Source organism: Lactuca virosa, chromosome 6 (assembly GCF_052849685.1).
Source record: "Lactuca virosa cultivar CGN04683 chromosome 6, Lactuca_virosa_CGN04683_v6, whole genome shotgun sequence".
Taxonomy (NCBI): Eukaryota; Viridiplantae; Streptophyta; class Magnoliopsida; order Asterales; family Asteraceae; genus Lactuca; species Lactuca virosa.
Genome location: NC_136431.1, coordinates 144,411,835 through 144,483,923, shown reverse-complemented (window position 1 = coordinate 144,483,923; position 72,089 = coordinate 144,411,835). Strand labels below are relative to the sequence as shown.

At 34.6% G+C, this 72,089-nt stretch overlaps 5 protein-coding genes across 21 annotated transcripts; 4 read left to right on the top strand and 1 right to left on the bottom strand.

The window, feature by feature from the left end:
• The first annotated feature begins 16,653 nt into the window (after positions 1-16,653).
• LOC145121990 (uncharacterized) lies at positions 16,654-16,986 on the top strand. Its single transcript, XM_079057668.1, has one exon. The coding sequence runs from the start codon at positions 16,654-16,656 to the stop codon at positions 16,984-16,986; it is 333 nt and encodes a 110-aa protein (XP_078913794.1).
• A 2,130-nt stretch (positions 16,987-19,116) lies between these two features.
• LOC145119823 (uncharacterized) lies at positions 19,117-23,186 on the bottom strand. 17 transcript variants are annotated; one of them, XM_079055573.1, is made up of 9 exons: positions 22,596-23,185; positions 22,469-22,519; positions 22,310-22,401; positions 21,828-22,018; positions 21,659-21,743; positions 20,809-20,928; positions 20,270-20,732; positions 19,896-19,978; positions 19,117-19,398 (listed from the first exon to the last, which is right to left on the bottom strand). In XM_079055573.1, exons 1-3 carry the CDS (start codon positions 22,910-22,912, stop codon positions 22,326-22,328), a joined length of 444 nt encoding a protein of 147 aa, XP_078911699.1. In that variant the 5' UTR covers positions 22,913-23,185; the 3' UTR covers positions 19,117-19,398; positions 19,896-19,978; positions 20,270-20,732; positions 20,809-20,928; positions 21,659-21,743; positions 21,828-22,018; positions 22,310-22,325. The 17 variants fall into 17 exon arrangements, 16 of the variants coding, with proteins under 16 accessions (XP_078911699.1, XP_078911709.1, XP_078911700.1 ...); XM_079055583.1 differs by having other exon boundaries at positions 20,270-20,491; positions 20,571-20,732; positions 22,310-22,519; positions 22,596-23,169; XM_079055574.1 differs by lacking the exon at positions 19,117-19,398 and adding an exon at positions 19,669-19,801.
• A 1,121-nt stretch (positions 23,187-24,307) lies between these two features.
• On the top strand, positions 24,308-24,640 carry LOC145121989 (uncharacterized). Its single transcript, XM_079057667.1, has one exon. It carries the CDS (start codon positions 24,308-24,310, stop codon positions 24,638-24,640), a length of 333 nt encoding a protein of 110 aa, XP_078913793.1.
• A 6,458-nt stretch (positions 24,641-31,098) lies between these two features.
• Positions 31,099-31,974, top strand: LOC145121988 (uncharacterized). Its single transcript, XM_079057666.1, has one exon. It carries the CDS (start codon positions 31,099-31,101, stop codon positions 31,972-31,974), a length of 876 nt encoding a protein of 291 aa, XP_078913792.1.
• Positions 31,975-39,610: 7,636 nt separating this feature from the next.
• LOC145121987 (uncharacterized) lies at positions 39,611-49,749 on the top strand. Its single transcript, XM_079057665.1, has 9 exons — positions 39,611-40,516; positions 40,610-40,712; positions 40,810-43,412; positions 47,170-47,236; positions 47,874-48,113; positions 48,753-48,892; positions 48,993-49,260; positions 49,374-49,458; positions 49,530-49,749. Exons 1-9 carry the CDS (start codon positions 39,611-39,613, stop codon positions 49,747-49,749), a joined length of 4,632 nt encoding a protein of 1,543 aa, XP_078913791.1.
• The last annotated feature ends 22,340 nt before the right edge of the window (positions 49,750-72,089 follow it).

Below are 72,089 nucleotides of genomic sequence, written 5' to 3'. Positions count from 1 at the left end.
TCGAAATAATGTGGGGTCAACTGATCCTTGTTTAAATTTCGATTGTTTTAAGAAACTGGTAAGAGTTGCATACCATGCTCTTGGTGCTTGTTTTAACCCATATACTGCTTTATCTAATATATATAAACATGATCAGGATATTCTTCATTTATGAAACCTGGAGGTTGTTCAACATAAACTGTTTCTTCGAGTTAACCATTGAGAAAATCACACTTCACATCCATTTGATAAACATCAAAATCTTTGTCAGCTGCATAAGCCAAAAATATTCAAACAACCTCGAGTCTTGCTACATAATCGATACCTTCTTGTTGCGAATATCCTTTAACAACTAATCGTGCTTTATTTCGAACAATATTTCCATCCTTGTCGGTTTTGTTTTTGAAAATCCATTTTAATCCGACAATTGAAACATTTTCAGGTTTAGGAATTAACCTCCAAACCTTGTTTCTATCGAACTCAGCAAGTTCAGATTGCATTGCTACAACCCAATCTGAGTGTTCCATTGCAACCTTAACTGTTTTTTGTTCTATTTTCGAAATAAAAACATTAAACATGCAAAATTCTTGACGAGCATTCAGTACCTCATTCTTTACACGAATTTGAGCTCTAGTCAAAACTCCATCTTGTGGATTCCCAATGACTTCTTCTTTTGGATGATTTCTTATGCATTTTTTCCAATGGTGGATATGCTGGATCAAAGTCCAAAGTTGCATCTTCGTACATTTCTTCATTTTCGGATCCTGACACAGAATTATTATCATTTAGTTCATGAAATTCATCATTTTCATCAAGATTTATGTTTTCAGTATCATTATGCTCCTCTTAACATCATTGTCATTCTGATGCTCCCTCTCGAAACTTTCATTTACACTGCTATTCTCCCCCTCGAAAGGATGCTCCCCCTCAACAATTGAAGGTATGTTCAAGTGCTCCCCCTCCACTTGAGCTTCTAGTATACTTTTGCCATTAGCAGTTGTATCTGAGGTGATTGTCGAATCATCAGTATGTTTCGAAGATTCAGGAGTTTGATTATCAGCAGCATATACTTCAGCATCAGCAGCCCTGTCTGGAACACCAAAAATTAAATCATAATCAAACTCAGATGAATGATAAATTTCAGACTCATCATTTGATTCATTAAGAATTTGTTTTTGTTCGAAACGTTTTTCAACTTGTTTCACATAGTAATCAACAAAAGTGAGGTTAAACGTTTCTTCAACTTTTCTTATTCGCTTATTCAACACTCTGTATGCAACCGAATTATTTGAATATCCCAAAAATATTCCTTCATCAGCCTTAGCTTGAAATTTCGAAATATTATCTTTGAGATTCATGATAAAACACCTGCAACCAAACACATGAAAGAATTTGACATTAGGTTTTCGGTTATTTATAATTTCATACGGAGTTATATTGAAACGACGATGAATAAAGGATCGATTCTGAGTAAAACATGCTGTCGAAACTGCTTCTGCCCATAGATATTGAGGAAGATTCGCATATGTCAACATGGTTCTTGCTGCTTCGCAAAGAGACCTATTCCTCCTTTCAACCACACCATTTTGTTGTGGTGTATATGACGATGAGAAATTATGCGAAATTCCTCTCTCAGTTAAGAACGAATCGAGCACGTTGTTTTTAAACTTGGAACCATTATCACTTTTGATTTTACGAACTTTCCTTTTTCAGACTTGTTTCAATTTTCTTGATAAATTCAATCATTGTTTGAGCGACTTCAGATTTTAACCTGAGAAAATACACCCAAGTAAATCGTGAAAAATCATCAACAATAACCAAAATGTACCATTTCTTGTTGAGAGTTTCAACAGTTGATGGTCCACAAAGGTGAATATGAAGAAGTTCCAGCGGTTCAACAATTTTCGAATCTATGACAATTGGATGTCCTTTATGATGTTGTTTTCCTTGTTCGCAAGCTGCACGTAAAGTATCATTGTCAAACTTTAGAACACGTAAACCTCAAACAAGATCTTCTACTACCAACTTATTTAGATTTTGAAAGTTTAAATGAGATAAACGTCGATGCCACAACCAGCTAACATCAGATGAAGCTTTCGAAAGTAAACAAACTTAGGGTTTCCCAAAAATAGGTTTGATGTCAAGAGTGAACATATCGCTATATCTTTTTGATTTCAGCAATACTTCGTGCGTCTCAACATTAGAAATGATACTTCCTTCTTCGTTAAACACAACTTGATTACCAGTGCACACAACTAGTTGTGAAACACTTATCAAATTATGTTTAAGACCTTCAACATAAGCAACACGATTCACTGTAAAATTGCCCATTTGTTACTTTGCCATAACCTTTAACTTGACACTTGTGATTATTTCCAAACTTCACTACTCCTGCATTTTCCAAACTCCTAAAATCACGCAAATTCTCCTTCCTTCCAGTCATGTGATGTGAGCAACCACTATCAATGTACCATTTCTCATCATATTGCTCGTCACTCAGTACCTGCATTCATTAAAAGAATTTAGGTACCCAAGGCTGTTTGGGTCCTTGGTCATTAGTTTGAAAAAGCGAATGAAATTTAGAACCTAAAGCCCAATTTCGAACTTTGGTTTTGAAAGTATCAATTAAGTCGACATCATCAGTTAAAGATATCGAAACATAATTTTTCGATAGTTTTGGACTTTCACTGACTTTCTTCTCATGCTTCTCAGTGTGTTTTTCCTTTGAGATTGGTTGCCATTTTTGAACTGGAGTATTTGATTCTTTCGAAGATGAACTTCCAGATGAAGTATCATTCAAATACTGTTCATAGGCTTTCTTGATTTGATGTTGAGAAAACTTTCCCGATTGATACTTTTTCCCTTTTTCTTCAAGCCAATGATTGATTGTTTCCACCCCTGATGAACCTTTTCTGTATGGAACTTTAGTGGCTTCGTGTGTGGATGGATTCGGAAAATTTGGTTTTTGTGGAATAAACTTTGCAGATGGTTTGGATTTATCATTCACAATAGTTTGATTGTCTGCAAACTTTCGAACGTTTTCAAATTTTCGACCATTCTCAAATTGTCGAACATTCTCAAATTTTCAAACATTGTCAAATTTTCGAACATTCTCAAATTTTCGAACATTGTCAAATTTTCGAATATTCTCAAATTTTTTAACATTGTCAAATTGACAAACATTAGCAAAATGTCGATTTGTTCTATTTGAAGAAAATTTGTTTTGATTGTTTGTTTGTTTTGAAAAGAATGAATTTGGAGTTAAAAACTTTTGTTGACTTTTGGAATGAAAATTCTTTTGTTGCTCATTTGTTTGAAAAGTCTTTGAAGATGTTGATTTTGAAAACTTCGTTGAAGAATTTTGAGTATCAGACGAAATTGGTTGAGCGGGATTTTCCTTTTTATCCGAACGAGTTGAAAACTTTGTTTGTACTGATTTAGGCAACTCATTTTCAGACATTGTCTTGGTTGGTATGTTTGATTGCTTTTCATTGGACACTACTTGCCAAAAAATTCTCTTTCGTGCCTGTCTTTTCGAAATTCCTTTTACATTCGAAAATTTTTCAACAAGATCCTTAAATTCTTGTGAATTAAGTTTCACATTCTCATTTGTTTCATTAGATTCCTGTTTCAAAATCTCTTTTGTTATTTCTTGTTTATCAACCCATTTTCTTTGTGGTTTTTGTCTTTGAAAAAGATATGAATTCTTTGTTAGATTGTTTTCGACAGTGCTTTGGTTTGAAAAGAATCCTTCGTCTAATGTTTTCTTGTTATCTTCTTCGACCATTTTGTTGAACTCTTGTTTGATGTTTTCAACATTTCCAATAGTGACAAACACTTGATTCGGAAATACAACATCATCTGAAAACTTAAAATTTGGATACACAACCGTATTTGTTTCCAAATAATGAGCACCTTTGTCAGATACGATTTTGTCGAAATTTTTAGTGTCTCCAAACACTTGATCAACAACAACTCGTGGAATGGATGTTTCATTCGAAACATTCTTTTCTGGCTCAGAATTGTCCGAAACTTTTTCTTCATTCTCATCATCACTCTTATTTGTATGACTGTCTCTTACACTCACATGATCAAAGTCACAAACTTTCGAGGTAGAGGGTCTATCAGTGTCATCCACAACCATCGAATCATTACAAATTTCTTTACCTTTTGACTTAGATGTGACATTAATGACAGATAACTGAGAACAATCGATACTTTCCTCCTTCTCAATTTCACTGATTTCGCTAAAACTATCAGAATTATCATCGATATCAGCAAAATTAGATTGAGAGTCGAGTTTCGAATTCTCAGTTCTTTTCAAAATTTTGATTTGTTCACTTTTGGTCAAAGTATCATTCACTATCTCAACAAGTTCATCAGCATTCAAATATTCGTCTATCTTAACAATACCATAAGCAAATCGATTATCAGGCACTTTATCGAATTCTACTATGGTTTTCTCACAATCATAGGAAAAACTATCAACTTTCTCTCTTTAGAAAACAAGAAAAGGCAACAATTTCCTATGTTGTTCTTTTCTTATATCAGATGAATGATGCAATGAAGTCAATTTAGCATAAAGTCTTTTTGCTGAATTACAGTAGATGTTTCGCTGAGCAAGTAACATTCGAACTTCATTATCTAGACATTCCCTATCATTATTCACATTATTCAATTACAATTCCAGATACTCTACTCTGCTTCGTTTCGAATCTAGCAATTTTTGGGTCTCTAGCAACTGGATGTTCAGTTTCTTAGCTTCATTACTAGCAGACACCACAATTGTATCAAAGTAAGCAACAGTATCATCAAATGCAATTATTTCATAATCATAAGCTTGTAAAGAAATGTTAAAAGACTTAAGAATAGCACGTACCTTAGTTGTCATCGGTGATTTGTCTCCTGATTTGGTCATGAAACAACGACCAGTCACCATTTCGTCCTCATCCTCTTCAAATTGTGCGAACATAGCCCCATGCGTCGGATTACACATCTCTTCATCATCAGATCCTGAAGACCAAATCTGATTCGTGCCATCCTCCTCACCTTCGCCTTGTGCAACCAAAGACAACCCCTTCGTCTTTGCACGAACTTCTTCCAATCTTTCAACATAATAGGCTTCGTCCTTGAACCTATTCTTTTTCTCTTCTTTCTTACGAAGCATACAATCATTAGCCAAATGATTTGCTCTGTTGTAGTAATGACAATCAATGCCCGAATCTCCCTTAAGTTTCTTCTCAATTTTGGCTTCAGTTTCCTTCACATCATTCTTCTCGAATTTCTTCTTCTCCTCACCCACAGACTTATTAACGAAACTTTCTTTCACATCACTCTGCTTCACCTTGGGATTGAAAGGTTTCTTGAAAAACTTTTTAACTCGTTGTTCGAGTAAAAAGCAATCGCTTCATCATCAGAATTCATTAGAAAGCCTTCTTCATCAGAATCATCTTTCTTAACGGCTTCTTTCTCAGACACTTTCGAAACAAGAACTAAAGGACCTCCCAAACTCAGTTTCGACTCTTCAGCCATCTCATTCACTTCACTTTCGTTAGTTTTCAACTGATTATACAAATCATTCAGAGATGAAGTATCGAAGCTTTGTTGATTCTTCAACATCATGCTTACACTTCTCCATTCCTTACGAAGTCCCATCACAAAAGTGAGATTGAACTCCATTGATGACCTTGTGATTCCATAACGATTGCATCTATAGATCAGTTCATTAAGACGATCATAGTAAACTTCAATCGTTTCATTCTCTTTTTGTTTGAACTCTTTCAGCTCCACAAGACACTGCTTAACAGAATTTATCTTTGTTTTCTCGCTTCCCTGATACTTTTCCTTAAGAGTATTCAAAATATCCTTTGCAGTGTTACAACCACGGATGTAATTGTAAACAATAGGTGGCAAGGCACCTTGCAATTCTCTCAAACAACGCTTTTCGTTGTTCTTCAGCCTGGTGGATTGATCAGTAACTGCAGGTGTTGATCCAGATGATCTAATATGTTGAACATTCGATGGAGGTTGAGCGATTCCTATAATGCAGCTCCATAGTTCCTCGTCCAATCCGTTCAAGTAATCCTCCATTCGATCAGCCCACTGATCATAGTACTCTGGAATCAACATACGAATCTTCGTAGAAGATCCTAACAGATGAGAAAATGAAGTCATCGTGTTCATGTTGAAATTCGCCATTAACGTACGGATGAGATTTTTCAGACGAACTTGAAGAAACTTGAAATTGAATGAATGAATTGATCAGAAACTCAAAAACGATTACTCGATTACACAATTCAAACGCAGAATCAAATCAAAATTGTAGATAAGAGATGATTTTCAGAATCAAACAGTGCGGAAACTTTTGAGACAAACTCGCGACTCAAAAACTAGAGATTCAATTGAAAATCAGATCTTAGCAGTATTGATTCCTGCTCTGATACCAATTGTAGTTGTGATTAATCGAGTATGAGAATCAAATCAGAGTAAAAGATGAACACGAGAAGTAAATAAGATCTGGTTCAGCTCATATTACTTTTAATGAACACGAGTACAAAATGATAGTAAAAATGGGAAAACTCTACCATCAACTCTATGCTCAGCTCCTATTTATAGGAGGCTGAAAGTACAAAAAATACTAAGGCTAGACTTTAAGCTTTGTTAAAAAGATGCCTTAGCAAATATATAAGGAAACATATGAAACAGACAAATACACAGACTTCGACATATTACAAGATATTTTGACTCTATAGTAACATAACTTAAAAGAGTTTTTGAAATGATTTTGATCACTTATAAAAGCATAAGATATCCTTTAACGTGATGGTTATCACAAATAACATTTACACAATTATCATTGTGTTCAACTTGTATTCCCCCCATAAAAGCATTCGAAACATTTAAAAGATTGATTATAGGGGTGTGAACTCACCTTATGTGGGTGATTCAATTGAAGGTTCGCGTAAGGATGAGAAGTTCCACGAATGAATTCCCGAGACACAAACGAGTCCTAAATGGCATATATAGGCATGTAATTAGTGTTTAAAACAACTAACATGCAAGGAAACTACCTTAGGGACTAGGAAACACTTGAAATGAAGTGTTAGAATCACATGTGATTGATCAAAAGGGAGTTTACGGCCAAAGGGAAGTGTTCACGGCCCAAATGGATGCATGGTTCACGGCCCATTAGAGTTCACGGCCCAATATGATGAATGGTTCACGACCCATTGGAGTTCACGGCCCAAATGGATGCATTCATGAAGGGTTCACGACCCTATGAAGGGTTTACGGCCGTGAACACCTCGAACTCATGAAGATGGTGATGAATATTGAAGAATCAAGGCTAGGATCTATTAGTCTTTCAAGTATAACAAGATAAATGATGAAACACTTACGATTTGGGATCCCTTTGGGAGTTCACGGCCACCAAGAACAAGTGTGTGTTCTTGGTGAAAGATGATGATCTTGAAGATCTAGACAAAAGTGGTGAATTCATGGATGAATCATAGGGTTGTACTAGATCAAGAAGGATATCAAGGAACAAAAGGAAGAATCACTTACGATTTGGACGAGAAATGGAGTAATTCTTGATGATACTTGAGAGAGAATGGAAGTTCTTGAGTTGGTTTTGTGAAGAATGATGAAGAAATGAGGGAAATCTATACATATGGAGGATAGATCATGGCCAGAAGAGAGTTCACGGCCGTGAACTAGGTTTGCGGCCGTGAACCTCAAATGTTGGGTTATCTAGTTCGGGTGCAGCCTTCTGATCTCGAGTCAATACTCCCTAACACTCAACTCTTGAGTGTATTAGGCTTAGAACTCCTTAGAATGACCCTTAATCAATGCTAAAAGGCAATGGAATTTAGTCTGACTTTTGGTTGGTTGGCTGGATTTACAAGGTAAAAAATTTTGGGTTGTCACAGTGACGCATGTCACACAACTTTGTGAAACATCTTCAGGTCATCCTAAGGTGTGATTTGCATGTAGTGTTGCTTTTGTAAGCGTATTTTATGCAATATGCTTCTCGATCCACATTCGACGATATGTTTTTGATACGTTGTTTACCCCCCTTATATATTTGTAGTAACTTGCACACCGTGATAAAAAAAACCATTTAACAATTGTCATAACTTCATTCCAAAATGTAACGACTATTTGACTTATTTTTTTCTATGTTTTCTTCTAGTTAGACTAAGTCGTGCCATTTCCTGCTCATCTCCCACAAAAAGAAAATTATTCACTTCAAAGACATAATATTATTACTTTAATCATCAATTAATTGTCACGTTATACAAAACAGATGGTGTTAACGTGTATTTCAAATATATAAGTAATAAACTTATATTGTCCATTGGCAAAAAGCATTTGGCATTTTCTTAGTAACATTTTCCTTTAATCATACAACGGATAATCAATAATGACCTTTGATGTTTTTAACGTGTATTTCAAATATATAAATAATAAATTTATATTTATATTAAATTACACACTTATTGAGTATTGTATTTATAAATGCAAATTGGTTGTATGAAAACACATATTATATGTAAAATGAATGTATCTTAAGTCAAATTTTGTTTTAAATAACAGATTCTCAAAATCATGGTCAAAATGACATAATGTTTTGGCTACCAAAAGTTTATGTATTGAAATATGAAGAAGAGCTATCTCTTTCAACCTCACCAAAATAAAATGATGTTCATGATTCTTCCAATCCTAATTTTTCAGCAAACATATATGACAAATTTATCTCACATGCTAAAACAGATGAAACAATTATATAACTGGTTCCAATGGTATATGAGCCTCAAAACTAGTGATTTCATAGAGGCAAATAAAAAAATTATCACAGAGGCAAAAGCACAAACACTTGGTGTGTATACATATAAAAACAATAATTTCACATCCCAACAATAAATCTAAGCCCAAAAAATTTACAATTTATATACATGTATAGAGAATTCTTGATACTTTATCCAAAGAAACCATAGATGAAGTAGAATAGCATTGATATACATATATATCATGTCATTGTCTATCAAGAAAAGATGAAAACACATACGAAAATTGTATAAATCAATAGTAAAACACAGTTGGTTGCAGAAAAATAGAAGGATTCGAGAGGCTTACTTGTGAATGGAGATGATACAACAACTAACAAGAACAGTGACGAACCACATAAAATACAGTGGCATAGCAGCAACGATCGATATATGTAATCGTTTGGAAATGTGAATGAAGGAATATATAAGCAATGAGAATGTAATCGTAGAAAAGATATGAAAATGAAAGAGATGATTTTTTTTTATTTCACGCATAGATAATAGGATGACAGTTGTGTAATTTAAAACAAAAGATAAGGAATTGAATTTAGAATCTTGTTGAACGATGGAAGAATTGGAAATCTTTCAAATAAGGAATGAAATTCTTATTATGGAAATCTAATTCCATTCATTTGATAAGCCAAAAACATTTTCCTCTTGATTTTAGTTTCTAATTCCTTTTAATTCCTTAGGAATCATGCAAAACAAACGCGCCCTTAGTTATTGGTGGTCGTGCATGAAGAGAGAGATAGCATGGTATGTCGAGAGGTGCTTGGCATGTCGGATGGTTAAGGCCGAGCACCAGAGGCCGCATGGCAAGTTTCAGCCATTGGAGGTTCCCATGTGGAAATGGGAACATAAACTATGGATTTTATCACCAAGTTACCTCAGATGGCTAAGGGACATGAAAAAATTTGGGTGATAGTGGATCGGTTGACCAAGAGTGCTCATTTCTTAGCCATCCGTGAGAGCTCATCGGCTGAGAAATTGGCCAATTTATATGTGCACGAGATCGTTGCTCAGCATGGCATTCCAGTCTCCATTGTATCTAATCGAGATGTTAGGTTCACATCTCATTTCTGGTAGAAGTTCCACGAGGAACCGGGTACGAGGTTGCATCTCAACACTACTTATCATCTGCAGACGGACAGTCAGAGTGAGCGGACCATTCAGACACTTGAGTACATGTTGAGAGCTTGTGTCATAGATTTTGGTGGGAGTTGGGACTCCTACCTTCACTTAGCTGAATTTTTCGTATAACAACAGCTACCATTCTAGTATCGGTGCACCGCCTTTCGAGCTCCTCTATGGGAGGATGTGTCGTACCCCAGTGTGTTGGGGACAAGTTAGTCATATATTCATGGGAAGGACTTAGGTAGCCCTTCTGACAACAAAGCTCATCCAACAGATCAGACAAAGACTTCAGACAACTCAGAGTCGGAAGAAGAGTTATGCCGACAAGCGTCGATCCGAGTTGGAGTTCTAGGTCGGGGACATCGTCTTACTAAAGGTATCACCCTAGAAGAGTGTAATATGCTTCAGGAAGAGGGGCAAGTTGGGGCCCCGATATATTGGGCCATTTCGGGTGATAGCCAGGGTTGGTAAGGATGTGTACAAATTGGATTTGCTTGATGAGCTTAGCCAGATCCACAACACCTTCGATGTATCTCAGCTTCGGAAGTGTGTGACTGATGATTCAGCAGTGGTTCCTTTGGATGATGTTCAAGTTAATGATCGCCTGAATTACATTGAGAGGCCAGTGGCGAACTTGGATCGGAAGATGAAGGCTCTGTGCAAAAAGGCGGTGACTTTAGTGAAGGTGCAGTGGCAGTATCGAAAAGGTTCCGAAGGGACATGGTAACCCGAGTCTGAGATGCGGGAGCATTACACGGAGTTGTTCACAACATCGGACTTCGAGTATGAAGTCTAGTTCAAGTGGGTGAGAATTATAACATTCCGATGATGAGGTATTTTCAATTTTAACCCTAAGTATGAAGATTAAGTGCATTTTAGCCCTTGTGCATGGAAAATGTTGCAAAATGGCCCATAGTGGTTTTTTTGTAATTTTGGGGACGAGCTCACGTATGCTGGGTGTACGTGCCTGATCCACAAACCTAATTTTTAGGGTTTGGACCTTATATAAACATCATTAACTCTCTAATGCTCACTCCCTCGCCAGCCTCCAACCCTTATTTTCGTCTGTTGCAATCCTAATTTCTTGTGTGTGTTCCTTTGAGCTTGAAAGTGTGTGTTTGTGGTGCCTTTGAAGCAAGGAGAAGAAAGAAGCACCAACTTGGAAGATCAAGACCACATAGATCCAGGAACACCTCACTACCAAGCTTTATTTTGAGGTATAAAATTCTGAACTTGATGATCATACCACTAGATCTTGTTTATGTTAATCTTTTTATGCTTATGATCCCCATATTCTTGGTTCTTTTGGGTATGAGCTACCCTAGACTCAATGAGTTGTCCTTCTGGACGTTTTAGGGTAGTTTGAGTGATAACAATGTGATCTTGTACCTTCCTTTCACTCCATGCAAGTGTTGAATTATCTTAAAGGGTTAAGAAGTTGGGGTTTTAACTCTTGGGCATTTGCTAGCCATACAACACCATAAAGTTGGAAGCTTTATGGTGAGAGACGTTAGTTTAGGGTCAGATCTGAGAAATAGATGTAAAAGCTTAAGGGAATAAGCTCTTAATAGAAGGATTAATTGAAGGCTTAGTACGATGGGCGTACAGATTGGTACTCTGAGCGTACTAGGTCAACCTCGCATTTCTGGTCAAGGGCTGAGTACGCCCCACGTTCTGGCTGGGTACGCCCAACGTACTCAGCTGTGTTGACCAAAGTTTGACTTTTGAATTTGACCAAGTTTGACCCTAGGGTATTTTAGGTAATTTGAGTGGAATTTGAGATTGGTCATTATTTGGTGTTTAGGTGACCAGTCGAGCTGTCATTCAGAGCGGTGTTCTGCCAAAGATCTTTTCAGACTGAGATGTGAGTTTACCTTACTGTACTTGCGGGTCGAAGGCACCAAGGTCGTCCCATTGGTTGATAACATGTTCCATACTGTTGTTGATATGTTGAGCGTGATGTAGACCTGTGTGATTATATGATAAGTGCTAATAGGTGTTAGACTGGTAGGCCTGTAGGACCACCTGTGATTATTGGAAATATGATTATTTGTTTGTTGAGTATACTGTTGGATTAGGTGTCAAAGCCCATAACTATAATTGGTATGTACTTAATTTGATAGTAGCATGGTCCTTTTGGGTTGCCTTCACCTTAGCAACTTGACAGGATGATTTTGGAGAGAGAGGTTGATAAATGATTTATTAATGTATTATGAGAATAATATATTAATTGGAAATCATGTTATTTAATTAGTATTTAATCGTAAATTAATTTGGAATTAATTTTGGGATTAAAGGAACTGATTAAAGGAACATGGGTTGTTTTGCAAATCGTTGATAGTTGTGAAACTGGGCTGATGGACTCCTTAATTGGGAGTGGACGAAATCCTATAGCGAGGCCCTACAGATTTCGTCCAAGGCTTCTTAGTAGGAGATCCATGGGCTGCTTAAGCCGTAAGCAGGAAATTAGGGTTTCCTCCAGAAACCCTAGCAGCCCACAGCTATATAAAGACCCCCTAGGCTTAGGATTTTCGGCCACTAACCTTCTAAGAGAAACCTAGCCGAAATTCTAAGTGTTTCCCTCCTCTCTCCTTCTCATCTTCTTGCTAGTGGTGTTTGTGAACCATTAGAGGTGTAACATTTGAGGCACTAAGCTTTCAAGAGTCAAGGATCTACAAGGAGTTCTTGTTATTACTACATAACAAGCAAGGTAATCATCAAAACCCTTTTGTTATATAATTTTTGAAATTGTATGCTAGATCTAGGGATTATTGCTTTGGTATTCAATTGCATGTTCAACTAGTGAAAAACTTAGATCTAAAGCAATTAGGGTTGCATGATCACATAGGATGTTGTTATGCTCATAACCCATCATATAATTGTTGTTTATTATATGTAGACATGTTATGCGGGTTGAGACTACTGCTTTGTATTGTCAGTCAACAGACCAGGGCATTCCAACCGGGAGGTTGTGGACCAAATATGTGGTATGCAAGGCAATCCAACTGGGAGGTTGTGGGCCAGGGTAATCCAACCGGGAGGTTGTAGACCCAACATGCTAATCTATGTATTTTAAATGTTGTGTGATGGTACTTTGGGGGAACTCACTAAGCTTTGGCTTACAGTTTCAGTTTATTGTTTCAGCTACTTCTGATTGTCGTGGGAAAGCGACGGAGTGATCGTGCACATCTTCGTGTTTTTGGGTTATTGGGTCTTGGGAAAACTCTGATTTTGAAAAATACTTTTGAATCAATGGCTTTTTTGTAAACAATGATGGTTTATGGTTGTTTTTTAAAAGTTTTAAAATTTTATGATTTTTGGAGTGTTATATGTGCATTTATGAAGGAAGAAGAACATTGTAGAACCACTTTGGAGCTCAAATCAGTGTAGATCCACAAGTTTCATCCTCTCACCTATCTCCAGGAGGTATAAAGCTCCCACGATGTTGTTTTTGGTTATATCTCATTATGCTTAAGAATTTTATGCTTTTGTCCCCAAAACCATGGTTTATGTGAGTATAAGCAACTGTAGGCCATTAGGGTATCATTTCCACTCAATTTTGGAGTTGTTAAGTCATAAAAATGAGAGCATGGTCACTTTTATCCTCCCATGCATGAGATTTTGAGCAATAAAAGGCTTCTTGGACCTAGGGTTTGGATTGGTGCTCTTTATATACATGAAAATGGATCAAGTTGGAAACTTTATCCATTAATATGTTCATCTTGTTTAGATTTGAAAGTTTGGTGGGTTGACCTTTTGTATTAAGCACTTAATGGATGGACTTGGACAACAGCTTACTACACAACGTTTTCACCCGTTTTGCCACCTTAGGCTCTACGTTGGGTGTAGATCTGCTACGTTGGGCGTAGAGTTGCTGGAAGTTGACCTTTGACTTTTGTTGACCCTTGACCACTGACTTTTTAACCAAGTTTGACGTTGGGTCAAACTTGAAGGATTTGGGTTGTTGATCAAGGTTGTACCTAGTTTTGTTACTAGTGGGTTCGCGGGAGCAATCAGTGCAGAAAGTGAGTGCATTGCGATGGTCTTGGGTTTCCGATTCAGGTGAGTTTCCTCACTGTACCCGTGGGTCAAAGGCACCAATGCCGATCCACTAGATTTTGTTATGTACCTTTGTATATAGGATGTTGTTGTGTTGTAGCTATCTATTATATATATATATATATATATATATATATATATATATATATATATATATATATATATATATATATCCTAATGTGTTAGGATGATAGTTAGAACACCGGTAGGCTGGTTATCGTCTAGTGGAGTGCTCTAGGGGTTGTGTGTAGTCATGTAAGATAGCATGAGAACTCTTGATCTAGGTTTTCTTGTTTGTTCCTTGTTTGGTTGTGGCTCTAGAGTAGGATCATCTGTCCGGGTGTCTATCTCACCTCTGGTTACACATAGTTATGCATTCCTTGGAGACTTGTTGGTGGTGGTTCAGTGTACCGGTAAGGGTCTAGTAGGCGGTAGTGAATTGTTCGAAAGGTAGATCATGTAGATAGTTTCTTATGCTTATGTGCCTACTTGATTTTCTTGCTTGATTATATGTCGACATAACATGAGGGTTAGGTTCAGGTGAACCTGCTGTGTGTTGTAGGCCAAGATACCTAGTGCGGGCCAGCTCTGAAGCCGTGGGCACAAAGGGCTCAGGGGAGCGGTTGGGTTGAGGCGGTAGGCCAACAAACCCCAGGTAATCCAATCTGATGACTTTGGACCAAGTATACATGCTTGGATGTGTTTTTGGTGTGTGGTATTTTGGGGGAAAACTCACTAAGCCTTGTGCTTACTCAGTTGTTTATGTTTTCAGGTACTATTGTTAATCGTGGGAAGGCGAGGCGTGACTATACACATTCACCAACAACAATGAAGATTTTGTGTTTACTATATTACTCTAAGTTTTAAAACAATGTACTTTGGAACAAATGGTTTTCTCAACTTGGAGTCTAAATATGTGAAATTTTACCTTAATTAAAAATGAAAATTTTGGGTTGTGTAAATGAGACGTTACAGCTTGCCATTGAAATTTTACAATGACCAGAGATCAAAAGGATGAAACCTTTAAAAATAATAATTTTTTTAATATTTTAAAGAAAAGAAACTAAACCAACCAAACAACCTACATCTAGTATGTGATTATCAATTAATCCTAGTATTTAGAATCACAAACAAAACACCTTGAATCAAAAGCACCCCGTCAATTAAAATAATGGAATATGCATTAAAAACCATGAAAGATAAAATCATGTATATGATATGACAACTAATAGTAATTCATTTAAAAAATATCTATCTTTTTTATCATGCAAGCAAACGATAAACAAATATGGAGTTGTAATAGTTATAAATAGGATACTTGGCAAAGTACAGGAGTAGAAAATGGACATGTGAAAAAAAAAATACTTTTACATTTTAGTTACTTGTTTACATTAAAAAACTAGCCGAATATCCACGCGTTGCGCATGGTAAAATTGTATGGTTAAAATTTGGCAAGTACATATTGAAAGTAATTATGTTATTAATACTAACATGAAATAATATGTTATAACATTTATTAAAATCAGATCATTTAGTGGAAAATGTAAAGACAAACACATAGTAGAAGGATACTTGGCAAAGTACAGGAGTAGAAAATGGACACGTGAAAAAAAAATATACTTTTAGGCATTTTAGTTAGTTGTTTACATTAAAAAAACTAGGCGAATATCCACATGTTGTGCATGGTAAGATTATATGGTGAAAATTTGGCAAGTACATATTGAAAGTAATTATGTTATTAATATTAACCATGAAATAATATGTTATAACATTTATTAAAATCATATAATTTAGTGAGAAATATAAAGACGAACGCATAGTAAAAGGATACTTGGCAAAGTACAGGAGTAGAAAATGGACATGTGAAAAAAAATATATACTTTTAGGCATTTTAGTTACTTGTTTACATTAAACAACTAGGCCAATATCCACGCGTTGTGCATGGTAAAATTATATGGTTAATATTTGTCAAGTACATATTGAAAGTAATTATGTTATTAATACTAACCATGAAATAATATGCTATAACATTTATTAAAATCATATCATTTAGTGGCCGCTACTCGCAGCTGACATTTAAATAAAACTAAATATAGATCTCGATTTAATGTTACGTTTAACGTTATGATTAACTAATTTAGAAATTACTTATTCGATATTTTTTTGTAAGGAAACATAATGTAATTTATAAGGTTATGTTATTTTAACAATTATTATTGTGAATGGTTATAATTTAAAAATCATTTTTTTGAAAAAAAAAATCAATTATTTTAAAAAAATTATATGTGAATATTTTTAGTTAATTCGATATGTTTCTATTTAAAACATTTAAATATTTTAACTGTTTTAAAAAATAATTTTAAATAAATTTATGTTTATTTGATATTTTGATTTATATTTTGGATTTAATATAATATTAAAATTAATATTTTAAGTATTTATATTGATAATTTAAAAAATTTACCATTGACAATATTTCACGTTTAATATAGATAGATAGATAGATAGATAGGAGGGGTGTTGGTTCCTCTATTAAATAGTTGAAAGTCTTTGCTGCAATTTCTCTCGATATAAAGTATAAACCACCGAAAAGAAATGGAGGTCTCTTTCTCATTTCCCCTCGCAGACATCGTAGTTATCGGAAATTACACAAATGGGGATTCTCTCATGGTGGAAGGGCAAAAAGGATACTACTTCCTTCGGCACCAGTTCTGGTTCGAAAATAACCGAGAAACCTGAGTCTAAGGCCATTGTTTCAACGGAGAAAGCAGCCGAAGAAGTTCCCGACATGAATGGCACGGTGGAGGTCTCTCGACCTGGTCCAAACATGGACGTGACAGTTTTTGAATTCGGTTCTATTGCCGCTTTATCTGATAAGGTAACTCTTGTCGGCTACTGCCCCGTATCCGATGACCTTGAACCCTGCCGTTGGGAGATTCTTCCAGCCGGCGGCTCCGATGCACCTCAATTTCGAGTGGTGTTCTAGTAGATACAGGGAGATCGTTCGATATGATGGTAAAATCTTGTAAGTTTCGTGTTTGACTTGAGAATACTTATTGGTTGTGGACCCATGTAATCCAATTTGATGATTGTGGACCCATTATGCATGCTTGGATGTGTTTGTGGTGTGTGGTATTTGGGGGAATAATCACTAAGCCTTGTGCTTACTCAGTTGTTTATGTTTTCAGGTACTATTGTTGATCGTGGGAAGGCGATGCGTGACTATACACACTCACCAGCAACAATGAAGTTTCTGCGTTTACTATATTACTCTGAGTTTTAAAACAATGTACTTTGGAACAGATGGTTTTCTCAACTTGGAGTCTAAATATGTGAAATTTTACCTTAATTAAAAATGAAAATTTTGGGTTGTGAAAATGAGACGTTACAGCTTGCTATTGAAATTTTACAATGACCAGAGATCAAAAAGATGAAACTTTTAAAAATAATATTTTAAAGAAAAGAAACTAAACCAACCAAACAACCTACATCTAGTATGTGATTATCAATTAATCCTAGTATTTAGAATCACAAACAAAACACCTTGAATCAAAAGCACCCCGTCAATTAAAATAATGGAATATGCATTAAAAACCATGAAAGATAAAATTATGTATATGATATGACAACTAATACTAATTTATTTAAAAATATCTATCTTTTTTATCATGCAAACAAACGAAAAACAAATATCGAGTTGTAATAGTTATAAATAGGAACTATATAGAGATATATACCACACTTTTATTAGACATTTCATTAAACATCCTTCATTCAATCCCCGAATCATCAAATTTCAGTTGCAAATTCTAAGCATTTACAATCCCTTCCCTAAAAAAAATACTTTTACATATTTGCATAAGCGACTTTTATGGGAGTAACAATCAAATTAAAAAAAAAATGTAGAACAAAATTTTTTAAAAAAAAAACTAATGGAAGTGATAAGTGATAAGTGATCAATGAGACCCCTTCTTTTAGATTGTTTGATTCCAATAGTTGAACATTATTTGCACCAATGGAAAATTTGATCCAACACTTATAACTAAAAGATCAAAACACTATTCCATTCCTATCATAAGAAAGAAAAAATAAAAGATGATGGATGAATACATGCTTATTAAACCTTTAAATCAAAATCAAAGAGATAAAGCATGATCAATTCAAATAGGGTAGATAAACAAGATGATGCTATGAAAGTTCTGATGATTATACCGTCCTTCATGTATCAAGGGTTTGTTGTACAAAATAAGGTATTAGAGGGTTTAGAGAGAAATATTTTTCAGAAAATAAAGACGACGAGAATGAGACACATACAAAATGGCACCATTTACGCGGCCACTGATAAAGTGGACAAAAATGATTAGGGTTTAAGAGAGAAAAATAAGACAAAGATGTGGGCGACCATCCTTATCGACCTACGAAAACGCTAATTAAGTTGGCTAATTTATAGGGTTCAACTTGGAAACTTAGTAAAATGAGGAATGATGATGATTGTTTGGAGTGAGTGGGAGATGTAAAGACAAACGCATAGTAGAAGGATACTTGGCAAAGTACAGGAGTAGAAAATGAAAATGTGAAAAAAAAAATACTTTTCGGCATTTTAGTTACTTGTTTACATTAAAAAACTAGACGAATATCCACGCGTTGCGCATGATAAAATTATATGGTTAAAATTTGGCAAGTAAAGTAATTATGTTATTAATACTAACCATGAAATAATATGTTATAACATTTATTAAAATCATATCATTTAGTGGCCGCTACTCGCAGCTGACATTCAAATAAAACTAAATATAGTTCTCGATTTAGTGTTACGTTTAACGTTATGATTAACTAATTTAGAAATTACTTATTCGATATTTTTTTTTTGTAAGAAAACATAATGTAATTTATAAGGTTATGTTATTTTTAACAATTATTATTGTGAACGGTTATGATTTAAAAATCATATTTTTGAAAAAAAAAATCAATTATTATAAAAAATTATATTTGAATATTTTTAGTTAATTCGATAGATTTAGTTTTATATTTAAAACATTTAAATATTTTAAACTGTTTAAAAAAATAATTTATGTTTATTTGATATTTTGATTTATATTTTGGATCTAATATAATATTAAAATTAATATTTTAAGTATTTATATTGATAATTTAAAAAATTTACCATTGACAATATTTCACATATTCAATATAAACTAGAAAGATGACCCCCGTGTTGCGGGAGTCGGAAGGTGTCGTTTTTGTGTGCAAGTATAGTATATTGTTCTAATTGGTAGCTACAGTAAAATATGTTGCTATTGTCTACGTTTCGCCCATTTACAAAAACACATTTGTAGTATGCTATGATATAATGACCCCTTTGTGTTGCAAAGTAAATAGCAAGTGCGGCAGCAACACCCTATTAAAAAAAAGTAAAGTATTACCTCTCGGATATTAAATAAAGCAATGGCTAAGGCTAGGTTATTGATAGTCAAACATTCAAAAATAGCCCGTGTCGACTATAAGTTGGACACATGACATGATAAAAGAAGTGTTAATAGTTGCTGCTTGTAAGTTTTATTTAATCCAGTGCACATTTTCAATAGTGTCTTCCTAGATATAAAAAAAATACATATGTTTTCATTTAGCTTGAAATGGAAATTGCATATCATGTCATACCCCTATTCAATTGAAATAAAAATTTAAGGAATTGATAAACAAATCAATTACAATAGTACATGTGGTTATTGGGAAACAAAGAAATTACACATCATCAGTAACAAAAAAAAAAATTAATCAGAATACAACTTCAAATACCGAACCTATGTTATAATATTTTTATAAGAAAAAGAACGAATATCCATGAATATAATGCATTCACGTTCATGAAATTAGAATTACAACTAAAAAAACTACCTGATATGCAAAGTAGAAAACATTTTTTATGCCAACTTTGATGTTGTAGAAGCTATATGGGTGACAATTTCAATAACTTGGACCTACAATTTATAATAGAAAAACAATACACAAATAAGAAACTAGAGTCTAATAACTTATACATAAATGAAAAGAGTCTAGTAAGCTATCGGAAGATTAGAATAAGACAGTGAGATAGTGAGATAACATATATAAATTCAAGCTCCTCCACTCTTTGCTTCCCAATTGGTAGCTGAGGGTAAAATCGGAAATTACATCATCTTTTTCCCATATTACACCATTACAATTACCATGAGAAATGACATTTAGATTATCATGATTCATGAACATAAAATCTTGAATTATTATTGTACCTCTAATTGACGACACTCCCGACCGATAAGAGGTGCCTCCGTCCAACCTCGATAGTATTGAATGTTCCTTCCATCCAAGCATAAGAGTTGCATTGCTTTCTCTGGTTTTTCCATATGAAGGGGAAGATGATGAGATGCCCAAACAGTTACATATATAGAATCAACCGATGATTCTTCTATATCAAGTCTCATAGGTCCCCCAATATGCACAAAATGCCCAACCTAATTCATAACAAATTACAACAATAATCACCACAAAGATTACAAAAATACATAATAAAGGGTATATTTGGAAGATCACATTGATTCTGTAAGTCCTTGGTTTCAACTCGTGAAATTTCAATGTTTTCAGCAACGTTTCGTGTGACACTGATGGATTTGAAATATACATACCTTGCAAAATCGAACAAACTAATAAGGCAACAGTCCACTCACCATCTTACTCCTCATCTCAAACTTTTCACTACAATTTTAGCTCATTATAATTAAAAACTTAAAAATGAAAAATGAATTACGGAAATGGAAATTAAAGAGCGTACCCTTTCAAATCAGAATCTGAAATCACCTTTAGGATGTGATCGTAACCCTCAGGTTTCTTCGCTTCAGGGTCCTAGATGAAGTCCTTGTCATGTGAAATTTCAACTTGTCATCTAGGACCTCTGTCATGGGAAAATTATTATTACAAGTTTATATATACATATGTATATCTAACAACTAAAAAAATAATATCATATCGATTTTGAAGCTGTCATATGTGACCTCCTAAATGACGAATGATATACTTGACTTGAACCTCTATTAGTTCTGGTGAAAAAAATTGATTTTCCTTCTACACCAGAGAACAGGGGAAATCCACATAAAAAATCCATTTCACAACATGAAAAGCAGAAAGTATCCATTTCATTCCTATTTTATTGATTTTAAGACGTTATTCAAGTTGACTTCATCTATTATTCACTTTGACATATGTAACTTTTATGTACAAATACTATTTCTTAGCTACTAAATCGTTTTTTTTTAAATTACATCAAATTACCTATATTTTACATTCACAACATTCCATCTATAATTTATAAAGATACAGTCACTATATATCAGTTAGAAAACCTATGAAAATTTGGTAAGTTTGTAGGCCTGATCACAATAGAAAAACAAACATGCTTGATTAAAATATATAAAAGTTGTTTAGGAAGACAAAAAATAAAGAATTAAGTATAAATTCATAACAACTTATTAGAAACCAAACATGCAGAATGAAAAAATGAATGGAAACAAATAAATAAGCACACAACTGATATGAGATAAATCCACTTGACTGAAATTTGTCAATGGATTTTGTGGTAATAAACTTGTGAACTACAATAAGAAACAAAAAATACCATCTTGTACCGTATATATGTAATTTCCTTAGCTGCACAGTGACAGTTCTTTCTTTGGTGGAGAAACCATAAATTTTAGAAATTGAAAGCAACATCTGGAGACATAATAACATATGTCATATAAGCATCAACTTGTATCTTCTCAAACTTTTAAAATAAACATGATATATAATTCTCACCTGAATCTTGGATAATGATATTATGACATCAAAACCTGAAATAGAACCACTGACAACCCAATATTGACATGATTTTGATGTATTAGAAGAGTCCCTTGCCACAGGCTTCTCCACTTCTATGAAACAACTTAATTGTTTCAAAATGTATGTATAAATCTCTTCAACTGTAGTGATATTTTCACTATGGGCAACTGGTAATAAAAAAAAAACCAAAATTGATAAATTGATCGATTTTATCTTTTTGAGTTTCAAAGTGAATGATAAGTTAATAGATAGAGATTTCGAAATGTTTTTCAATTTACAGAAAGAAATGGAAAGGGAATTTCAGTATATTAGGCAAAAATAATACTTCAACCATTAGAGCTAACCATGTATCTGTCGCCCCTGCACTTACCAGACAACCAAAAACAATTGAAGAATAAAAAAATTGATTAAACTCCTAATAACATTAGAGATTTCTCTGGTGAGGTCAAGAAATTTACCTTGGGTAAAGAGTGTTTAGTCGATTTCTGCTCCATGATTGTTCAGATGATGGAAAAATAGAAGAAATTTATGAAACCAAGCAATCAGAAGCCTTGATGCAGAAAAGGAAAAAAGATAAATAACATGAATTTAGATGACAAAAATAAAACTGAAGTTACTTGAAAACAATCAGAAGCCGGACCCACGGAATTAGAAGCCATGAGCGGAACCTGCAGCAAACACCAATAACAATCAGAAGCCATTAATGGGTAGAATCGATTTCGAAAAAACAGGTTATGACCACACCTGGAGAAAGAGAAGACGAAATTTGAAATCAATCCAAAGAAATTCCAGATAAACAAAGGTGAAGAAGGAAAACAGAAATTAAAAGCAAAAGGGGGTCGACGACAGTGCGTTTGTGGTCTCCGTACACCTCCAAACGGCAAATCCACGGGTAATCCTTCAACAGATTTAGGGCTCGAAGATGGATCGTATGTCATCATCATGATCGCCGTCGTTCTATTCCCATCGTCACCGACAAATATTGTAGAAATTAACATGGAGCGGTGGGAAGCACGGATCAGGCAGTGGTTGGAGGTGGAGGGAGCACAGGATAGAAGCATCGTCTGTTTCTTTAAAAAGGAACAACAACAGATGTAGAAGGCGTGAACCAGAACCTTTGGCCGTGACAACCCCGAATCCTATAAAGCCTGAGATGAAGAAGAAAAGTAGAGAAAGAAGCGATCGGGCTCAATAGAGAAGAAGTGAGAAGAAGAATCGAGAGTGTAATAAGAATAAGAATCGAGAGTGTAATAAGAATAGAGAGAGATGAAGCTGTGGCAGTGATATGGATGAGTACATAGAGAATAGATGGTCGGTGTAGAAGGATCTGGACGAATTGTATTTTCCAACACAAAAGAAGTGGGCTAGATCTGCCAATAGTTTACTGTAGGATAAAAATGCAGATGAAGCAAACTATAGGGACCAGGAATGACAGAAATGAGCAATCTAAGTAGAAGGGCTGAAATTGACAAAAAAGGGTGGTTGTTTACTGTTACAATCTTTCATAAACTTTAATATATATAGTAGAAAGGTTACCCGCTACGTGGGGGCCAGAAGCTTTCACTGTTGTTTGCGAATCGATAAATATGACAGACGTAGAAAGTGCAAGGATGAAAAGCCCGGACTTTGACCCAGACCGTTTTTTTTATGTTTTTATGAAAAAATATAAAAGTTTTGACTGCAAGGACCAGAAGTGTCAATATGGCTAAAGAATTAAAGGGGTAGGAATTAGCAACTTTTTAGAAAAAGGATCAAAGTTGTCAAACCGTTAAAGTTTTGTGGCCAAACTTTAAAGATTAAAAGGTTCCTAAAAAGTGTAAAAATATTGATTGTAAGGACCAAAAGTGTCAAAATGGTTAAAGAATGAAGAGCAAAGTTGCCAAAAAACATCCAGTTTTTATGAAAAAATGTAAAACTTTTGACTGCAAGGACCAGAAGTGTCAAAATGGCTAAAGAATTAAAGGGGTAGGAATTTGCAACTTTTTAGAAAAGTAATCAAAGTTGTCAAACCGTTAAAGTTTTGTGGCCAAACTATAAATATTAAAAGATTCCTAAAAAATGTAAAAATATTGGTTACAAGGACCAAAAGTGTCAAAATGGTTAAAGAATGAGGAGCAAAGTTGCTAAAAAACATCTAAATTATTATTCCTAACTTTGAAGCCCAATAATAATACAGGAACCAATTCTGCCAAAAAAAATGACAAATTTACTATTCCTTTTCTTCGTAACTTTAATATATATACATAATAACAGACAGATAGATAGATGAGAGAGATATACAATATAAATAGATAGATAGATAGATGGGAGGGGTGTTAGGTTCCTTTATTAAATAGTTGAAGGTCTTTGCTGCAATTTCTCTCGATATAAAGTATAAACCACCGCAAAGGAAATGGAGGTCTCTATCTACTTCTCATTTCCCCTTGCAGGCATCGTAGTTATCGGAATTTACACAAATGGGGATTCTCTCATGGTGGAAAGGCAACAAGGATACTACTTCCTCCGGCACCGGTTCTGGTTCGAAAATAACCGAGAAACCTGAGTCTAAGGCAATTGTTTCAACGGAGAAAGCAGCCGAAGAAGTTCCCGGCATGAATGGCGCGGTGGAGGTCTCTCGACCTGGTCCAAACGTGGACGTGACAGTTTTTGAATTCGGTTCTATTGCCGCTTCATCTGATAAGGTAACTCTTGCCGGCTACTGCCCCGTATCCGATGACCTTGAACCCTGCCGTTGGGAGATTCTGCCAGCCAGCGGCTCCGATGCACCTCAATTTCGCGTGGTGTTCTAATAGACACAGGGAGATCGTTCGATATGATGGTAAAATCTTGTAAGTTTCGTGTTTGACTTGAGAATACTTTTTGGTATTGTGTAATTCACTGCACTTGTTAAAACCCTTGAAAAAACCCTAATTTTGTTAGTCATTTGCGGCTTAATTACGTTATCATCAACACGATGTTCGCTCAGAAATCAGAATTACCAGTATTTTTTTAAGTATCTATACAATTTGATCCTATTATTGAATAATCTGAGGTTATTTAAGACTCTGCCTACTTGATATTTAATTTTCTGAGTCAAATCGAAACATGAAACTCTTGGAATCGAATCAGTCCCTATGTTCTGTCAATGCCAGATTTTCAAGAGAACTCAGTTCCTCATTCATGTCTTGATCCTAAAAGGCAATGCACCTGAAAGTATAACTCATTTGAAACCAATCAGCTAGGTTTTAGCTTTTTGAAGCTTTGTTATGTGTTCTTCATATACTGATGTTGAGAATTAGAAGGCTTCCTAAGGCGGAGGAATGGTGAATTCCATCCATATGGAATCTATACCGATTCTACAGGACTAAATTCCATCAATTTGGCGATCAAATAGGCCATTGGGTGGAATCTTGAATTCCAATTCCATCATACCCCATCGGAATGTATGAACTAGATGCCTAAACATGATCTTCTCGTTGTGGATGATTTTGTCAAAAACTTTGTTTTTCCTTCCTTCAATCAATTCGGGTTCCTTTATCTCTCTAAACGGTAAAACGCTAAAAGGATGAAGAAATGAAGGTAGTAAGAGCATATCCGATCATGGACCTAATGTATAGTTTTCTTGCTCTGCGATGTTATCTTTCCATTAAATTTATCAAAACATTAAATTTATCAAACAAGCTGTTATTAGAGGATCCACAAATGTAGAGCTTTTAGTGAAACAAATTCATGAAAAAACTTAATATGAAAAGCTTATTATATGTCCACAACTAGAGAGATTTTTCAATTTACTAGTTTAAGGGGCCCACTAATTTTGTATTGAAAAACTTTCACAAATGGTCCTTTAGGTTTATTGTATTTCCTTGAAATGGTTCCTATGTAACTTTTTTCCCTGGTCCTTGTGGAGCAAACCTTGCACACAAATGTTCCTTACCGGGAATGTTTGTTAGATGGATCCGTTAAGTTAAAAGGATTTGGGAAAATGACTATTTCTGTCATTTTGTGAAACTTGCTTAGGGACCATTTATGAAATTGTACACAAGGACCATTTGAAATATTACAAGGGAAATTGTCAAAAAACTTCCAATATTTACGAAAAAGTTACACTTTAGTCCCAAAAAAAAATTTTGAACGAAAAAATCCTGAAAACCGGCAAAAATTTACAGTTTGACCATTTTTGACCGGTTGAAACCGGTACCAAATTAATTTGGGACAATTTCGTAAATTAACCCAAAATATTTGGACTTTTCTGTAAACAAAAATATTAAGACTTTTTCAGTATTGTTAATTAAACATATAAATGCATTTAAATGAAAAAATAATGACATTGTTTAAGGGTGGAGGTGGAGGAGATGGTGATGCTTTTAACATTGAAATCATGAATTTTTGTTTGTATATTTTTACTTTGTATATAGTCATTTCACATTTGTTATTATTGTTTTCAATTCAGAATATTAATACTTAACAATTTAAAAGAAATTGTATATTTGTAAAATTGTTTATAAATAATTTAAGGTAGAAGGATTTATCAGTTTGTATATAAAATTGTTTAAGATAAAATGATTACTTTCCAAATCCAACAGATTCACTACAAACATCTACATAGATAGGTAGTTCATATCAAAATTCAAAAGTATTAATTACAATATCTTGTTTAATAAAAAGTAATAGGACATGTTTTTTGGATTAATACTTTTGAATTATTCTTATTACTTTTTATTAAACAATATATTGTAATTAATATTTTTGAATTTTGATATGGACTACCTATATAGATGTTTGTAGTGGATCTGTTGGATTTGGAAAGTAATCAATCTACCTTAAACAATTTTATATATAATGTGAGAAATTCTTCTACCTTAAACTATTTATAAACATGCAATTTCTTTTAAATTGTTAAGTATTAATATTCTGAATTGAAAACAATAATAACAAATGTGAAATGACCATATACAAAGTAAAAATATACAAGCAGCAATTCATGATTTCAATGCTAAAAGCATCATCATCTCCTCCACCTCCACCCTTAAACAATGTCATTATTTTTTTCATTTAAATGCATTTATATGTTTTATTAACAATATTAATAATACAAGTTCAAAAAATAGTATTCTTATTTATATTTTTAATAATAATAATAAGGGTTTTTTTTGCAGAAAAGTCATAATATTTTTGTTTACAGAAAAGTCATAATATTTTTGTTTATAGAAAAGTTCCAATATTTTGGGTTAGTTTATGAAATAGTCCCAAATTAATTTGGTACCGGTTTCAATCGGTCAAAAAGGTTCAAATTGCAAATTTTTGCTGGTTTTCAGGATTTTTTTGTTCAAAAAAAAAATCTTGGGACTAAAGTGTAACTTTTCCGTAAATATTGGGACTTTTCTGAAGATTTTCCATATTACAATGTTAGTCTCTTACTTTTTTCTTTATACATTTTTGGCCCTCTTTTTTAATTTTTTTTAATTCAAATTTCTTTTAAAAATTTTCTTTAATTATTTTCACAACTTTGTTATTATATATTTTTTTATAGTTAGGACTTTAGAAATTAGCTTTTACAACATTGTTTTACATGAAATCTTTTTATGAAATATATTTATTTTTACATGAAATATAATATTTATATACATAAATAATTAAAACTTATAATTTTGAATCATCATACAAATATATTTTATTTAATATATACATAATTTTTGTTGTTTAAACTTTATCAAAAATATTCAAACTACAATACATAATTAAATATATTTTTTTAATTTTTTATCTAAAAAGTTTGAAGTATAAAGACATCATTTTATTAGTTTTTAAATTTTACATGATGTAATTTTTAAGATTTATCTTCATTTATCTTATACAAATATATTTATTTTTATAAAAAACAGTGATGTGTTATTATAAAAACTACATTATTATAGAAATAATAGTATGCTGTTATTTTATTTTAAAACTTGAAGTATGTGATTTCGAGTTAAAGATAAAAATATGTTTCGGTTTTCGTTTCATAATAAAATAGCAGCATACCATTATTTTTATAATAAAGTATTTTTTTAATATAATAACTTGTCATATTTTTTTATAAAAATAAATATATTTGTATAAGATAAATAAAGATAAATCTTAAAAATTACATCATGTAAAAATTAAAAAGTAATAAAATGATGTCTTTATACCTCAAATTTTCTTAGATAAAAAATAGAAAACAAAAATATTTAATTATGTATTGTAGTTTGAATATTTTAGATAAAGTTTAGACAACAAAAATTATTTATATATTAAATAAGATATATTTGTATGATGATTAAAAATTATAAGTTTTAATTTTTTATTTATATAAATATTACATTTCATGTAAAAATAAATATACTTCATAAAAAGATTTCATGTAAAACAATGTTGTAAAAACTATTTCTAAAATCCTAAGTTTAATATATATATATATATATATATATATATATATATATATATATATATATATATATATATATATATATATATATATATATATATAATACAAAAGTTGTGAAAAAATTAAGGAAAATTTTTAAAAGAAATTTGAATTAAAAAAAAGGTAAAAATGAGGGTCGAAAATATAAAAAGAAAAATATAGGAGACGAACATTGTAATATTTCAAATGATCATCGTGTAAAATTTCATAAATGGTCCTTAAGCAAGTTTCACAAAATAACATAAATAACCCTTATCCAAAAAAAATTTAACTTAACGGATCCATCTAGCGGACGTCTACGGTAAGGACCATTTGTGTACAATGTTTGCTCCATAAGGAAAAAGTGTAATAGAGACCATTTCAGGTAATCACCACATCATTTTCCACACTATTGTCCTGCGAGGTAATCGCCACATCATTTTCCTCCCATCCCACAAAACTAGTGTGTGTTATACCACACTTTTATTTTTCTTTTATTAATCATTTTTTAATTGAATAAAATTTAATTATATAAAATTTAATTATATGAAAATAATAAAACGAAAGTACTTCATTAATTAAAAATATACATAATAAATTAAAAATATAAAAAAAACATAAAAAAAAAAACATAATTGAAACATAATATAATAGTACGTAAAGCCTAATCATCGTAATCATCGTTGCTTGTCATGTCATCATAATCATCGCTTGAATCCTCTTGAAATATGTTCGATTTGTCATCTGTATTGTCGAGCAACTCGTCTTCAAAATAGTCGACAACGGAATTCACTTGAGCATCGAAGATGTGTTCCACCAAAACGACACGAAGGTTGTGGTGTCCAACTCGGTCGTATACTTCCCCTTTGTTCGCCATGTACGTTGGCGTATCAATACATACTCCTTCGACGACAAATTCTCATTTTCATTGTAGCGACAAATCACCCTTCCATCGTCTTCTATAATCATATTATGTAATATGATGAATGTGTGCATCAAGCTACTTATTCGTTTGTGCTCGAATAATCGTTTCGGTACTGCGAGTATTTGCCATCGTCTCTTCAGAACACCAAAGGCTCGCTCGATATCCATCCTAACAGATTCTTATGTCGACTTAAACTTTATTTGCTTTCTTTTATTTAGACATGAGAATGATTTCAAAAATGTAGCTAACTCGGGATATATCTCATCAGATAGATAATACTCACGCTTATATGATGTCCCATTTGCTTGACACATCTTACAATTTCTCAAGGTAGATGTCGTTGAATATCTGCGGTTGGTTTAAAACGTTGATGTCGTTGTTTGCACCCGATGGGCCAAAAAGTGCATGTCGTATCCAAAGATCATAACACGCAATTGCTTCTAAAATTATTGGTGGCTGCTTTTGATCACCCCACATAAGTTGACCGCACCACGCATTAGGGAACATTAACCATCATCAACGCATACAATCAATACTACCAAACATTTCAGGGAGCTCATGCTTGTTTTCATATCCTATCTAATAAATGAAAATAATTTTGCCACTTGTCATCCTTTTATACATAATGTCACATGTCATTTTATGGTAAATTTAGATTAAATTATATCCATGTGTCATTTTGTAGTTTTTTTTTTCATTTTATTAAATTTCATATAATACTTAAATGTAATAAATGCAATAATAAATGTATATCCAATTCAATAATGCAACTTTCCTTATAATTTCTAAATTTCTAAATTGAATCCAATTATTTTAGTTGTTTATTTATTTAAATTATTTGTTTAAATTTAAAAGATAAATAAGCACTTCAACTTTAATAATTAATATGTTACTTTTTTTTCTTATAAATTTAAATTTTCTAAATTGTTAGATCTTTATGTTTGTTTATTTATATTAAATAAACTCATGTAATACATAGGTTTCACAACTAGTGTCATATATATTTGGTGGATGACGCTAATTGTAGGCTTGCATAAATGGCAACCACGATAAAGGATGGATAATCACAACTTTAGCAAACTTGTATACACACTCCCGAGTCGTTCGCTCTGACATCCTCAAATACTCATGTAATGTCCCATTTTCACAAGCAAAATTTTGTTTTTTAAATAAGGTAAAATCACCATTTACATAAAACCCAAGTTATGAAAACCCATTTGTTACCAAAGGGCCTTTGGCCTAGCGGTAAGGAGTGACTTTCTCAAATGAGAGGTCATGGGTTCAAGTGTCACTAGGAGACATGTGGTGTTTAGGATTAGAATAGGAGTCGAATAATTTGTTGTTTAAAAAAAAACCATTTGTTCCAGAATATAGATGTTTGAAGATCAGAGTAATATAAATAATGCAGAATTTCCATTGCTACGGATGAGTGTGTACAGTCACGCCTTCGCCCTCCACGATCACCAATAGTACATGAAAAACATTTAATCCACAACTGTAAGCCAAAGCTTAGTGATTTCCCCCAAAAATACCACACACCACAATATACAATGCATGCACACATGATCCCTTAGTTTGTCTGGCCTGACTCGCAACACCTACAAAGTGCTTGTCCAAACCGGATAATTGTGACCTTGAGAGAAGTCGTCGAAGCCCGTGACGAATTATTGGAAGAAGAAGAAAGGTTGGGTGGAACATTCTTATTTGATGAGCCGAATGAAATAGAGGAGGAGGAACAGACGTATGAACCACCAAATTATGACACCACCTTAGTGCTTCACACTTTGCAAACTCAAGCTGTACAAGTTGATTCTGATCAACGAGATCAAATTTTCCATACGAAGTGCTTGGTGAAGAATAAAGGTTGCAGTGTGATAATTGATGGAGGTAGTTGTACCAATGTGGCATCGAGTGAAATGATGTCAAAGTTGGGCTTGCTAACAACTGCCCATCCAAAGCCATTCTCTGTGCATTGGTTGGGTGATGGAAATAAGTTGAAAGTGACTAAGCAGGTCAAGGTTTGTTTAAAGATGGGATTCTATGAGGACGAAGTGTTGTGCGATGTAAATCCAATGGATGCTTGTCACATTCTGCTGGGAAGGCCTTGGCAATATGATAGAGATGTTTTGCACCGAGGAAGAACCAATGAATACGAACTGAATCACAATGATAAGAAGATCACATTGAAGCCTATGTCTGCGACTGAGGTGAGGTCAATGCGAAAGCAACATGTGAAGAAGCCAATATTTAGGATACTGGCCATTGAGAAGGAAGTAGAAAAGGTGTTGGACCAAGGCGAAACTGTTTACATGATGGTTGCAAAAGGTGATGCGAAAGTAGGTACGGATTCACAAGAGGGGGGTCCAGTCGCAACGTTGCTTGAAGAATATCAAGATGTGTTCCCAGACGACCTACCATTGGGATTGCCACCAGTCCGAGGAATTGAAAACCAGATTGAACTTATTCCAAGTGCTTCATTACCTAATAAGGCTGCGTATCGTTGTAACCATGAAGAGATGAAGGAATTGCAACTCCAAATCGAAGAACTCATAGTGATGGGTTACGTTCGCGAAAGTTTAAGCCCATGTGTTGTGTCAGTTTTATTGGTGCCAAAGAAAGATGGAGGTTGGAGAATGTGTATCGATAGCAGAGTCATCAATAATATCACTATCAAGTATCGATTTCCCATTCTGAGACTTGATGATATGCTGGAAGAATTACATGGAGCGGTTCTTTTCTCAAAGATCGATTTGAGAAGTGGTTACCATCAAATAAGGATGAGAGAAGGAGACTAATGGAAGACGACGTTTAGGACTACGCACGATCTATACGAATGGACTATGATGCATTTTGGTCTTACGAATTCACCAAGTACATTTATGAGGTTGATGAACGAAGTCTTGAAGTCGTTCTTGGGGAGGTTTGTTGTTGTGTATTTGGATGATACCTTGGTTTACAGCAAGAGCAGGGAGGAACACTTGTCACATCTAAAACGGATCTTTGTAACCCTTAGAGTTCAAAAACTCTATGGAAAACAAGAGAAGTGTTCGTTCTTTGCTGATGATTTGATATTTGTGGGGTATGTGGTATCGAAGGATGGAGTGGCAGTAGATCAATCTAAGATTGAAGCGATCCAATCGTGGCCCAGTCCTACCAATATCAATAAAGTTCGTTCTTTTCATGGATTGGCATCGTTTTATCGACGTTTTATTCGTGATTTCAGCACTATCACGAGTCCCATTACGAATTGTTTAAAGAAATGTACTTTTACATGGGGAGAGGACGCCCAAAGGGTATTCGAGAAGATTAAAGAGCTATTTGTGTGTAGCTCCAATGTTAGCACTCCTAGACTTTTTGCAACCCTTTGAGGTTGAATGTGATGTAAGCGGTGTTGGGATTGGTGCCATGTTGATTCAGGCGAAGCGCCCTATCGCCTACTTTTCTGAGAAACTTGGAGGAGCACGCTTGAACTATTACACATACGACAAGGAGTTTTATGAGATCGTACGTGTCATGGATCATCGGAGTCACTATCTTCGTGCTAATCCTTTTATATTACATTCTAATCACGAATCGTTGAAGTTTATCCATGGTAAAAAAAGTTGAGTTCAAGACATGTGAAATGGGTGGAGTTTTTGCAATCTTTCCATTTTTATTCAAAATATAAAGATGGCAAAAGCAATGTTGTGGATGACGCTTTATCTAGGCGTTATGCACTGTTAACAACTTTCGATGTTTGCTTGTTAGGATTTGAGAGTTTGAAGAATTATTATGGAGCTGATGATGATTTTTGTGAAGTATTCGCAATATGCACATGAAGTCCAAGTGGAGAGTTTGTTTTGCAAGGTGGATTTTTGTTTAGGGGCAACCGTCATTGTGTGCCAAAGCATCCAATTCGAGAATTGTTGATCCGAGAAGCTCATGGAGGAGGCATAGCTGGTCACTTCAGAGTAACTAAGACAATGGAAGTATTGAAGGAACACTTTTACTGGCCAAAGATGCTGGGGGATGTTAACAACATCGTGGGGAAACTTTAACTTGTCACATGGCGAAAGACTCTTTTAAACCCGAATTATATACTCCACTACCCGTTCCAGTCTGTCCTTGGGAGGATGTTTCTATGGATTTTATTGTGGCTTTACCCCAGACTCAAAGGTTCAAAGATTCTATTATAGTTGTTATTGAGAGGTTCTCGAAGATGGCACATTTTGTGGCTTGTCATAAGACTGACGATGCGAGCTAAGTGGCAAATTTTTATTTCAAGGAAATTGTGCGACAACATGGAGTTCCAAAACAATTGTTTATGATCGCGATGCGAAGTTTCTAAGCTATTTATGGAATACATTGTGGAGAAAGCTAGGTACCAAGTTACTGTTTAGTACCTTTCATCACCCCCAAACCGATGGGCAAACTGAGGTCACAAACTGAACCTTGGGAGCATTGCTGAGAGGATTGGTGAATAAAACACAGAAAGATTAGGATTTGAAGCTTGCCCATTCCGAATTCGGTTAGAATCGCTCTCCTATTTTTGCCACCGGTCATTCACCGTTTGATTCTGTTTATGGTGTGAATCCATATATGCATGTGGATCTAATTCCCTTACCTAAGGAGGAGCTGGTCCATAAAGATGTTGTGGCGAAACTAAAGTCCATGATGAAAATTCATCAACAAATCCATGATCACGTTAAAGCAGTTAATGAAGTCTACAAGAAGAAGTCCAACAAGTACAAAAGGCCTCAAGTTTTTGTTGAAGGTGACTTAGTTTGGTTACACTTGAGAAAGGAGCGTTTTCCAAACAAACGTAAGAACAAACTCATGCTAAGAACCGAAGGTCCTTATAAAGTAGTGGCACGAGTGGGTGAGAATGCATACAAAATTGAATTGCCGAGAGAGTATGGAGTTCATGTGACTTTTAATGTTGGAGACCTTTCACCCTACCTCGATGACGATGGCCTTACATACTTTCACCCTACCTCGATGACGATGGCCTTACATAATTGGGGTCTATTCCTTTTTAAGAGGGAGGGACTGATGCAAAAGTGGAAGGTAGTGTGAACGTCGATGACACCTATATTGGATACAAATGGCTTGTTGGATGCGAACAGTTGTTTCGAATGGATGCGACCGAATGCGGTCGATCGCAAGCTGTCACAAACCTTTGTGCGCCAGGAACCTTTGTACTTTCGTTGCACTTAACTATCGGTACGATGAGGCATAGTATTACTGCGACTGGAAGCGAATGGGAGCCACATTACGAAAGACACATTGGATCTGGTTGGCTTGGTTCCAGACGTGGGGTGTGCTTGCTGACGTCAGAGGATTGAAGACGTTACCTTTTTTTGCATTGAATAAAATCCTTTATGTTTTCAATAAAGCCTTTTTAAGGCTCGTTTAATTAGAGAATTATTAGCTTTATTTCAGTTACATTTGTAAGGCTATATATAAAGCGTTTGGTGATCATTTGTAATTGTCGATTATTGAAGAAATAAAACATTTTGAACTTGTGTTCATCTTTTCGGAGTTGTAGCTACAATTCAAACTTGGTCTTTGTTAGGATGTGTCTCCTAATTTTTATCTTGAACTCAAACCAATAGGTCTTAGTTTTTTTTTACCAAAGATTCAAGCTATAGGTCTAGTTTGGACTTCAAATATATCCCTTTTCATCACTCGTTCTTGTCTTTTAATCCAATTGTTCTTTGTTCCGTTTCAATGGTCGAATTGATCATCCATACACATATCATATCCCTTAGGGCACTCCACTGGACGATTACCCACCTACTGGTACTCTAACCAACATAACACTACTCTTATATCCTGACACACAAGGATATACATTGTAACACATAGTATAGTGATGAAACTCACCTGAGTCGAAGGCCTAATGAAACACAACGACATGCTCACTCCCTACACTGATCGCTCCCACAAACCGAGTAGCACCAAGCAAAGGCAGAACGTTAACCAATAACACAATTCCTTCAAGTTTGACCAAAAGTCAAACTGGTCAAATTGTTAATGGTCAACGGTCAACAAAAGTCAACGGTCAACCAAGTCAACTCCACCATGATGTGGAGACCTCTTGGCCATGTCGTGGGCACAGCAAGACAGAACAGTCGTGAAGCTGAGAACCATCACGTCGTGACAAGCCCATTGACACATCATGGAAACTGGTAGAAAGCCATATTCTCCATTAAGAGTTTAACCCTTACAGTTCTAAACCCATAACTTCAGATATAGTCTATTTCAGATAGTTAATGTATAAAGTTTCCAACTTTATCCATTAGAATTTCACCACAAGACAAGATCTACAATTCTCTGACCATTAAGTGCTTAATGAGGCAATAACTTGAGCATGGACACAAGTAACTCCAAACATGACTCTTTTTCTTATTCACCAGAAGTTTATTGAACTTAGAAAGTCATCTCAAGCTCAGTTCTTCAAACTCCAAGAGCATCCAAGAAAGGAACCAAAATCAAGCAAAAATGAACTTATACTTGCATCAAGAAGAACAAAGTTCAAGATGAGAGCTTTATACCTCTAACAACTTAGAAATCTGAAGGAGATGATAGATCCAAGCTGATTCCTTGCTTCCTTGCACCAAAACAATCTTCCTTTTTCCTCAAGCTCCACCAAAATCTAAGAATAAAGTTTCAATCAAGCAATGAAGTTCTTAATCATCCATGGAGGCTAGGGTTTCGTGTTGAAGGGTTGGAGGCTAAATAGGATGCCCTAATCCTTGAGATTAGGTGCTTAAATATGGAAGAATCCCTAAAACTCATGGGCTTGGGCTACAGTCGATGCCATGTGGTGGCGACCATCCGAATACACGTTTCATGCATTTGGCATGCCACATCGTGGGTCTCCATTCACCACGTCGTGGCACAAGGTTTTTTTTTCCAAAAACCTTACCTTTGATCCCTTTAAGCTCTCAATCGATCTATTCTGGAAAACGGATGTTATAACTCATCTCATTAGTTTGGTCCCAAGCCGAATGCTAGATGACGAATTGCAGTTGTACATTTTTGAATTGTGGAGAATCCTTTCTGACCTCTTCCATTAATTATCTGCTGAAAATATGAAAATCTATTTTTTATATCATCAACAATGCGTAAAAATAATATCATCCTCCTCCGGAAACATCTTAATTTTTCCATGTACACTACATCATCAATAAAGTAGTCATTCACAAGTTTGTTGTCCGCGGCTTCATGATTTCTCCGTAAATGAGGATTTCTAATTTTTGGGCTTGAACTTTCGCTTCATTTTCTTGTAAATAAGTAAGTGTTGTTCGCATGACGTACCCAATAAACCCCGCTTTCCGCAATGCCAACGTATCTGACAAAGTCGATGAAGAAGAAGACATTTTGGAATTAATCAAAACAATATAGAAGATTGGTGTTTTTTGTAGTTTAAAATGTAGAGGTGTGTGTATATTTATAATAGGTAAACAAAAAAAACAATTTTTTTTTTTGAAAAATGACCGCTAAAAAATGATAAAGAAGGGAAGGAACCAATTCTTATGCGGTAGAGTTGTGGCATGCGATAGGTTGGCCGCACCTACCCACCCCAAATAGTGTTGTGTTCACCGCATTACCGCGGCGACACGTAGCCACCGCAGGGTGCGGTATGCAGGGGCACCCATTAATTTTGTATTTATCACTTTAATGTGGTTGGTTTGTATAAATTATCTATTTAAAATTGATTAAAAAATATGTTAGTAATTTTGTATTTATCACTTTAATATGGTTTGTATAATCGATTAAAAATCTGTTAGACACACTAAATCGGTGAAGAAATTTATTGAAAGAGCTTGTTAATTAAGGTAGTGTTTGTTTTTTGTCTGCAGATCTGCGTGGCCTCTTTTGTCTGCGCCGCGCAGACCACGCACATACATTAGCCTTCGCAGACTGTTTGTTTTTTTTGAAGACTGCAGACCTAAAAATGTCTGCGCGCCCTCTTCTTGGCGCAGATGTGGACCAGAGTCTTCTAACATGTTCAGACATCTTTTAGCCAAAAAAAGATATATATCTTTATTTTTTTTAAAGTTTTTTTTAATTTATATTTTTTCCAACTTTATTAATGATAAACAATTTGAAAAAAAAATTACAAAACTTAGAAAAAACGTTCGACGATACAAACATGATATTTTTGACAAATTTATAAATAAAGATTTATTACAATAATAATCATTGAAGTTGTTTATGTAAATATGAAAAAAAATCATAATATGTTATTATATTTTTTTGCCAAATTTTGTAAAACATTATTTAATACAATATCGTCAATTTCTCAAGAAAATATTTATGGTACGTTTTTAATGGATTTAATTGAAAAAATCGAAGTTTATTTTCATCCATTTATGTATCAAATTCTTTGATCACTAATTATAATGTTTAGTTATAACTTTGCAACCAAAGTTGTTGGTTTTTATCAAATATATACGTTAATTGTAAACATTAACATTTTCCAAATGTTATTACACTGTAGGTAAGAGCACATCAACCTACAGTGTTATTACACTGTGCTTCAAAGAGTCAAACGCTGCTTCATACGGTTCACGATCTCAAACCAATTACCACCATCGTCATACCGCAGCTTCTACCTCTACCTGCACACCACTTGCTCGATCCGTTCTCTGTACGAGTAGCTCAATCTCTTCTCTCAATTTCTACGTCTCAAGCCAATTACCACCATCGTCACATCTACCTCCACCTGCGCGCCACTTGCTGGAACTGTTCTCTGCACTGGTTGCTCTATCTCTTCTCTCTATTTCTATGACCTCATAGCTGTCAGCCACACCTCACCCATCATAAGGTATTTTCTTCTTTGACATCTTTTGAGCATCTTCAAAGATTTTTTGGGTCATTTTCCTTTCCTTCAATGTTCCCATGTCAGAATTTTGTGCTCATATGACAGAAAAAAAAAACATGGGAATAAATTAGGGCTAAAGTTTCCATGCTATTCTATTGAGTCTGTATCAGAATTCTATGTTCGTATGATAGAAAACCATGAGCATAATTAGGGCTAAAGTTCTCATGGTATTATGTTGATTCTATAAATTAGGGCTTAAGTAAAAGTAGACCAGCAATAAACAAATTTAGTAAAAAAAACTATTGTGGCCTTCAATCACCACAATCTGTTCATCTTCACAGTTCTATTCTTGCAATCGACTTTCGGCTTCAGGGGTCATAAGAGAAGCAAGCAGGACAGTGGTCTGAATGGAGCTCCCAAGACAGCAAGACAAAGGTAAAAATTCCTCATTTTAGTTTATTCTTCACAGATTCATTAATCTCAGTTCCCGATTATTAATTAAATGCCTTAATTTCTCTTTCTCCCTGAATAACATATTGAAAGTGTACTTATATAATCCATTTTTCCTTTAATAAACAAAAATACCAGTTTTGTTTCTTTGCTTGCTGCCATAATGCATTTTTCCTTTGGTAAACAAAAAAATATTAGCATCAAAGTTTGAACAATTGTTAAATTTGATTTTTATTATGTTACATGTAAATGATTTAATGCCCATGTCTACATTCTTAGCCATTAAATGATTGTTTCAGGTTCCTTATATTGTTATCTGTTGCTTTAGTTCTATTTCCTACCTTTGAATTTCAAAAAGGTACCCTCTAAGCCGTGTTATGTATAATGTGTTGTTTTCATCGCTTATTTAGCTTGGCCTTTTTTCTTTACTAACTGATTTGTTTTTGCTATATCTTGATGCCTCTATCTTATATTGTTATGATTTTCCATTATATTAAAAGCCAACTTATTTCTTTCACCGATTCGTTTCACAACAATATGCAACGAAAAAAGAAAAAGCTTAATCATAATGATGAACATCCACTTGAAAATTATGTTTCTTCTCCACAATCCAGCCCACATGCTTTTTCTGATAGCCCATCGAGTTCTAAATCTACAAAAAATCGTGTGTCAAAAAGGCTTATGTGTACAAAACTTTCGGTATTCAAGGACTCTCATATTTCAACACCTCATGTCCAACAACCTCATAATTCTCAATCTTTTGGTTCAGGTGATAGTCACAGTAACAGAATCAATGGTATGTCTAAAAAAAATCCGTCTGCCATTCTTCTTGATGGGGTTTCTCATGTGTATACATGATATGTTCGCCACCTGCTTAAGCATGACTCAGATGTTATTAACTATGTTGTTTGTCATGTTTTCCAGGTCCATCTACTGCATATTTGGATTTGGGTGATTGTGACCAAATCTGCGAGCATTGTTATGCATGCTTCTGGTATGCTGAACGACGGAAAGGTCTTCCCGAAAATCAAAGACCTAAATATAGTCGTTGTTGCAAAGGCGGTCGGGTAATGTTGCCGCTACCAAGGCAGCCTCCAGAGATAATTAAAGAACTATTTAAAGATAAGCACTTTATGGAAAACATCCGTGCTTATAACATGATGTTCGCCATGACTTCGTTCGGGGCAAAAGTGGATGATTCAGTTAATAATGGGTCAGGGCCTTATGTATTCAAGGTAGAAGGGCAGATTTCTCATTGGATGGGATCTTTGTGTCCACCAACTGATGGTAATCCAAGGTTCTTGCAAATATATATCTATGATACTAATAATGAAGTTTGCAACAGACTTCGTCATTTTAGTGGCTCTGAATGTGGCGATCTAAAACCAGAAATTGTCAAGACTTTGATTGACATTTTCGACAAAATCAATGATTTAGTCAAGCTATTCAGAACAGCTAGAGATATATGTCTTCACGAACAACCTCAAGAGTTCATGGTCAGGTTATATAATAGTGGAAACCAAATGCGCTATAATGCTCCTACTCTGGGTGTGCTAGGCGGAATTGTTTATGACAGCGGGCCTACATGTAAAAATGATTTTGACATAATAATCCGCATGAGAGATGGGCGGCCTCGAAGAATAAATAAGTTGCATCCTTTGTATATGGCGTTGCAGTTCCCGTTACTGTTTGTTTTTGGTGAGCATGGTTGGTCGATCGAGCTTAAGCAAGTAAATGATGGATGTATAGGTGATAAGCAACTGACGATGAATATGTTTTACAGCTTTCAACTACATGATCGGTTCAACATATATGCATTGTTACCTAGAGGAGGCAGGTTGTTCCAACAGTTTTTAGTTAATGCATATATATCTATTGAGCAAAATAGATTGGATTACATTGAATCAATGCAAGATGTTTTTAGGACCGAGTACCTTCAGGGCGTTCATGATGCGTTATTGAAAGGTGATTCTGATGGCCATGATGTCGGGAAAAGGACAATATTGCCTGCGTCTTTTACTGGCGGTCCTAGATATATGTACAAGCATTATCAGGATGCCCTTGCTATATGTAGAGTACATGGAAATCCTCAATATTTTATAACATACACTTGCAATGTTAAATGGCCAGAGATTTCAAGATATCTAGCACAATATCCTTGAATGAAGGCTGAGGACAGGGCTGATATTATTGCTAGAATATTCGAGATGAAGGTTAAGGATTTTATTCACTATTTGAAAAATGAAAAACCTTTCGGACAGGTTGTAGCAGGTAATGTCATTATTAACTGGCATATTGTTCATCCATTACAATATATTGTCTCAAAATCTTATATCCTTATCTTATGTTTTTTTTCTTATGCATGCAGAGCTGTATACTATAGAATTCCAAAAAAGAGGCCTGCCCCATTGCCATACTCTCCTGTGGGTGTCACCTCCATATAAAATTCATACCCCAGAACAGCTTGATCAGTTTATTTCTGCTGAAATCCCTGATCCAGTCGTTGATCCTCAACTCTACAAGATTGTCACCGAGCTTATGATGCATGGACCATGCGGTCTTGCAAAGATGAAAGCACCATGCATGTTTGATGGGGTCTGTTCAAAGCATTTTCCAAAAAAATATGAAGATGTCACACGGTTTGATAAGGATGGGTATGTTCATTATAAGAGAAGAAATGATGGGTGCTTTGCAGTGAAATATGGAATCAACCTAGATAATGGTTATGTTGTCCCATACAACAAAAATCTTTCTCTGGTTTTTCAGGCTCATATCAATGTTGAATATTGTGGTTGGAGTATGATGATTAAATACTTATTCAAATACATTTCCAAAGGAGCTGACCGTATTAGAGCCAAAATTACTAAATCTCTAGGCGAGCCTTCTGATAAAGTTGATAAAAAAACGAGCAACATCAATGAGATACAAAACTTTGTAGATGCTAGATTCATTTTCCCTCATGAGGCAGCTTGGAGGATATTCGACTTTCACATCCATCATCGAAATCCTGCCGTGCAAGTGCTTGCAGTTCATTTGGAAAACATGCAAACAGTTACGTTTAAGGACAAACAACTGTTACAAGATGTTGTTGATGATCCAATGATAAAGAAAACAACTCTTACACAATGGCTAAAAAACAATCATATTGATGACATCGGTCATCATCTTACTTATCTTGATTATCTATCAAAATATAAATGGATTGCTCGAGGGAAGGACTGGTGTCGTAGAAAGTCAAAGAAGACGCCTCCTATTGGAAGATTAATCTATATTCATCCAACATGTGGTGAGCTCTTTTATCTAAGGATGGTTCTCAGTCACCAGGTTGGATGGCAGACATTTAATGATATCAAGACAGTAGGCGATGTCATATTTCCAACCTATCGTGCTGCATGCGAACAATTGGGGCTGCTTGGTGATGACAAAGAATGGACATATGCATTGGATGATGCTTCTAGCTGGGCAACTGCTGAAGAACTCAGATCCCTGTTTGCTCACATGCTTATATTTTGTGATGTTGCAGATCCTCTTGCTCTATGGACAAAACAATGGCGGCAAATGAGTGATGATATAGTCCAAAGGGCAGCTGCAGATTCACATGTTGTGAACTTACATGTTAATGAAGTTGACTTGCAACAATATGTCTTATATGAGTTACAGATCTTGCTAAATTCTAATAACAGTTATTCCTCGCTTTGTGATTATGGTTTGCCTATGCCTCCACCGCATTTGCTTGCAAAATTAAAAAATAAATTGCTCATGGAAGAGAGAAATTATGATAGAGTTTCTCTGACCCAAAAAAAGGAAGTTATGGTGTCTGCGCTTAATTCCGAGCAACATATTATTTATGAGACTGTTATCAAAGCTTCTTTGCAAAACCATCAACTGCTTATGTTTGTTTATGGACATGGTGGTACCGGTAAAACATTCCTTTGGACCACAATCATTTATGCGCTCAGGTCTGCTGGGAAAATTATTTTAGCAGTTGCATCTTCTGGTATTGCATCTCTTTTGCTGCCCTCAGGAAGAACAGCACATTCTCGATTCAAGATTCCATTGGACCTTACAAATAACTCCATCTGTAGCATAAGTAAAAACACACAGCTTGCCCGTTTGCTTAGTGAAACTGCACTGATTATTTGGGACGAGGCACCAATGACAGATCGAAGATGCTTTGAGGCATTAGATAAGACACTTAAAGATATACTTAATGAGCCAACGCAGCCTTTTGGTGGAAAATCAGTGCTGCTGGGTGGGGATTTCAGACAAACTTTACCTGTAAAACCTAAAGGGAGCAAGAGAGACATCATAGAGTCATCTATAGTTGAATCGTCGGTATGGAGCCATTTCAAAGTATGTAAATTATCAAAAAATATGAGGCTTCTTCAACCTAATCTGAGTACCAAAGAAAAAGAAGAAATTGCTGCTTTTTCATCATGGTTGTTGCAGATAGGAGATGGACGTGTTGGTGTAGATGATGAAGATGATCCTATTGACACCAAATGGGTAGAGATACCAGAAAAATATCTCATACCAGATCATGAAGATGCTTTTAAGGATTTAGTTCGCTTTATATATGACGAAGACATTTTTCATAATCCAACAGCAACCATGTTCTGTGACAAAGCCATTGTTTGCCCTAAAAATGAAACTGCAGATGAAATTAACAACCTCATATTGTGTAATCTGCCAGGGAAACCTATTGTTTATCTAAGTTTCGACTCAATTATTCCACATGCGAATGATAGAGGGGATACAGAGGTTCTTTATCCGTCTGAATATTTGAACCTGCTTAACTTCAGTGGTTTCCCTACTCACCGTCTTCAACTAAAAGTTGGTATTCCAATCATGTTACTCTGCAACATGAATCAGATGGAAGGGCTCTGCAATGGAACTAGGATGATTATCACACAGCTTCTACCAAGACTTATTCAGGCAGAAGTCATCACTGGAGTTCAGATAGGCCACAAAGTTTATATACCTCGAATCACTTTGAATCATACTGATAAAGAATTACCATTCGTTTTCAAAAGAAAGCAATTCCTGTTAGGATCGAGACACTTAACACACGACTCTAAACACACACAGCTCACGAAAAACAAGAACACAAGGATGAACATGAGGGATTTAACGTGGTTCGGTCCTTCTCTGACCTACGTCCACCGGTAACTAGGAATTTACATTTCTTGATGCTAATCTGCACTCTTTCTGTGTTACACTAGATACAAGTTTTACAAATGAAAGGAAGAAGCCTATTTATAATATTTTGAGTCGTAAGCCTTTTCTTCCATTCACATACATGTGAAATTGATAAGGCCACCATTGTTGAAATTCTGCAGCCGTAACAATTTTTCCATGTTCACATGAGAGTCCTTGTTTCCTGCCACTTCTTTTGACTACCCCAATGGCTTCACACTCAACGATCTCCCACTTGAAGCCACGAAACAATCTTCACCATTGCTTCAACTGTGTATCTGTATTTTTGTAAAATTTTTTGATCTTGACTCCTTCCTAGTTACCCTGGCCTTCTCTTCAATTTACCTGAAGGCTAGTTGAAGCTTCCGTTAGCTCCAACACATCAGTCATGGCTAAGTCTGCCACTGAACTGTTCTCTGTCTCCACCGGCTCCCACTGAAATGAACTGCCCGATCCTGGAACATCCTGAGAACAAACGACACTCTCCATGTGAAGCAGATAATCTGGAGAGACTTTTACAGATGGAATACTGGTTCTCTTAACCCACTGTGTTCTGGGTATTCTAGTTGAAGCACAACCCTTGCTCCCACTGCTATGAATGCCCTTGACTGGTTTTTCTGAACCGTTCCAAACACGTTCAACCTGAATCTGACCTGTGACTCTGGGTTTGCCATCTGCAAAGCAACCTTCTTCTGTCCACGACGATTTTGTTTTTCTTCTGAACTGGGACGGTTACTCCCTCAGACGGTAAACTGACCATATATAATGAACCCCTCTTATGTCCACGAGCTATCACAAGATTTCCTTTGACAACCTTCCACTGCCCATTCCTGAACTTAACCTCGTGTCCCTGTTCATCCAACTGCCCAACAGAAATCAACTGTTTCTTCAGACTTGGAATTACCCGGACATCCTTCAAAGTCCATGGACCAACTGGAGTCTTCAAAACTAAGTCACCTATGCTCGTCACATCAAGAACCTCATCGTTCGCCAGTCTTACCTTACCAAAATCTCCTTCTTTTAGATTCTGCAGTGCTTCACGGCTGTGGGTAGCGTGAAATGAAGCACCCGAATCCATAACCCAGGAATCCACATTGCTCTCCACACTACAGATCAAAACATCATCATCTGAATGGTCTACTGCAGCGTTAACTTATTTCTTGTCTTTTGGACATTGATTCCTGAAATGTCCAACCTCTTTACAGTTCCAACAAGTCACATCATTTCGAGTCCTCGACTGACTCCTTCTCCTGTTCCCGCTCCCACTACCTCTGTTATTTTTTCTACCTCTGACCGCATTCAATTGTTCACTTGATGATTCCCCGGAATTTCTTCGTCTGACGTCTTCGCCTAGAATTAAATCCCGAATTCCCTCAAAAGTGAGCTCTTTTGATCCTGAGGAACTAGTAACGGCTGTAACTGTTCCGGACCAACTGTCAGGTAATGATGATAACAGTAGTAAAGCTTGAACTTCGTCCTTAAATTTTATTCCCACTGACCCAAGTCTGGATAAAATCGAGTTCAAATTGTTGATGTGTACTATAACTGAACTTCCTTCCCTCATCCTCGTGTTGACTAGCTCCCGAATCAGGAAGACTTTATTTGCTGCCGACGGCTTCTCGTACATATTAGACAATGCCTCCATGATTCCCTTTGCCGAGGTCTCCTTCAAAATGTTGAAGACAACATCCTTTGACAACGTCAGTCTAATAAATGCCTTGGCCTTCTTATCCAAAATCTCCCAGTTTGCCTGTGTTATCGCCTCCGGTTTTTCACCTAAAACTGCGTCCAAGTCATTCTGCACGAGCAAATCTTCAATTTGCATCTTCCACCAACCAAAATCTTTCCCATCAAACTTCTCAATCTGAAGCTTACTGTTTTCTGCCATTTTCTGAAAGATTAGGGGCTAAACTGCAATTTTCTGAAAGTTCAGGGGCTAAACTGCAATTTTCTGAAAGTTCAGGGGCTAAACTGCAATTTTTCAAATCTGCTACAGTGTTGCTACAGTGCCCGCTGACGTGGTGCTACAGTGCTTGCTACAGTTCTGTTGACGTCACCGCTGACGTCGTGCTACAGTGCCTGCTACAGTGTCGTCTTCTCCGGCAGAACTTCGGTGCTACAGTGTCCTCTTCTCCGGCGGAACTTCGGTGCTACAGTGTCGTCTTCTCCGGCGAAACTGGTTTTTTCCGGTAACTATTCCGGCAACCTTTGACCGGCGATTTGGACGTCTTCCGATGGTCAAAAAATTCAGAAAAAAATATTTTCGGAATCTTCGGAACGAGACCTTTCCAACGGTATACACCAAAATCGTTTTTGACGAAAAAAATTTCGACCAAAAACTTAAAATCACCTTCTGGAGCTACAACCTTGCTCTGATACCACTTGTTAGGATCGAGACACTTAACACACGACTCTAAACACACACACAGCTCACGAAAAACAAGAACACAAGGATGAACATGAGGGATTTAACGTGGTTCGGTCCTTCTCTGACCTACGTCCACCGGTAACTAGGAATTTACATTTCTTGATGCTAATCTGCACTCTTTCTGTGTTACACTAGATACAAGTTTTACAAATGAAAGGAAGAAGCCTATTTATAATATTTTGAGTCGTAAGCCTTTTCTTCCATTCACATACATGTGAAATTGATAAGGCCACCATTGTTGAAATTCTGCAGCCGTAACAATTTTTCCATGTTCACATGAGAGTCCTTGTTTCCTGCCACTTCTTTTGACTACCCCAATGGCTTCACACTCAACAATTCCCAGTTAGAGTTTGTTATGCCATGACGATCAACAAGAGCCAAGGCCAGTCTTTAAACAAGATAGGAATTTATCTTCCTCATCCAATTTTCAGCCACGGGCAATTGTATGTTGCACATCTAGGGCTACATCAGCAGCTGGTCTCAAAATACTGATTAAAAGACAAGAGGACCAGCCATCTAATTGTACAAAAAATATTATCTTCTCAAATTTTTTAGCAAAATTAGAATCTGCACAGGTTGGTAGTTAAGCACTTTTGTGATTTATTGCTTAAAATGTTAAAACTTAATGAAAAAATTTACGTAATGACCGTTGTTTGGTACTTAGTATTAGAGTTACTTCACTCAAAAATAACATGTAACTGAATTTTCATTTTTTGGGAAAAAAAATTCCTTATTTGAAGTCCTTCCTATTTTAGGCTGTAGATATGGAGCTTCTTCTTCATTGACTTAAAAAAAATCACCTTCCGCAGCAGTAGCACCGATGATGTTGGTAATATTGAAGTTTGAAGATAGAGGTGGAAGGAATCAAACAGTTGCAAGGTAATTATGTTACATGATTTTGTATAATATATAAGTAATAGAGAAAAAATGTAACTAAAATATCTTAATGAGTTATGTTTTGAAATTATATAAGTAAAAGGAAAAAAATGGACAGACTTATAAACCCCTCCTATTGCTATTTTGGTTTTTTTTAGTGTTAATGATGTTGCACTCTTCCACATGTTTATATACCCAAAAGAACTTTTTTTTATTTTTTCTTGGCAGTTTTTGCCTTTTTGGTGTTCTACTTTTGATGTACTACAAGAACACAGGTCAGAATTATCAAATACAGGTAACCGATTTGTGTCATTTACTTTTTTGCCCTTCATGATTTTGAGTCTTTTTTGGTTTTGGTCCAAAAAATGGTCGCTTTCCCTTTTTACTGTTCGATTTAATTAACCTCATTGACGTGGCTCGCACCTGCACACATGGGCTTTTTGGTCTTTTCCTTCTTTATAATAAAAAATACCTCTGTAAGGCACATGAAAGGGGTAAATAGACCAAAAAATATTATGAAACAGTTAAATAGGGACCAAAAAAGGAAAAAAAAATTGGTTTCTTCTATAAATCATGTTTCTTAAAGTTGTTATGATAATAGAGCAGCGGTCTATGTTTTCTTCTGTTCTGATAAAAGATTTATCAAGCTATGAAGACTTTAGGCTTGATAACTATACAAAAAATAAAAGAAATCTTAATCACGTTTTTTTTATTATTTATTTTTCTATCTTCTATTTTAAACCTTATTACAAAAAATTAATAACTAAATGATAAACCTTATAACTTACATTAGATAACAGAAAATTTAAAAATATAAATTAGATGAAAAAACAACTAAATAACGTTCAAGCCTTATCCCTAAAATCAAAAATTCAATTTATTATCCCTAAAATCAAAAATTCAATTTATAAAAAAAAGGTTTTCGCATATAGCATCAGGCCCAGTACAATGCCCACGCTTCGCTCACTGTTTCCTCTTTCCCTCACGCAATCTTCCAGGTACGATAGAACCAATCAGCCTTACCCCTCTTTTCCTCACGCAATCTTCTAGGTACGGTTCTCTTCGATCTCAATTTGGAGATTTCGTGATTTTTCCACCAGCCACTCCTTATTACCAGATAAAACACTTCATGCGATTTCACTTTTTCCACATATCGGCTTCCTGTCTTCCAGGTTAGTTCTCTTCGTTAATTAATTTTGTTGAATCTATGTTTCCAATATATTCATGCCTAATTATCATATCAATATATTAGTCTACAAGTTTTTTTTAATTTTTTTTTACGGTCTTAGTCTCTGAATTATTAATTCTAATGTGATAATGAAATATATATCCACAACTACATAAACATTGTCTTTTTATACGTATAGGTACTTATAAAGAAAACTTTTAAAAGCTTAAACCGATTTTTTAATGCTTATTTCTGGAACTGCAAGAAATTTTAAACCAACTTTTAAACACTATCCAGGTAACATGATTTTATAGCCCAAAGTTTAAAAGTATGTTGTCAATTGTTGCTTATTTTTTAAAATTTAGTTTAAAATTTCTTGCATTTTTCTGCATTTATATTTTAACTGAATTATACAAATAATCTGAAACAAAGTTACATAAATAGTTCATGTGTAGTAGTAAAGTTACAGAAAGGTTCCATCTAATAGTTAACTTTTAGTCATTAATTATTCAACATCATTTGTGTATAAAAGAGTACCTGTAATAATAAACTTGCAGAAAGGATCCCTGTAATAGAAAAAATTCCAATCTTTTATGGGAAAAAAATTAATTGTTGATTTTTCATTTTAATTTGAACTTCACAGATTCTACAAAAATGGATACAAGTATGGTAGCAAACTTAAACCCTGGTGATGGAGACAAGCCAATAGAAATAAAAGTCATTAGGAAATGGTTATCATATGGGAAAAAAGCTGAATGTTGCTACATATTCCTTGATAAAAGTGTGAGTGCATTCACCATAATATTACATGCAATTGTCAATTATAATCAATTCTATGTTAGATACTTATACATATACATATAAAACCATTCATTTTTGGCAGGGAGATGCAATAGAAGCATGTGGTTGTCTGGGAGATAAAGGCTACTTTGATTCGATAATCAGGATGGATGGTTGTTACTCTGTAAGCAACTATGTGTGTGACAATGCAAATACTTTCTTTGTTACTGTCCCACACAAAACCAAAATCAAGCTAGGCAGGGCAGCAAAATTTGAAGAAATACGTGATGATGGATTTCCTGTGTACTACTTCAATTTTCTTGCATATGGTCAATTAGGTGCAAGGCTTGATAACCATAAGACACTCACAGGTATGTAATACTTATATATATATATATATATATATATATATATATATATATATATATATATATATATATATATATATCTTTTAAAATCACAAAATTGTTATATTTGTGTTAAGATTATATCGGAAGAGTTGAAAATGTGTATGAAGTAGTCAGAACTCAAGGAAATGCAATTTTGAAACTCAAACTAGAAAATTTGAGGTATTTTCTATCTCATATATCTAACAAAGACCAAGCATATCATATTTAATATCTGAAATATGTATGTTTAGTGGAACAATGATTGAGACAACTTTCTGGGATGAGGCGGCTAACTCATTTGATAAAGAAGCTATCGAAGCATTACCTTCTCCTGTTATTGTTGCTATTACTTCAATGAAAGTCACACAGTATCTAGGTATATTTTTCTCATTTTATTGTATTGAAGCATTTTGCTTTCAAAGTACAATGCTTAATAAAGAAAAACACTTATTTAAAAAGAAAGAGAAATAAAGTTTAAAGTATTATGCTATATTAGAAAATCAGATTAAAGTACATTCCTATTTCTTGCATTTAGCAACATTTATAGAAACTGCCCCAACCTTATTATTTTTGCTTATTTTTCTTTTATTTTGTAATTAACAACATTGTTATGTTGGTTTCTTTAATAGGAAATTTGCAACTGACAGCAACTCCAGCCTCATATATTTACATCAACCCCACTATTCCCGAGGCTGCTGCAATGGCTGCTGAGTAAGTTCTTTATTCATATTTATATAACTTTGTGACATATCTTACAGTTCATTTTCTCTTTTAGGTTTGTCGAACGACATAATCAAAACCCTATACTCAAGATACAATACCAAAAAAGTAAAGATGTAGAAGTCGAAAAGAAAAGAAACAGGTTTCCATTGGTAGACTTGCTATCTCAAAACCCAAACCGTTATGCAGTAAGCCATCAAACCTTCTCTTATCTTAAAATATATATACAAATTTTATAGTTTTAAATTTAATATAGATAATATTATAGGGAGCTCAGTTCACTTGCAAAGCATCTCTGGTTAGCTTAGATGCAAGCAAGGGTTGGTTTTATAAAGCATGTCATGAATGTCGTAAAAAACTTCAAAAAAGAGGAAACACACTTCCATGCGAAGATCATGATCAAGTTGCTAAACCAAACAATTTGTAAGTACTATGTTTTTTATGTCAACTACTTGAGTATATAATCATCTTAACATACATATGTCTAATAATCGTATCAACAGGTTTTTTATCACAGCACACATCGCAGATGAGACCGCTCAAGCAAAGATAGTCTTTTTTGATGCTGCAGCTAGAATGTTGTTCCAAACAGATTGCAACACACTCATTGATCATCATGGATACACTGATCCGTACACATTGCCTGCACCACTCACCATTCTCATAGGCCAGCCAAAAATAATTCAATTCCGATTCGCAAGATTCTGTAGGCCGGGTGCTAAAGACTTTGTAGCAGATGCTGTTTTTGAAGATATAGTTTCTCCATAAAAAGAAAGTCACACAGAAACAGTCATTATCAACCAACCAACTGCCTCAGCATCATCAAAAAAAACACCCACTACATCAACTGATCCTCCATCTACTGCTTCTGTTACTCCAGCAAAAGCCTTTCAAGAGCGTCTCACAACATCACCCATCACACCCGCTTCCGCTGAAACTAAACATCACCAAATGAAATCTGTCCAGATACAACTTTTCCAAACATCATCTGAAGGTACATAAATCTTACTAATCGTTTCTTCTAGAATCTATTTTAGGAATATATATATATATATATATATATATATATATATACATATAATATTTTTTTATTATTTGGAAAATAATATTGAAGGTTTTTGCAGATTCTCTTGACCAAACATATGGTAAGTTGGTTAAGAAGCAAAAAAATGTGTTGATGCAGCAAACGTGAACAACAAAACCCGTGTTGGTTCACGAGGAAAAGACAAGTAGTTGTGCTCCATGTCATGCAGTTCAGTAAGGTATATCTGTAATATCATGGATTGTCTATCAATTATTTAGTATTTCCTATATTCAATATTTATTTATGCTTTTTGAACAATGTCACAGGAAATATGATTAACTTTTGAGGCTCTGCCATATTTTCTACAAAAACTTTGGAGAGCTGGCGTGCTATGTAAAAACGTTTGGGACAGTTGTCGCTGCGATATTTTGTTACATCATGGGTTGTTACTACCGTGTATTTTGTTGAAACCTTTGAAGAACTGCTACTTTTGCCCCTTTTGAAGAACTGCTACTGTTGTCATTACTTAAAATATGTTGAATATCAATGTCCCTTCTAAATATGTCTACAACTATGTAAAGTTGTTTATGTAAATATGTTTATTCAGCTTTTATTTATATTATAAGTGTTATATCTTTTTGCATAACCATTTAACAAATTTAACATACCAAAACACATAATTCATACACTTTTCATCAAAAAATTTAAATAAATTTTATTAAACAATGTGAAACTTAAACTTCATTGCTTAAAGTACCGCCGCAACGCGCGGCCATAAAACCTCGTTCATATCATTTTTATTTTTATTTTTTATACAATAATACATAAAAGTTGATCTAGATTCGTTAATTATTTATAACAAAGTCATAAAAATATTAAAAAATCACTTTGAAGTTTAAAAAAATCAGTTTATTTAGATTTCAGTTTATTTTAGTAGCCCGCAGATGTTAAAAAAACAAACAGTTTTCTTTTTTCAGACTGCAGACGTTTGGTCCACCTCTTCTACCGCAGAGGTCTACAGATGTGGTCCGCAGACTGCAGACATTTTGCCTCAGAAAAAACAAACAGCACCTAACTGTGTATGCAATAAAAGTTTTTGAGAGTATTTTCAAACATAAGCTTTTAAATTTTGAAAAAGCTATTGAATGAGGTTTTTTTTTTTCTTTTTTTTTTTCAAAACTAAGATTTTTCAATAAGATTTTTTTATTGAAATAATGATTTAGGGGTAACGAAATTTCATTTTTTTCCCTACTTTTAGTCACTTTTTATTTTTATACACCATTTACCATTGGATTCTTTAATGTTAAAAAGTATCATTATTATTGGTTTTAATCGGTTTTCGGGAACTTTTGCATCTCCAACGGCTCTTCAGTCATCTTCTTCGTCCAACATGAATTTTCCGGCGAGTTCTTGACACTTCATATACCGAATCTCGACGACTCTCCCTTGAATCTCGATTTTTCTATATTTTTAAAGAACTGATTATTGAACATGAGTTTTTTGTTTCTGATGAACTCAAGAACATATCTCGGTTCTAATGAACTCACCATAAAAACAGTTGAACATATCTCTTGAACAGATCTCAAGAACAAATCTTGTTTCCGCCATGGATGAAACTTTAGTGATATGTTCTTTAAATCGTCTGAACTAAAAATGTGTTCAACTCGCTTTGCAGATCTTGATTTCTTATGATCATGTGCTCTTGAGTTCCTAAATCATTTGAAACCAAAATTATTTTCAAGAAAATTTCCAAAAATTGTCTTCAAAAAAATATCCTGATTTTTCTTAAATGTCTTATCTATATGCCAAGAACTTTCCAGAAAAATCATGTTGTCAGGAGACTCACCGTAGAAGATAACCACAGTCACCAGAGATGTCAAAGTCGTTGAAAACAGTATAAAACTGGTCATAATGGTTTTTTTTAACACTAGAAAAAAGTCTAATGATACATGATGAACAAAACAAATAAGTAAGCCGGAATAAAAGTAAAAATCCGTTACCATTATAAGTCATCATCCTATTTTTAATTAACAAGTTCTATGGTTAGAGGCTTAAAGCTTTTCCAAAAAAGTATATATTTTATTTTATTCATTTATCTATTGTATATAAGAAACAAAAAGCTAATAAATTTGAAAAAACACATTGTAGCACCATAAAAAACTATTTCAAAATGCTCTATATAAGTATATGTTACACAAAAAGCTATGAAAAAGCTCTCCTAAGCTTTAGTTTGAAACAATTACTCTAATAGTTTTTTTTTTAAAAAAATTCAAAAGTTATTTTATTTTAAAAAGCTTTCAAAAGAGCTCCTATTTTGAATGCTTTTAACATAGACATTGTCACACCCCCAAACCAAGGATGGCGGAAACGTCCGGGGGTGGAGGACTTCATGTATAGTATCATAACAACAATTGTAATAGTAATTGAAGCAAACACAACCAACATATATATAATTGATAAAGTGACATCATTGTATGAATTACATGTTTACGAATCAATTACAATATGTTGACAAAATATGAAATAGTAGACGCCTTAGCGCCCCATCCTCAAAAGCACTTGGTTACCTGTTTAATGATTTCCTGAGAATACAAGTTGTTTGAAAAAGTGTCAACACAAAGGTTGGTGAGTTCATAAGCTTTTGTTTGGTATTATTAAAAGCCTTTCGTTTGTAAAAGTAGTATTTGTGTTAAAAAAATCTAATATTTTCCTTAATGTGTAAATGTAGTCTTAAAACCCAAAGACCGAAATGTACAAGTAATTTGTCATATTTATAGTAAAACAATGCAAGTTTAAATCGACATAAACTCGTTAAATTTTAATGAAGTTCCCGTAAATTCCAATGTTTATTAATACTTTATGTGAGTTTATTATAACCATACTATGACCAAGGTTGCCTAAAACGACGTTCTTCAGGCGTCGGAAATGTTATGACATTTGTCACCCCAGACCTATCGGTCTAACTGTTGCATGCAGTTTAGGTGTGGGTTTGTCAAACCCAATATAGATCTATACACAACTATCACGCTCTCCCTCAAGGAGACTCTGGTTACAATACAGGACTTAATGGTAGTTTGAAGTAAATGTCTCACAAAGTCATTAACGGAATTACGTGTTATGAAAACTTGGTACCGTATGGCCGTACCTTGCTTAATGAAAATATCCTTTGTATAAATGTACCCTTTTTAAATGTATGTGTTATGTAATGTATCATAAACTATACCTATTATAGTTTATCAACCAAGGGTAGTACGTAGTAATGTATGCAAACTATATTCAAAATAGTTTATTAAATGTTTGAATGTATCGGTTGTACTTTGATTATAATCACTTGTTATTCTTTATATTTTATATGTCCAAATCCATTTGTAAACTGATGTGTGTCTAAATATTAAGATGAAATGTCATATATTGCAATAACATATAATCACATAAAGATATACACCTTGCTCAACATGTTACAAGGTGAAATGAAATTGACAGCAACTTTTCGTTGAATACAGTTTCTGTTACTGTTCTTAGAAAATTTATAGAAAAATCATCAAAGCTCTAAATCCAAATCCGCAAACTCTGAGAGTTTGGAATATGAGTCTAGTTTGATCGTAAATTTTATCATGATTTTTAGTGATCTCTAACAGAGGTGAAAATGTTCATAATCACAGACTGGTCCGGGTTTGCCTCTGAAATGACAGGCAGTTTTGTAAAAATCACCATAAATTGTAGAAAAATCATATGGAGATGTGCAAGTAGCCATTTTAAAGCTAAGAGTTTGAACTACTTGCACCTGGAACAGTTTTGAAAACTAAAATATTTAAGTTGACCAAAACAGTCCGTGATCGAAGTTCATCTTTTCTGATGTAATCTGATAGAAAAAGTTTAATTGTGTTCTTGATGATTTTACTTGTATTCCGCCCTTAAAACTTAAGAAAAACATGTAAATGTAGGGGTATGAACTCACCTTATGTGGTTTCAGTAGATGAAAGTGAGAGAGAGGAAGTATTCAACCCAAGAACACTAAGAAGATGTCTTGATGATTCGAGAATCTAACACCGAATAAGATGGAATTTGTGTAAGATATCAATGATTTGAGTAGAATGGAGTGTAATAATTATATGAATGATGAAGATACTTACTAATTGAAGAAAGGAATCCCAGAAGAAAGCCTTGAAGTTCTTAAAGTTGAGAGAAAAGATGAGAGAATTTTGGAGAGTGTCCTTTGGTTGCTAAGTGTAGAATGAAAGAACTTTATGGAGAATGAGGAGAGAGGATCAATCCTCCAGCTCTTAGAACGTGGGAAGAGCTGGAGATTGGGTGTAAAGGTCCACTAAGGAGATAAGGGGTAGTGGGAAAGAGTGGCTGATCATAGAGTGAGGTGGTGGTGGTTTGCTTTTGCCACAAATTAAGGAAAAGCAAATATTCCCTCAATAATTAGTTCAACCACTAATTCTTTTAATATATTTTTATAAAAACCCTGGAGATTTATATATTTTGGGGCCTTAGTTTATAAAATATAGTTTTGGGTGAAAATCTCACGTTAAAATAATGAAAAACGGAGTTAAAACGAAGTCGTAGTCGAAAAACCGGTAAAAAGGGCCGTCTGCGAGACCCCTCGCATGGAGGCTGGATTCGGACCCTCGCATGCGAGGCTGCGGTCTGATGGCTTCGGATTCGGTCTCCTGAGAGGCTTCAGCTTCGGTCCTGATGAGAGGCTTCGGATCCGAGGCCTCGGATGAGAGGCTTCGGTCCTGAAGCTTCAGTTCCAGGTCCTTAAGGCTATTTTACCCGTTTTTACCCCGTTTCAAGCGATTTTTGACCCGGTTAAGGGTCGATATGACCCAAATGATTACAAAAAGTTAAAGTAACTTTTGAGAGAGATTTGGGAGAGATTTCAAATAGAAAGAGATAGACTGAAAACGATTTAGAGAGGTTTCGTTTGTGATTAATTTGAGTGTCCGGCTTCACAACGCAAGGTTCGTAAACCCCGTTAAACCGTGTTTTAGTGTCGTACACAATCCCGATGATTGTGCAATAGTGTTTTATCGCTTTGGTTCGTTGTTTAGCACTGTTAAGGCTAAGGAAAATCAAACACATGAACTTTCCAAATGATGATTTCTCATTAAAATAGCGAATTGTATAGTGATTACATAACGTAAACCCTAACATACAAGGATTATTGGAGTTGACCGGTTTGACTTGTTGACTTTGTTTGACTTTGACTTGACCGAATTTTGACGGTTGTCACAGACATTATCTAATCATTGTCCACTCCGGATTATTTTGTTTTAATTAAGTTATTAACAATACTTATGTAAATAATTTTATAAAAAGTCTCATCATATTTGTTTTTTAGGCTCATATAATATTTATTAGGGTAAAGTGAATACATTTTTGTTAAGTATACAAGTTTAGGTATTAAACCCAATAAGCTACACCGTTTTCTATGAAAATCAACTTCCTTCATCAAATCATGTATCCTAAAAGCTCTTTAATTTCTTCAATCATGCATATGATTTATTCTTTGACTTTTTAATCACATAATTCGTTCTCTTTTTCGGAAATCGTTGTTGTCAGAATAAGTAAGGAACTGGTGTTCCCATGATTTATCCGAGAAGATAATCTCGTGTAACCAGAAAAACAATGGATAAAGAACAAGTGGTATATGTAATTTAGTCCTAAACAATGTCAAAAGTTTAGTACATAAGCTTCTATACTTCAAAACAATATATTGTAACATCATGTTTTTAGGCTTAACTTTTGAGGCCTGTTGGTAAAAGATGAAAAAAAATTAAGTAAACAAATAAAATAAATAATTGGGAATAATAATAATAATAATAATAATAATAATAATAAGTCTTATTATTAGTTGATATGTAAAATATGTTAGAATTTTGGTGTTAATGGTATACTTTTAGTAACAAGGGTTCAAATGTGACAGGTTAGGGAAAGTTGTATTTGGACTAGGTATGTGACCAAGTGAGTGAGTAAGACCAAGCTTGTAGAGGTTATGATGGGGAAGTACCTTATGTGAATATTTCTAAGCTGCTAGTGAGTTGTTGAGACAAATTGAAAGAATAATTAAAATAAGGGATCGTAGTTGTCAACATTGCAATAGTTGTTAGATATTTGAGCTCCTACTCTCTCGTCCTTCTTCCTCATGAAAGAATTCAGCTACCTATTTTCCCCTATTGATGAGTTTTCCATCTTCAATCCATTAGTGTGTCAAGCTTGAAGCTAGTGGGTGAAACATTGATAAATTCCTCTTATAACCACCTAAGCTTGGAAGGTGTCTTATTCATCCCTCTCTTCAAGTTTTTGTTTTAGAATTTGGTGGGTTTTGTAATTTGAATTCCTCTTCCAATCATGAATTTCATATGATTTTTAAATGATGATTTCATATCTCGATCCATCTCCAAGCTCCAACTAAAAGGTGGTTGCGAGATTAGAGAGTTTGGGTGTTGTTTGATGGGTTTTAAGCCGTAGATCTTCAAATTCTAATTTCATGATACATAGCAATGATATGAGATTGATTTCATCGATTGGGTTATATATCTCAGTTCAATTCCTTGGTTCATTTATCTATTCATGTATCGTATTGTTAAATTATAGAAATTGATTCAAAATCTAACTTCCATGGAGTTAAATTGTGGATTTCATAATCCTAGTGATTATGGATCCATGTTTCAAGTTTAGATTGATGTTATGATTTCATTTTCACATCCAATTATGATATTCCATCATCATTTGATGAATTGTGTGGCAATTTATGCATCTAGAGTCTCATTTGAAGTATGCATGCTTATTTGAGCTTCAATGAAGTGTTGTAATGTTGTGTGGATTAGATTCCAATCTAAGGATATAAACTAAGGTTGTCAAGACCGGGATCCTACGTAGTCACAACTCATAAAATAAAACATAATTTTAACTATAAAAACTTCAAAACATTAGTCACAACTCATAACATAAAATGATAAACGGTAAACTGATAAAGGATAAAAGACATAAAGTGGTAAATTCATTTTTCTCAAAAAAAAATCAAGGGAAGATAGGATCGGATCAGATCCCGATTCTATGATCCTACCTATGATCCTACGATCCTACCAGCGATCCTACCCCAAGTACAACCCGACTCGTTTTTCACACCTAGGATCGTAGGATCGTACAATCCTACGATCAAGATCGCGATTTTGAGAGCCTTGATATAAACCATTATGGATCCTTTCTTATGTTCATTTGAAGTTTAATAACATTTATTCAAATATCCTTGAGTAATTTGATTCTTATTTGAGGTTTCTAGTGCAAAGGGTCTTATATATAGCCTTTTGGAAAAATTTGCATAAAAAGTGTGTACGCATGACACGGTTTGTGTTGATGTGTTTTTGTGCTTTGCTTGTATCTTGAGTATTGTTCATTCCTTTCGTCTCCTTTGACTTCCATAATTCATATTAGGATACTTAAGGAGCATTGTGAACTTAGGATATTCAATTGACTCATAGAAAGGTGTTTTGGTCTTTTGACAACCAACATGATGAACTTAGGTGGTGATTGGGAAACATAAATCTCAAAGAAGTGTAGTTCAAGTAAAGAATAGTGTGATCCCTTGCTAAGCATTGGACTAAGATGATTTACCGGAAGCATATGTCCCTTACTGTGATTTTCTACTTTAAAAGTTTTCATATGATATTATATACTAATAAGCTATAAGTTGTTTGACGATCTATATGTTGTTTCTGATGGGATTTACATGTAATAATGCGAAAAATACCTTAAAATCGTAAGGGTACATGCAACCTAACTTGATCTATGTCATAACTCTGTTGAAGCAACATAGTATTGAACAACAAAACTCTAACCCTAATAGAAATCAAAATTCACAAGGATAATTAGATACCTCTCATTTGTTATTGTAAACAAAACCTTTGATCAATCCAATACTCTCTTGAAAACTAGCTTCAATTGTGTGCAAGCCTTAATGGTCCACACCCACAACATAAGAACCCTAGAAGATTTAAGAGAGAGGTAAGAATTTTCGGATATGATCTCTTAGAAAGCTTGGCCAAAAATTCCAAGTCTTAAGACTGTATTTATAGCTGATTAGGAAACACCTAGAAACCTTAATCTGAACATAAAATAATATTATTTCAAATAAGGTAATTTATCTAGTTCCTTGATTATCCATATGAAGGCTTCCAGAAGATTCCAAGAGCAACCTCAAAACCGTCCCATGCAGGAGGGTTCTAGAACCTGTCATTTTCTCAACTTTTGAACAATTACAACTATAGTCCTTCAACTTATAATGTAATGCCCGCAGATTCGGGCTAGTCAATTTAGAGACAATAAGCGTCAAAAATGACTTTTTAATAGAAGATTATTTAGAATAAATAATCTTAACCAAGTTATAGTATATTTCATAAGGGTTCCGTACATATAAAGAACGCCGAAATCCGAGTTATAACGAAGAAGTTATGACCCGTAGAAGTTTTACGGCAAAACCGACACGACACTGGGAATCGTAAAAAGTGAATTTACGATAAAATACTTTCTAGCCTTAGTGATGTAAACGAAAGTCGTAGTATATGTTAAACCGAGAGTGTGCATAAAAAGAACGTCCAAATCTGACTTCGTATGAGGAAGTTATGATTTTTCTAAGATTTAGCACAACAGTGCACAACCCGAAATTCGAATTTTAGATTGGTCGATTTTTAACCAAAAAAGTCTAAACGAGAAATGAAGATATCGTTAATAGGAGTTCAACGATAAAAAGACAGTCGAAAATGGAGCTCGTTGCGAAAGATATGGACGAAACTTAGTCCCTACTCTTCGAGCGCGGCGAATTCGATACAGATTTGTAAATTCGAGATAGAATGAAAATTAGCCGATGCAGTCTAAATGAAAGTTGTAGTACTCATAAATACCAACGCGTGGATATAAAGAACGTCGAGAATAGAGCTCGTATGTTAAAGATATGGACGAAAACTTGGTCCCTACTCTTCGAGCGCGATAAATTCGATACAGTTTTGTAAGTCTGAGATAGAATGAGAATTAGTTGACGACGTCTAAATGAAAGTTGTAGTACTCGTAAATACCAACGCGTGGATATAAAGAACGTCAAAAATGGAGTTCGTATGAACGAGTTATAATTTTTAATAGCACATTTACGTATTAAAATAAAGCGTAAATCATATATACGTCTACATATATATACATATGTATATATCATTAGAAAGGTATCGACGATGCGGTCATTATAAGACTAATGTTGAGTACTTTCGACATTAGTTTAGTACAAATATCATTAAATCTGTTTAAAATAGTATTATAAATGGGTGTTTAGTCATTTATATAACTATAAGCTCATTAAGTAACTATGGATGATAGTTTTTGAAAATTCAGTCACTATAAATAAGAGTCTCTAGCTCTCATATTTCTTGCACCATTCTCTTGATTCAAGAGTCTTTCTCTTCTTATTCCCCGAGCATTTCGGTCCCTCGTGATTCGACTTCTCTTTCTGTAGTTTTAGTATAGTAAGGTAAACGCTGAAGCGCTACAAGAATCTTTCTTAGAAAGATTCAACGACGAAGTTATGCCCCTGCAGAGCCCGGCTCCTAGCAAAAACCCATTGTAAGTAAGTTATACTTACCCTATATTAAATACAGCTTATATTTAAAATTAGTATTGTTATTATGAACTTATAATAAATATTTGGGCTATTATTATGACTTATATAAGTGTCGTTATAATATCTTTTTAACTACTCGCGGTACGGGGAATCTTTTTTAAAGGGCCGCATAGGGTTGTTGGATTTCACAAGTGCTATATGCCAAAATGGTCCTGCCCTCCGGTGTTGTATGTCTGGCCCCTATCTGTACATAGTGGTTGGAAAATATTGTTTAAACGCTTATATAATAATAATAATGCTAAGACTAATAATTAGTCACGATAAATATTAGACTAAAATCTAGTGGTAATAATACTAGGTTTCGTCGAAGGAAATTATATTGTTAAGAAGCGAAGTGCTTTCCGAGTTTGGAATCATCACTTTAACAAGTGAGTGCATATTTACTTTCATCTTACACATAGATATGAAGTATTTTATATAAATTACGTGCTATGTGTGCATATAACCTGTATACTTGCTATCTATGCTGGATGAACGATTTTATACATGTTTTAAATAATTTAAACTGTATATGTATTTTATATCTACGAATATGTTGGGTAAAACAGTGGTAGATGAATGATGAGAGATGAAAGATGATATGAGTGAACATTGGCAGCTATAGACTTAGTGCCTAACAAATAACATCGGCAGCTATGGACTTAGTGCTTATCGTATAAACCCTGGAAGCAATGGGCTTCGAAATGAACGAATGCAGGATAAATGATTCTTAGGGTAGATCCTTAAGAGTAAGGAAGATAATGGGGATGGGTAATTGGGTTGATTGTTTGATGTTTAAACATAATAATTAAATTATTGTGGGTTGAAAACCCTATGTACTCACCAGGTTTCCCAACCTGACCCACTCAAGCTTATTTGTATCACAAGTGTCGATATGAAGCTACTTTACACTGAGGGATTTAAAAGAGATGTAGATCACTAGTGTAAATGAATGTAATATCTGTTTATGCTTATATTTCTGTATTGATGATGACATCCCAAGGTTTTAAAAGGAATAAAAATACATTTCTTCGGAAATGCTTTGATAACACATTTATCATGTTTTACTGGGAACAAATTCCGCAACATTTTTATCAAAAGAAGTACTCTAATTTTTATAAAGCATAAACAAAATCGGTCTTTTCTGGCCGTGAAAATGGGGATGTCACATATAATTAATTCTAATTAACCCAAAATTAATTCCAAAGTAATCATGATTAATTCTAGATTAATTATAACTTTTTCTAATTAATATATTAGTTATATAGTGTATTAATAAAACATTTATCTCTCTCTAAAATCAATCTAGACAATTTCTTAGTTATGAGGGCAACCCAAAAAGGGATTTACTTTTATTCATCAACATTATACCAATTTAGTTAGGACCTTAGACACCTTAGTCCAACAGTTTATGCATACAACATGATTTCCTGTATGTACTATTTATGCATTGCATACAAAGTTGTTTTGAAAAGGTTTTCCTTAAAATTTTAAATGTTGATGAAGTTTAAAATGTTTCGGCATAATACATGTGCATGCATTTTAGGATGGGTGTCAATGTGAGTCATTCATTATATCAATACGGGATTGACAATTATGTTATATGTTGAGACTGAGTCAATTTCTATATAATTAATATCGCTTACTTTATACATATATTTCAAGCGATATCAAGTACTTTAAATTGTGTTTTTACTGCGAAAATAGACAAAATGTACTCATAGTTCTTGGAAATTGCAATTGTGTAGATATTTGAAGTTAATGTTGCAAAAGGAGCGTAAAAAAAGTTGGAAGCTGAGATGGAACAAAACAAGAAGGAACTAAGGATCAGAAAGTGTGTGTGACATGCCAAATCGATCTAACGTCATTCCAAGCTGTTGAATTCGAAGCCCTCGAGTATTGTCGCTTTATGCAACATACGTGACACATAATATAGGTTGGCTGAAATATTATAAATTCCATCTTAATTTCGACCTAGAAGCATCTTGGACGAGAGGACGACCAAGCTGTAACGCCTGCAGATCCGGGCTAGTCAATTTAGAGACGATGAGCATCAAAAATGAGTTTTTGATGGAAGATTATTTATAAGGATTAATCTTAACCAAGTTGTAGTATATATTACAAAGGTTCCGTACATATAAAGAACGCCGAAATCCGAGTTATAACGAAGAAGTTATGGCCCGTCGAAGTTTTACGGCAAAACCGGCACGACACCGGGAGACGTAAATAGTGAATTTACAGTAGAAGACTTTTTAGCCTTAGTGATCTAAACAAAATTTGTAGTATACATTAAACCTAGAACATACAAAAAAAGAACGCCCAAATCTGACTTCGTATGAGAAAGTTATGAATTTTCTAAGATTTGGAATAGTAGTGCACGACCCGAAACTCGAATTTTAGTTCGAGCGGTTTTTGGCCTACGCGACCTAAATGATAGTTGAAGATCTCATTAATAGGAACTCAACGGTAAAAAGACAGACGAAAATGGAGTCCGTATGTAGAAGTTATGAATTTTACGCGGACATTTAACCGTATAATCTCCTCCTACTGTTAAATTTAAGATCGGTCGAGAATTAGCCGATGGAGTCTAAATGAAAGTTTTAGATCTTGTTTTTACCTACGCGTGGATATAAAGAATGTCGAGAGTAGAGCTCGTATGTTAAAGATATGGACGAAACTTGGTCCCTACTCTTCGAGCACGATAAATTCGATACAGTTTTGTAAATCTGAGATAGAATGAGAATTAGCCGACAACGTCTAAATGAAAGTTGTAGTACTCGTAAATACCAACACGTGGATATAAATAACGTCAAAAATGGAGTTCGTATGAACGAGTTACAAATTATAATAGCATATTTACGTATTAAAATAAAGTATAAATCATATATACGTACACACATATATATACAAATGTATATATCATTAGAAAGGTATCGACGATGCGGTTATTATAAGACTAGTGTTGAGTACTTTCGACATTAGTTTAGTACAAATATCGTTAAATCTATTTAAAATAGTATTATGAAAGGGTGTTTAGTCGTTTATATAACTATAAGGTCATTAAGTAATTATGGATGGTAGTTTTTGTAAATTCAATTACTATAAATAAGAGGCTTCGGCTCTCATATTTCTTGCGCCATTCTTTTGAATCAAGAGTCTTTCTCTTCTTATCCCCCGAGCATTTCGGTCCCTCGTGATTCGACTTCTTTTTCTGTCGTTTTAGTATAGTAAGGTGAGCGCTGAAGCGCTGCACGAATCTTTCTTAGAAAGATTCAGCGACGAAGTTCTGCCCCTGCAGAGCCCGACTCCTACCTAAAACCCCCTTGTAAGTAAGTTATGCTTACCTATTTTAATATAGCTTATATTTAAAATTAGTATTGTTATTATGAACTTATAACAAATATTTGAACTATTATTATGACTTATATAACGGTCGTTATAATATCTTTTTAAATACTCGCGGTACGGGGAATCTTGTTTAAAGGGCCGCATAGGGTTGTTGGATTTCAGAAGTGCTATATGTCAAAATGGTCTTGCCCTCCGATGTTTTATGTCTGCCCCTGTCTGTACATAGTGGTTGAAAAGTATTGTTTAAACGCTTATATAATAATAATAATAATAATAAAACTAATAATTAGTCACGGTAAATATTAGACTAAAATCTAGTGGTAATAATACTAGGTTTCGTCGAAGGAAATTATTTTAAAGTAAACGAAGTGCTGTCCGAGTACCGAGTCACCACCTTATCAAGTGAATGCATAGTTACTTTCATCTTACACATAGATATGAAGTATTTTATATAAATTACGTGCTATGTGTGCATATTATCTGTATACTTGCTATCTATGTTGGATGAACGATTTTATACATGTTTTAAATGATTTAAACTGTATATGTATTTTATATCTACCAAATGTGTTGGGTAAAACATGGGTAGATGTAATAGTTGCTGTGTGATAAAATAAAATAATGAGAGGCCTCGATGTTATTGATAATCTAGTCATCTAGCGGAATATAGATGACGACCACGGACTATTCTAGACAGTCCAGTGGAATAATAGCATGCTCGTAACTTGTAGGTGTTTTTGAACTACGTATTCACTAGGTATTTTTGAACTAAGTGTTCACCATATGTTTTGAACTAAGTGTTCACCATACATTTTGAACTACGTGTTCACCAGATGTTTTGAACTGCGTGTCCACCAGATGTACCCTGTTGTATAAACCCTGACGACTATACGACTTAGTGCCTGTTGTATAAACCCTGGCGACTATGCGACTTAGTTTCTGTTGAGTAAACCCTGGCAACGATGGATTTCGTTCCGATTCCTTAGGATGATCCTTAGGAATGAATGAACGAGGAATAGCTGAATCTTAGGGTAGATCCTTAAGAGTAAAGAAGATAATGGGGATGGGTAATTGGGTTGATTGTTTGATGTTTAACATAATAGTTATATTATTGTGGGTTGAAACCCTATGTACTCACCAGGTTTCCCAACCTGACCCACTCAAGCTTATTTGTATCACAGGTGTCGATATGAAGCTACTTTACACTGAGGGATTTAAAAGAGATGTAGATCACTAGTGTAAATGAATGTAAGTTCTGTTTATGCTTATGTTTATGTATTGACGATGAAATCCCAAATGTTTTAAAATGGATAAAAGTACATTTCTTCGGAAATGCCTTGATAACGTATTTATCATGTTTTTCTGGGAACAAATTGCACAACATTTTTATTAAAAGAGATACTCTGATTTTTATAAAGCAGAAACAAAATCGGTCTTTTCTGGCCGGGAAAATGGGGATGTCACAGTTGGTATTAGAGCATTAGTTTAAGCGAACTAGGAATAAGGATTTATTTCTAGACTTAAACTTAGAATGCTAAGCGATGATCGTGAGAAGTGTGTCTAATATATTTTAGGAAGTAAGCCTAAATAGACACAAGCACTAGCTTATTTAGGGAAAATGCCTAACATGCTTTTATGTGCTAAATGATTTATGATGCCTTATGTTATCGTTTGATCGGATCTATGGTTTGTTGCCGACCAGATCTGGAAATTTTATGTGCTCAGGTTTCTAAACGTTTAATTACGATATTAGAACTGGCATGTAACTTTTTGGAGTAATAAGGAGGAATACGCGTCTAAATCTTCCTCTATCTATATTCTCGTCTCAATACACCGAACGCCTGCTTTGGTGTATAGAATGTCATGATAAGGACTCATAGCAGACTGAGCAAATAGAGGAAATGAGAAGGCTTACGATATAGAATGATACCTATCAGAAGATATTTTAAGAGTGATATCTTGCCTTTAGAACGCGTCTAAGAAATAATACGTCTAGTACGGGAGGAGTACACTTTCGATTAGCAGAAAGAAAGATTTTTTTTTTGTATAATCCATGAAGTTATCCCATCGTTTGACATTTCCATCACCAACCGAGTTGAAGTAGAATTGATGATTGAAGATACGCATGGAAGAAGTCCTAGTAAAGTCTAGGGAAAATTTTATGATTGATTGGACACATTTTTATGTGTTAAAATTGTTTTTGTGATAGTAACTTGGAAAGCTGCGAGACAATACTTGGGACGAGTATGAGTAGGTGTGAATGGTAGTAGAGGCCTATACTACCGGAAGCACAGGACTCGCACTTGGATCAGGGAAAGTCACAAGGTTACCAAGAAGCTATTAATTGATTCCGTTTTGTTCGTGTATGTCGTTACCTTTGTTTCGGTAATGACTAAGACAGATGATTATTTCGACCCTAGTGGTCATATCAAATCGATTCCGACTAAGATGAGTATGTTACGTGGTTCAGAGGACCAAGATCGATGTAGCATCCAACTTAATTCAAAAGATTGAAGTAAAAGATAAGCGAAACAATCAATAGAAGTATTGCAATCGTTGTTGGAGTAAGAAGCTTGTAGCTAGAAATGTTACATACTAAAATATGATCATATCACATTAGAACTTGAAGGTAGGTATATTCCATTCTGGAATTTGACTCTAAGAGACTTGAGTCTAAGCGTTGCATCATACGATGAGAGGTCATTACAACACGACCCATCAGTCTATCGTGGAAATCAAATAAACTTAACTTAAGTTTGTTAAGAAGAAGAAGGAGTCTCTGATAAAGAGCGAGGTTGTGACATGAAGGTCATGATTGAAAGTCTAACAAGACATAGAGAACGGGTGCAAGATCAAGCACTGTTTGCAGTCAAGAAGATCAGGAGTTAAATACGCATTCGAAAGAACATTGAAGTTACGATTATTACCTAGGATAAAGAGATAACGTACGGAGTCATTATACAGCCCTGTTTCATTGATGATTCCGGGACGTGTTTCATCCTAAGGGGGAGATAATTGTAACGCCTGCAGATCCGGGCTAGTCAATTTAGAGACGATGAGCATCAAAAATGAGTTTTTGATGGAAGATTATTTAGAAAGATTAATCTTAACCAAGTTGTAGTATATGTTACAAGGGTTCCGTACATATAAAGAACGCCGAAATCCGAGTTATAACGAAGAAGTTATGGCCCGTCGAAGTTTTACGGCAAAACCGGCACGACACCGGGAGACGTAAATAGTGAATTTACGGTAGAAGACTTTTTAGCCTTAGTGATCTAAACAAAATTTTTAGTATACGTTAAACCGAGAACATACAAAAAAAGAACGCTCAAATCTGACTTCGTATGAGGAAGTTATGAATTTTCTAAGATTTGGCATAGTAGTGCACGGCCCGAAACTCGAATTTTAGTTCGAGCGGTTTTTGGCCTACGCGACCTAAATGATAGTTGAAGATCTCATTAATAGGAACTCAACGGTAAAAAGACAGATGAAAATGGAGTCCGTATGTAGAAGTTATGAATTTTACGCGGACATTTAACAATATAATCTCCTCCTACTGTTAAATTTAAGATCGGTCGAGAATTAGCCGATGGAGTCTAAATGAAAGTTTTAGATCTTGTTTTTACCAACGCGTGGATATAAAGAATGTCGAGAGTAGAGCTCTTATGTTAAAGATATGGATGAAACTTGGTCCCTACTCTTCGAGCACGATAAATTCGATACAGTTTTGTAAATCTGAGATAGAATGCGAATTAGCCGACAGCGTCTAAATGAAAGTTGTAGTACTCGTAAATACTAACGTGTGGATATAAATAACGTCAAAAATGGAGTTCGTATGAACGAGTTACAAATTATAATATCATATTTACGTATTAAAATAAAGTATAAATCATATATACGTATATATATATACATATATATATATATACATATATATATATATATATATATATATATATATATATATATATATATATATATATATATACAAATGTATATATCATTAGAAAGGTATCGACGATGCGGTTATTATAAGACTAGTGTTGAGTACTTTCGACATTAGTTTAGTACAAATATCGTTAAATCTATTTAAAATAGTACTATGAAAGGGTGTTTAGTCGTTTATATAACTATAAGGTCATTAATTAATTATGGAGGGTAGTTTTTGTAAATTCAGTTACTATAAATAAGAGGCTTGGGCTCTCATATTTCTTGCACCATTCTCTTGAATCAAGAGTCTTTCTCTTCTTATCCCCCGAGCATTTCGGTCCCTCGTGATTCGACTTCTCTTTCTGTAGTTTTAGTATAGTAAGGTGAGCGCTGAAGCGCTGCACGAATCTTTCTTAGAAAGATTCAGCGACGAAGTTCTGCCCCTGCAGAGCCCGACTCCTAGCTAAAACCCCCTTGTAAGTAAGTTATGCTTACCTATTTTAATATAGCTTATATTTAAAATTAGTATTGTTATTATGAACTTTTAATAAATATTTGAACTATTATTATGACTTATATAAGGGTCGTTATAATATCTTTTTAAATACTCGCGGTACGGGGAATCTGGTTTAAAGGGCCGCATAGGGTTGTTGGATTTCAGAAGTGCTATATGCCAAAATGGTCCTGCCCTCCGATGTTTTATGTCTGCCCCTGTCTGTACATAGTGGTTGAAAAGTATTGTTTAAACGCTTATATAATAATAATAATAATAAAACTAATAATTAGTCACGGTAAATATTAGACTAAAATCTAGTGGTAATAATACTAGGTTTCGTCGAAGGAAATTATTTTAAAGTAAACGAAGCGCTGTCCGAGTACCGAGTCACCACCTTATCAAGTGAGTGCATAGTTACTTTCATCTTACACATAGATATGAAGTATTTTATATAAATTACATGTTATGTGTGCATATTATCTGTATACTTGCTATCTATGTTGGATGAACGATTTTATACATGTTTTAAATGATTTAAATTGTATATGTATTTTATATCTACAAAATGTGTTGGGTACACATGGGTAGATGTAATAGTTGTTGTGTGATAAAATAAAATAATGAGAGGCCTCGATGTTATTGATGATCTAGTCATCTAGCGGAGTATAGATGACGACCACGGACTATTCTAGACAGTCCAGTGGAACACTAGCAGGCTCGTAACTTGTAGGTGTTTTTGAACTACGTATTGACTAGGTATTTTTGAACTAAATGTTCACCATATGTTTTGAACTAAGTGTTCACCATACGTTTTGAACTACGTGTTCACCAGATGTTTTGAACTACGTGTTCACCAGATGTTTTGAACTGCGTGTCCACCAGATGTACCCTGTTGTATAAACCCTGACGACTATACGACTTAGTGCCTATTGTATAAACCCTGGCGACTATGCGACTTAGTGCCTGTTGAGTAAACCATGACAACGATGGATTTCGTTCCGATTCCTTAGGATGATCCTTAGGAATGAATGAACGAGGAATAGCTGAATCTTAGGGTAGATCCTTAAGAGTAAAGAAGATAATGGGGATGGGTAATTGGGTTGATTGTTTGATGTTTAACATAATAGTTATATTATTGTGGGTTGAAAACCCTATGTACTCACCAGGTTTCCCAACCTGACCCACTCAAGCTTATTTGTATCACAGGTGTCGATATGAAGCTACTTTACACTGAGGGATTTAAAAGAGATGTAGATCACTAGTGTAAATGAATGTGAGTTCTGTTTATGCTTATGTTTATGTATTGACGATGACATCCCAAATGTTTTAAAATGGATAAAAGTACCTTTCTTCGGAAATGCCTTGATAACGTATTTATCATGTTTTTCTGGGAACAAATTGCGCAACATTTTTATTAAAAGAGATACTCTGATTTTTATAAAGCATAAACAAAATCGGTCTTTTCTGGCCGGGAAAATGGGGATGTCACACAAGCTGTCACACCCCCAAACCGAAATGGCGGAAACATTCGGGGGCGGAGGACGTCATGTACAGTATCATAACAATGCATAATAGTAAAACAAGCAACAACATCATCCATTTGCATTAATAGTATAATTTAATACAAGTGTGTTCTGTATAGTTCGAAAGACACCAAAATATGAATCAAAATAAAAGACGAGTCTTGAATGTGCTCCGTCTTCTCAAAACCTGGTCATCGGTACCTGTCTACGGGTGACCTAAGAATACAAGTTATTTTGAAAGAGTAGATCAGCATTTAAGCTTGTGAGTTCATAAGTATTTTAGTGTCATTGTTTGTATAAATTTGATGAAAGTGTTTGTAATTGTTTACTGTAAATGTTTGTATACTACCTAGAAAATCCTATATTTTCTACTAAAGTAGTATTCTACCAAGACTCGACTGTTTTGCATGTTTGTTCTTTGTAAAAGTGAGTGTTTTTCCCCAAGAATGACTATTATTACCCAAAAATAGTTTACATTACCGTTTATGTGAGAAGATCACAATATGAATATAGTGGGAAAATGACGAGTCATTCAAACAACGACGATCAAAGACGTCGAAATGGTATGACATTCGTCACCCGTAGACCTGCAGGTCACACTGTAGCTAGCGGCAAGGTGCAGGATGGTCAATCCCGTATAGATCTATACACAAACTCACACTCTCCTCCCAGGAGACTCTGGTTATAAAACGTGACACAACAGTATATTGTCGCGCCATGAAGTAGTGGCTCACATTAATGTTATCTTTGTTATTGTATTCGTGTAGTATGTTCTCTCTGTCCTAGTGTATAGTATGTTCTCTCTGTTCTAGTGTATAGTATGTTCTCTCTGTTCTAGTGTATAGTATGTTCTCTATGTTTCTCATTATAGTATGTTTGAACTGACTTATGTATGAACTGACTCTTGTATGTTTCATGTTCTAGAAATAGTAAGTAGTAGCTTACTAAACTATACCTATTATAGTTTACTAGTACCGTTGTTTGAATGACTGGTCATGTTTGTACACCTTTGCTACCCAAAGGTATTGAACTGAACGAAGAACTTTTATATCTATACACATATACATAATATATAACTAAGATTCAAATGACAATCAGACAAACAACCGATACCCTAAGTCCACAACCAAACAAGGAACAAGAAATAAAGCGAGTTATCAGTCCTAAGCCCTTTCAATCCTATTTATATAACTATATCTATATAGACATGATTTTGACAATATATAAGTTTAAAAGTGTTTAATAAAGAATTTAGCATATAAAAGAGTTTTAACCATCTGAATGGTTATAGATGACTTGATGTCAGTTTATAAAATGTTTTGAAATAGTTTGTTTGATAACACAGTTTTGAAGCATAAGAAATCCACTTGTTTGATAGTTATCAATCACATGCGATTGATACAATAACTATACTGTTTTCTACTTGTATCCCCCCTCCCCCCATAAAAGCATTTAAAATCATTTAAAAGATAAGTTAGGGGTATGAACTCACCTGTAGTGAGTGATTCGAATGAAAGATCGATATAGGATGTTAAGTTTCAAGTGAAGTCTCGAGCACAAACGGATCCTATTAAGCATATAATGACACATATATGGATATAATTAGTGTATATAACAACTAATCATGAATTGGAACCACCTTAGGGACTAGGAAACACTTGGAATGAAGTGTTACAATCACATATGATTGTTATAAAGGGGTTTACGACCATACACAAGGGTGTGTTTACGGCCTAGGGTGTTCACGGCCATGGTGTTTACGGCCATGGTGTGTTCACGGTCAAAGATGTTCACGACCTCATGAAGTTCACGGCCAATGATGTTCTTGATAGGGGTTTACGGCCAAAGGAGATGCTATGGCCGTAAACTCTTATTGTTCTTGGTGAAATGGTTGATTTCTAGGGTGTATTTCAAGAGCTTCTAAATGATAACTAGTATATGGAAGAATACTTACGTTTTTGAAGCTTGAAGGGGGTTCACGACCCAAATAACTAGTGGGTGTTCTTGGTGTTCTTTAAGATCTAACCCCAAAAGATGAATTCACGGATGAAATGAAGGGACTTTACTAGATTATGAAAGGTATCAACTAATAAAGGGAAGAATCACTTACAAATT

What these genes read in the sequence shown, in the direction of transcription:
- LOC145121987 (XM_079057665.1), top strand. Translation starts at nt 39,611, where the DNA reads ATGACTTCGTTCGGGGCAAAAGTGGATGATTCAGTTAATAATGGGTCA. An exon ending in ACATATTCCTTGATAAAAGT is followed by an intron (nt 48,893 to 48,992) that starts GTGAGTGCATTC and finishes CATTTTTGGCAG; the next exon opens with GGAGATGCAATAGAAGCATG. An exon ending in CTCAAACTAGAAAATTTGAG is followed by an intron (nt 49,459 to 49,529) that starts GTATTTTCTATC and finishes ATGTATGTTTAG; the next exon opens with TGGAACAATGATTGAGACAA.
- LOC145119823 (XM_079055580.1), bottom strand. Translation starts at nt 22,912, where the DNA reads ATGCTTCTATCCTGTGCTCCCTCCACCTCCAACCACTGCCTGATCCGT. An exon ending in TTCGTCTTCTCTTTCTCCAG is followed by an intron (nt 22,520 to 22,595) that starts GTGTGGTCATAA and finishes TGTTTGCTGCAG; the next exon opens with GTTCCGCTCATGGCTTCTAA. An exon ending in CGGCTTCTGATTGTTTTCAA is followed by an intron (nt 22,402 to 22,468) that starts GTAACTTCAGTT and finishes TTCTGCATCAAG; the next exon opens with GCTTCTGATTGCTTGGTTTC.
- LOC145121990 (XM_079057668.1), top strand. Translation starts at nt 16,654, where the DNA reads ATGGGGATTCTCTCATGGTGGAAGGGCAAAAAGGATACTACTTCCTTC.
- LOC145121988 (XM_079057666.1), top strand. Translation starts at nt 31,099, where the DNA reads ATGTCAAAGTTGGGCTTGCTAACAACTGCCCATCCAAAGCCATTCTCT.
- LOC145121989 (XM_079057667.1), top strand. Translation starts at nt 24,308, where the DNA reads ATGGGGATTCTCTCATGGTGGAAAGGCAACAAGGATACTACTTCCTCC.